The 70,616-nt window shown below is 44.0% G+C and overlaps 3 protein-coding genes across 13 annotated transcripts in view; all 3 read right to left on the bottom strand.

The window, feature by feature from the left end:
* Positions 1-35,343: 35,343 nt before the first annotated feature.
* On the bottom strand, positions 35,344-38,797 carry LOC133718440 (probable AMP deaminase). Of its 3 annotated transcripts, XR_009850290.1 has the most exons (10): positions 38,578-38,797; positions 37,869-37,962; positions 37,735-37,778; positions 37,203-37,332; positions 36,911-37,104; positions 36,745-36,819; positions 36,435-36,522; positions 36,243-36,304; positions 35,775-35,888; positions 35,344-35,646 (listed from the first exon to the last, which is right to left on the bottom strand). XR_009850290.1 is itself a non-coding variant. In XM_062145275.1 (9 exons), the coding sequence occupies exons 5-9, from the start codon at positions 36,963-36,965 to the stop codon at positions 35,533-35,535; spliced, it is 420 nt and encodes a 139-aa protein (XP_062001259.1). In that variant the 5' UTR covers positions 36,966-37,104; positions 37,203-37,332; positions 37,735-37,778; positions 37,869-37,962; positions 38,578-38,797; the 3' UTR covers positions 35,344-35,532. The 3 variants fall into 3 exon arrangements, 2 of the variants coding, with proteins under 2 accessions (XP_062001259.1, XP_062001260.1); XM_062145275.1 differs by lacking the exon at positions 36,435-36,522; XM_062145276.1 differs by lacking the exon at positions 36,435-36,522 and having other exon boundaries at positions 37,869-37,959.
* A 12,437-nt stretch (positions 38,798-51,234) lies between these two features.
* Positions 51,235-55,917, bottom strand: LOC133717878 (probable AMP deaminase). 5 transcript variants are annotated; one of them, XR_009849999.1, is made up of 11 exons: positions 54,783-55,917; positions 54,555-54,701; positions 53,846-53,939; positions 53,712-53,755; positions 53,180-53,309; positions 52,888-53,081; positions 52,722-52,796; positions 52,412-52,499; positions 52,220-52,281; positions 51,752-51,865; positions 51,237-51,623 (listed from the first exon to the last, which is right to left on the bottom strand). XR_009849999.1 is itself a non-coding variant. In XM_062144625.1 (10 exons), the coding sequence occupies exons 6-10, from the start codon at positions 52,940-52,942 to the stop codon at positions 51,510-51,512; spliced, it is 420 nt and encodes a 139-aa protein (XP_062000609.1). In that variant the 5' UTR covers positions 52,943-53,081; positions 53,180-53,309; positions 53,712-53,755; positions 53,846-53,939; positions 54,555-54,701; positions 54,783-55,917; the 3' UTR covers positions 51,235-51,509. The 5 variants fall into 5 exon arrangements, 4 of the variants coding, with proteins under 4 accessions (XP_062000609.1, XP_062000612.1, XP_062000610.1 ...); XM_062144625.1 differs by lacking the exon at positions 52,412-52,499 and having other exon boundaries at positions 51,235-51,623; XM_062144628.1 differs by lacking the exon at positions 52,412-52,499 and having other exon boundaries at positions 51,235-51,623; positions 53,846-53,936.
* Positions 55,918-67,209: 11,292 nt separating this feature from the next.
* The window catches only part of LOC133717881 (probable AMP deaminase), a 4,683-nt gene continuing 1,276 nt past the window's right edge, over positions 67,210-70,616 (bottom strand). For 3 of the 5 annotated variants that reach the window (XM_062144630.1, XM_062144631.1, XM_062144632.1), the window contains exons 2-10: positions 70,530-70,616; positions 69,821-69,914; positions 69,687-69,730; positions 69,155-69,284; positions 68,863-69,056; positions 68,697-68,771; positions 68,195-68,256; positions 67,727-67,840; positions 67,210-67,598 (exon numbers count right to left, since the gene is read on the bottom strand). The exon at positions 70,530-70,616 is cut by the window's right edge. In XM_062144630.1, the coding sequence (XP_062000614.1) occupies positions 67,485-67,598; positions 67,727-67,840; positions 68,195-68,256; positions 68,697-68,771; positions 68,863-68,917 (420 nt within the window). In that variant the 5' untranslated portion in view covers positions 68,918-69,056; positions 69,155-69,284; positions 69,687-69,730; positions 69,821-69,914; positions 70,530-70,616 and the 3' untranslated portion in view covers positions 67,210-67,484. Of the gene's footprint in view, positions 67,599-67,726; positions 67,841-68,194; positions 68,257-68,386; positions 68,475-68,696; positions 68,772-68,862; positions 69,057-69,154; positions 69,285-69,686; positions 69,731-69,820; positions 69,915-70,529 lie in introns of all 5 variants that reach the window. The other 2 variants (XR_009850001.1, XM_062144633.1) reach the window with 2 other exon arrangements.

The following is a 70,616-nucleotide window of genomic DNA, read 5'->3' as shown; positions in this document are numbered from 1 at the left end:
GAAACCATTCGTTATCGATCAGGCAGATGAAATCACTGAGAAAGCCGCATTCACCTGGCGGACTAACATGAGTGTTCGATGTAGAAGTCAGACCGGAGAGGAGAGAAGTCGACTGATGGGCTTTGGTGGCGGCGATAGTCAAGCGAGTCTGGGTCCCACACCTCGCGATCGTTTGCCAGATGATGCTATGGCCTATTATGCGCTTCCCATCCGCCGTCCCATAGCGGCTCTTCGGCAGGTGCCTGGTGATTTTAGCAGTTGGGGACCAAGGAGGAAAGTGGGCTTCTGGCCTACCGTCGCTCCCGAGGAAAAGGTTTGGTATCAGGAGGTCCGAGCGAGAGATTTGGCCCGATGGGATGCGGTGGGTATCACCCAAACCATCGATCTATGCTTCTGTCTTCCCCATAATACTAGCCCTGCACCGCTAGCCGCCGCTCTTTGCTTCTGGAACACCTCCAGCAATACATTCGACTTCCAGTTTGGGCAGATGAGCATAACTCTGCTGGATGTTCTTACCATCACGGGGTTGCCCATTGACTTTGACCCCTATGTGCATGGTCAGTTTGATGGCATTCAATTTTCTTTGAGAATGGATATGGCTGGTCGAGGGCATCACAGCAGATCCTACCCATTCTGGCGCGACTATTACTGTACCCAGCGTGACCATACAGGAGGTATCGCATTCCTGGAATTCTGGCTTTGCAAATTTATCTTTTGCACTTCTTCCAACAAACCTACTGGGCCCTGGAATTCTCTGGCCACTGCTCTCTACAATGGTATTTGCGTTGGCCTTGGGCAACCTGTATTAGGTGCGTTATATCGCTCCCTTTATAGAGCCGTAATGCGCCCCTTCGATACCGAAATTAGTGGTCCCTTCTGGATCCTTGCCTTTTGGCTGCAGATTTATTTCCCTCTCTTCCGTCGCGGTGATATTCCAAAGGAACCTCCAGTTGATTCCCTTTTGGGGAACTGGCTTTGCCGCAACGTAAGGTATCGAGCTCCTCCCTACTCCGAGTGTTTTATTTACTTGTACTTGCTGGGAGAGATGCCGGACCCAAAAATAGTCCTTTCTAGGAGTTTCCCTCCTCCCCTTAACGATGGCTTTCTGCCCAGTGGACGGGATCATAGCGAAAGAGCCCTCCTGGCCTTTCGTCGCGCCATCTCCTGCTTGGATATTCGTCTTGCCACCGACCGCGTAAGTTATGAGCTCTATGCCCCTAACCACTTCGCTCGCCAATTTGGGTTGGCCCAGTTGGTACCCTGGCCTCTGGTTGATTCTGCCAATTACTACACCTCTTGGCGGAGATTAGCCCCACCTGGGTCTGTCCCTTTTCAGAGTCAGTTTACTTTGATAGTGATTCCCCCTTGGGTCAGAGCGCTGTACCCCCTCAACGATGTCGACGAAGATTATGCTGATTGGTGGAAAGAAGTGTCCGTGAACTGTTGGGACCTGCCACATGACGAACTCTTCGTCCTGATCTTTCGTGGCATGAGTATTCCTGGTCCGGAGGACCGCAAGATTCTTGAGCGCTTCTCCAACCCTGCAGCACAACCCCCGCGACCTATTCTACCTTCTCGCTCATCGCGTCCAGGGATACAAATCCACGAGCCTAGGGCAACAGTAAGTTTTTGTCTTTCTTCACCATTCCTTTTCCTTGTGTTGATTTTCCCGCTCTTATTCCTGAGTGTGTTTTGCAGCAAACTACCCAGAGCAGGATAGCCTCTGTTCAGGCCGGGAAACGAAAGGCAATAGCAGAGGAGACTTCTGAGGGAGAGTCTTTGCATGATGAAGATCCCGCTGAGGTAATTTAGTTAAGAATGATCCCAAACTTGTATATTTGGTGCTTCCCCCCTTTTTGAGTTATGACTCTTTTCTCGTACAGGCCACTGCTGTCTTTGCTTGCAAACGCGATCGAGCTCAATTTGTCGAAGAGAGTTTTGAAGATGACGAACCTCTGGGAATGCGATTGGTAAACTCCGACCCCGTCTTATCCTATTTAAATTTTAGAATCTGGGCAGGATCTTCACTATGTATCTTTTGACAGGTCCGTCAAAGGACCACTAATCCCTCTCGCCTAAGCGAGGCTGGACCCTCAGCCACTGCAGAAGAACCAACTCTCTCGCTAGTTCAAGCATCAACTAACCCCGTGGCGCCTCTTCCGTCTCCCACATCTACAGAGCATCTGCAAGGTCCTACCATTCTAATAACGATCTCCGATGACGACTCCTCGGAGGATGAAAGCGTGGAAAGCCACTCTGAGACTTCTGCCGCTTATGAGGAAATGATGACGACAGAGATTCTCGCGGCACTAGAGGTTCAAGAGGTGAATGAGGCGGGGCCTCTTCCTCTTGGTGACCACGTACCAGATATTGACCCGACAGCTCGAGAGGTAAGCCACTGTTTGGCCAATACTTTCCATTTCCCTTTAGATCCAACCCCGCTCTCTGACATTTCTGAACCTGACCAGGATTCTGTTTGTACCGAGGAGGTGGCTGCAAACGCTGCTGGTCTTATCGGCGGGACAGTCGCCCCAGAGATGGAAAATGATACTGACGGTGGTGGTGCCCCCCAAGTCTCGCGAACAAATGAGACAACCGTCGAAGCTGAGGGCTCTGTGCTTGAATCTGCTCCACTTGCCCATGGTGAGCCGCGAGTTGAGTTTCCAGATTCTCCCGCGGCTGAAGGGATAGACCAACCTATTGAAGATGAAGAAACTGAGGAAGCTGTCCACCCTTTTGCATTGGTGGTTCGTGATCCTGTGGCGCCTCTGCTGCCTCCTCCTCCTCCCACCAGATTCGAGAGACTGATTAGGGTGTTGGAGATAACTCCTCCTTCTGCTGTGGATGAGGCTAAGATGGTGCTTCACGAACATCTGGGTCCTCAGGTATTGGAGACAGACATCCTCCCGCGAGTCTTGGAAGCCCTAAGGTATCTTTGCCAGGAGAAGGCATTGACCCTACAGCAATTTAGTGCCATTGACGATCTGCTGAATGAACTTGATGAGGCCCGCCAACGTCAACCGGCCGCGAACGCCCAGGCTCACGACACTCGAGAGGCTTTGAATAGCCTCTCTCGAGAAATGGACATCTCTCGCGGTATTTTAAATGAGCGAACCATCCGCCTGCGGGAATTACAAATCCAAAGGTCCGACTTCAAACTTCGGATCGAGGACCTCCATACCGGTTTAGCCTTTGTTGAAAACGCGATTGCTACAGAAGAAGCCCAACTCGATGAACCTCTGGCTGCTTCTGAAGAAATGGGCCGCAACCTGACCCATCTCAGAGAACGGGCCACTCAGGCCAAAGCAAGTGCTATTGCGGCGAAACTCCGCGTGGAGGAACTTTGCTTGAAATTGAGCTTTGCGGGCCAATCTCTGTAGGCCCCCTCGAAAACCGTTCGGTCCCCTCACATGCTGTTAATCCCTTCTTTTCCGAGATTTAAGGCATTAATCACTCGTTGAAAAACAACGGTCGTGAGGAGGTAATCTCGTGAAAAGAACAGTTACCTCCTCGAAAACCGTTCGGTTTCCCCACATGCTATTAATCCTCTAATAATAGCTAACTCCTCAAAAACCGCTCCTCACATGCTGCTTAGTCCCTTTTTTCCGAGATTTGGAATTACTAAGCTCGATTTACTGACATCGGTTTTGAAATTGAGCTTCATCCAAGGGTGGGGATTTGCCTGAAGTCCCTATAAATAGTTGTATTTCAGGAAGGGAATACTCACAACAACTTTTCTGAAATATTCGAGAAATGGCCTTTCAATCCTTGCTTCTTTTTCTCCTTCTTCACAAATCTTCCCCTCATGAAATGACCTTTAGCCTCTAAATTTTAGGCTTTATGGCGTAATCTTAAGCCTGAGTTAGGCCTCATGGCGTAATCTTAGGCAACCCCTTGTTTCGTCCTTTCTGGAGTCTGTAACAACAATGCCAGGCTTCAGATTGGTTTAGAAACGCGAGGGGGCTCTGAGTGTGGGATCCACGATCATGCGAGATCATCTTTGTCATAATCCTACACACGGAGCGAAACGGAGAAAGGGAGGACGGCCACTCTGAGGTTCGTCTTTCCTCCTCTGTTTCCTTCCTTCTGGACCCGGCCCGTGTTGTGCCCTCCAGATGGAAGGGGCTTTGGTTCTCACCTCCTTCTCCCTCTTTCTCTTCTTGATAGAATCTTGGAGGGATGAGAAGGGCTGGACTCTTTAAAGGAATGGGTTCAAGCCACAGAATGGTTGTTCCTATACTTCACGTCCAACTAATGGTGGTTACCAAGGCTAGAGGGGGTGCAGAGACTCAAGCTGATATTCGGTTCCTTCACTCTCTGCCCCTCCAGGAGATAATGGCGCGGCTCAACCCGGCGTTGGATTCCATAGCTGCTTCCAATTGAGGGGGCTTGGAGGCTCCATTTTCTTTCACTGGAGTCTCCCCTTCTCATGGATAATGGTGTTGGCCAAGCCTATGTTGTATTCCTTTGACGCTTCCATGTAAAGGGGCGCGGCTCAACCCGACGTTGGATTCCATAGCTGCTTCCACTTGAGAAAAGATTCAGAAGATAATCCGAAGATTCCTGTTTTGTATTCTAGCCACTTTTGGCTTTGTAATGAATGTACTGCTTTTGGCCGCAAAGCCACTTTATGAATACAATAATATTTTCTTATCCTGATATCCAAATATTCGTGAGAAGCCAATAATTGTGTCTCGCAAGGCCCCAAATATAGGCCCCTATAGTTGTATATTGAAAATAATATGAACTTTTTTAAAATATGCTCCGCGTCAAAAAAGAGACTCGCGGTGAGGATTTTGAGAAAATATGTATCTTTTGGATCCACTTGCTGGCTCCCAACTCAAAATTCTTAGCGCCAATAATTCCTTCTTTTCCGAGATTTAAGGCACTAATCACTCGTTGAAAAACAACAGTCGTGAAAAATAATCTCGTGAAAAGAACAGTTACCTCCTCGAAAACCGTTCGGTTTCCCCACATGCTATTAATCCTTTAATAATAGCTAACTCCTCAAAAACCGCTCCTCCCATGCTGCTAGTCCCTTTTTTCCCGAGATTTGGAATCACTAATCTCGATTTACTGACATCGATTTGACTCCTCTTTGACCGTCCATCCAAGGGTGGATATTTGCATGCCTATATCTTCCTCCACATTATAAACCCAAATTTTCAATCCCGAAATCATTTCATCAACTCGAATATTTCTAACAGCAATCTTTCTTAATTACTCATCATCATCACTCTTCAATTCTTGCATTCTCTCAACCCATCACTAATGGAACCACAAACCCAGCAACCAACCGAGGATGGAGGAAGCAACAAAGCAGCCGGGAGTAGTGCTAACATGCTGCGGGGGCGGAACAGGTGGAATCCCACTACAGATCAGATAAGAATCCTCAAGGAGCTTTTCTACAATAAGGGAGTTAGGTCCCCAACTATAGAGCAGATTCAGAGGATCTGTCTCCAGCTGAAATGGTACGGCAAGATCGAGTTGAAGAACGTCTATTTTTGGTTCGTGAACCAAAGGGCTCGGGAGAAGCGGAAGAAGAGGTCCACTTCGGATGTTCATGTGCCCATGCAAAGATCAGGGCTTGTTGGTGATGACAATGTTGCCAATTCATCTGCACCTGCTTCTGCTTCTTCTGCTGGTGTGATGATTGCTGTTAACGGGCAGATGGGGAACTATGGTGGTTATGGATCCTTGAACATGGAGAAGAGTGCTAGGGATTGTTCAATCTTAGTTGGAGGGGGAACTAGTTCTACTTTCTTTGACATGAATGTAGAACAAACTTTCATGGAACAAAGAGGAGAAGATCACCAGGAGATTGAAACCCTTTCACTGTTTCTCGTGCATGGTGAGGACATCTTTGGCAACATGAAGACTACTTCCGATGGAGGTGGCGGTCACGGTGGTGGCTCTCACACTTCCCTTGAGCTCAGCCTTTCCTGCGAGGGCAAAGCTGGAAAAAGTTTCCGGAGCCGCTGACTCGGCTTAGTATTGTAAAAATTTTCTGGAGCCGCTGACTCGGCTTAGTATAGTGTAGTGTTGCCCCCCTAGTGTTGCTAGGCGTAGCGAAGAAATGATTATGGGATTCAAAAACAAGCCTTCATGAATGGGCTTTGCGAGTGTAGGAACACTAGAATTGTCCCCCATGTCTTATGCGAAGAAACTGTCTACGACTCCTCCGTAATTTTTTGGATCACACTAATTATATATATATATATATATATATATTTTTTTTTTTTTTATTTTTTTTTTTTATTTTTTTTAAAAAAAATAATAATAATAAGTAGCTGAATTCAATAAGACAGTGTGAATCAAGGTTTAGACATGCGGCCCAAGTATAGTCGCCTAGACACAAATTTTCTTTCAAATCATTTGGGCAACCTTACTGAAATGGCCAGGTGGGGGAGGGCGAACAAGAGAGGCAGAATCCATTTTGGCATGAGCTACTCCCTCTTAGTGGTTTAGGCCCATTTGCACGCACTTCTGGATTCAAGAAACCTGTCATGAACGTTGTCCCCTTTCTAGACACCATTTCACATAGGCTATACTTACTAAGATGAGAAAGGTCATAAGTGTGAAGACAGTTCAACAAGTGTTAATAAAAGCCGCCCTTAACCTTAAGGGACCTGAACTAGGCACCAATAAGGAGTTTAGGCCAATATTAACAAAAGAGACTTCACCTATTCCGTTATGATTCACAACCCCTTACCAACCTCAACTTCTTAATAGTGGTGTGTTTCCACCATTTGCCGCCTCTACAAGATCACGGGGGAGGCCATCTATGCTTCACTCCAAGCTCCGATGTATCAAAATTTGTAGGGTAAAAATCCCTCCTGTGAGAGCTTGTAGGAAAAGAACAAAGATACTTAGCGTTGAAGAATTTGGAGGAATTTGGCTCGTGAGAGGGGTAATCTTGCCCCCCAAGTATCCTTGTTGGTTGGCGAAGCATGATCTTCAATTGCAATTTTGGAGATAAGGATGTCCCAAGATCAGCTTTGTCGCCAACTACCATGTCATAGGACATGATGTTTTCAGAATAAGCCACAGATTGGCCATTATATTTAACCACTTGTTGGTAAAAATTCTCATGATCAAGAGCCTCAAAGAACTTGTACTCCTGCATATGATTCTTGGAACCAATAATCAAATTGTAATTATCATCATATTCATCATAGATTGGCTCCATGTTGAGATCATACTTAGAGTCACCAAAGAGTGGTGAATTGATCTCTTCTTCAAAAATAGGCATATCAAGTATTTGTTTGCCTCTGTCCACTTTCCAGGCATCATATTGAGACGCCTCTATGGGCTGTGTAGTATCATAAACAAATTCTTTTTGCAAGAAATTTGGAGCTTGATAATTGTAAACAAGAGTTAACTTGTACTGGTGATACTCAAACTTGCAGTCGCGAAGTAAAAATTGGCCACTAGAATAATTATTCTGGCCATTCTTGCAAGGTGGGTTGCAGATGTATCCTCCATGTATATCAAAGCCACTGCTTGGCCTTGAAACACTGATGAAGAAATTCAAGTTGAATTGATGAATAAAGCCACAGATTGGCTTCTCTAGACCAAAACTTAATTGATAATTAAGTTGGCCATGATTGTGGCCACCTTCATCATGACGTCCAGTAGCATGGCCAAGGCAAAATTGATGATTGTAAGGTGGGCCATGCCTTGATTGATAATTAAGTGGATCATGCTCTTGACCCTTTGCATGGCCATGACGTCCAGTAGCAAGATCATAATTAGATTGATTATGCACCTGCTTTTGGTTATCAAGGGGGTGAACCTGGGCAATATCTTGCCCCCCATGTATCTGATCAGTAGCCACGTATATGGCTGGGTCAGTGGAGAAATCAGGTATTTGTTCAGAGACAATTTTATTGTCAGAAGAACAATTTTGTTGACCATCTTCTCCATGCACAGCCTCTATGTAAGGCTGTGATTCAACAGAAAAGCATTTAGGTTTATCGCCACCTGTAAGCAATTCAACCTCAGAAACCACCTCTTCGCGAGCAGATTCTTGACTTTTCAATTCTCCTTGCTGTGAACCGACTTGGGTAGCCAAGATGGAACCCTCCTTGCGCAAGGTTGTGAACTCAGATGTTATGTTTGCGGCAGGTTGGGCAGTCTGTTTGTCTCTGCTCGAGAAAAGCTTTTGTGACTGCTCTTTAGCTTTCTGAGCATTCTGATTCATTCGCTGCTCCAACTCGCGAATTCGTTGTTCCCTTTTTGCGATCGAAGCTGCCAGATGCTTCCCATAATTTTCACTATGCACTGTAAGGATGCGAAGCCTCTCGTCCAGGCCAGCATCTGGTGGAATGATGAGTGGTTCGAACTCGTCATCAATGAACTCGTCATCAATGTCAATATTGCCAGTGGTGGCAACATTGGCCATCTTGTCACTTTAGGAATTTCTTTTGGTAAAGATTTTCCCCTGGCATCCCAATGATGGCGAATACAAAAAGACTCTAGTGTGGTCCCACTGGGCGTGCCAAAATGTTTGTTTTGAAGCCCGGTGGTTGAATGTGCTTCAAGAGAAAAACTTCTGATGTTGTCCCACTGGGCGTGCCAAAATGTTTGGCTCCAATTTTGCTGCAGCTGGTCAACAGTCTCTTTTCTGCGCGGGCGTGCCAGCACCGTTTGGGTGCGGTCGTCGGGGGTGTCCCTTGACCTGACTTCTATCAAGCGATTGTAGACGAGGAGAGCACAAACCTCGTCGCGGGATTCTTTATGCCTCGTGGCGAGGACTTTTGTTGAGCTTCTTGAAAATCACAATCGATACTCGATGTTGTAGATCGAGCAGAGCGAGAACCACTGGGAAGTAGAGAGAACTTGCTAAAGCGTGACTTTAGCTTGGCTGGGTTGCTAGGGCGTTACCCTTGCTTGGCTGGTTCTGTAACCGTTGTGGTCGCGGCACTACCGTCGGCTCCCGAGGAGACTAGGACCGAAGCACGTTGACAGAGGGTTTGGTGGCACTGAAAGTCGGCTTCTGAGAAGACTAGGACTAGGAGTGTGATCACCTATAAGAGAAAGAGAAGGAAAGGAGTTGCTCTTAGAGAGGTTTGCTCTAGAGAGAACTTAGATCATCTTAGAGATGTTTTGATGTATGAATGAGTCCATTGTTCTATGTTGTAGCCTCTATTTATAGGCTACCAAGCAACACTATTTGGCATTTAAACAAATCATAATGGAGCACTTATGAGTTTATGGAGCACTTATGAGTTTATGGAATTGTTAGGTTCAAGCACTTAAACACTAATGGAATGTTAGGTTTAAGTCATTTTCTGCTCCCTTATCCCTCAATTTTTATCTCCACTAAGAACTCAGATTCAACCTTCGATTTCTTCATATGAAATGATCCACCATGAATGTAGATTATTGTGGTAAAATTTCAGAATTTATTTCCATGTGGTTGGGCCAGAAATGCTGCTGGACCTCTTACAGGTCCAGTTTCCAAGTTTTGCTTCTGCAGAAAATTGGACTGTTTGTTTGAAGGTTTTCCACTCCGAACGAGCTTTGGCACTCTTCATAAGAAATGATCAATGGGATGTCTAGAATTAATCTGGAAAGTTTCAACTCATTTGGAGTTCGGATGGTTAGTCCGTCATCCCTCATTTCTTGTCTAGCTCGCTTTCTCCTAGCCGAAGTAGGAAAATGTGCTAAAGTTGATTTTTCATTTCCATGTTTGGTAGGCCTTATTTAGCCTCTTAATAATATATTTTTGAACTTATCGAAAATATATATGTGAGCCACTGATATTGGCTCAATTTCTCCAAGACACGCTTTGTCAAACCAAAATGCTCATTTTGGGTCCAAACATTGCCCCCCAGACCTCGAAGTCAAAGGTCTTCGTCTTGACTGAAGAGGTCTTGAATCAGCACTGCTCTTATAATGTTGTTGCTCCAAAAGCCACTTTTATTGGCTTGACTGATTCCATATAGGCCTCTAAATAGGTCATAAGGCTTGAATGCCACAATCTGGATTGCCTTTGTCATGAACTGACGCTTCCTTTGCCAACTTTATTGCCCCCCATGGATCTGGCGAAACTTGGGCAGGTTGTAGGAGATCAGAACTTTAGCGTGCCCCCCATGCGAAGGAGACTGCTTTTGATCGCGAATGAGTATCCTTCTCTTCCTTGGTGGTAGCTTCGCCATGTGTATAACAACATGTATCTGCCTTGTTTGCGGGCTCTCTGTTGATTTTCTCAAATGTAGGTGTTGAAGCCGCTTTCCTGGCTAGATCAAGGCCTATAGTACTTGGCGAAATAAGATGCAAAATAGCAAACTATTTGCTGTCATTTAATCCTTCGCGAGTCTTATGTCGAAGAAAATGATTAGATCATGGCTATCGACATCATGACGTGTGACCAGGTGAAACCACCGTATCTGCTACAACTTTAGTATCTACTTCCCGCATCGGTTTTAATCATGTTTTATTTAAAAACTTCAGGCCACTATGTTGGCCCTGCGGTGGTAGGAAAAGGTGGAATATCTTCACTGTCGCCTTTAGATGCGATTCTCAAGATGGAATAATGATTCATTAATTATTAACTAGGGCCACTCACTGGCCCAGCTAATAAATTAATCTCCAGAAAGATCTGAGTTATAAATCAAAGTGTAATGGAGAAGTATCTCCGCTGTCGCCTTAGATGCGATTCTCAAAATGGAATAATGACTCATTAATTATCAACTAGGGCCACTCACTGGCCCAGCTAATAAATTAATCTCCAGTAATATCTGAGCTATAAATCAAGGTGTAATGGAGAAGTGTTCCTCACAACCCAGAAATGGCATCCAAGAAACCATTCGTTATCGATCAGGCAGATGAAATCACTGAGAAAGCCGCATTCACCTGGCGGACTAACATGAGTGTTCGATGTAGAAGTCAGACCGGAGAGGAGAGAAGTCGACTGATGGGCTTTGGTGGCGGCGATAGTCAAGCGAGTCTGGGTCCCACACCTCGCGATCGTTTGCCAGATGATGCTATGGCCTATTATGCGCTTCCCATCCGCCGTCCCATAGCGGCTCTTCGGCAGGTGCCTGGTGATTTTAGCAGTTGGGGACCAAGGAGGAAAGTGGGCTTCTGGCCTACCGTCGCTCCCGAGGAAAAGGTTTGGTATCAGGAGGTCCGAGCGAGAGATTTGGCCCGATGGGATGCGGTGGGTATCACCCAAACCATCGATCTATGCTTCTGTCTTCCCCATAATACTAGCCCTGCACCGCTAGCCGCCGCTCTTTGCTTCTGGAACACCTCCAGCAATACATTCGACTTCCAGTTTGGGCAGATGAGCATAACTCTGCTGGATGTTCTTACCATCACGGGGTTGCCCATTGACTTTGACCCCTATGTGCATGGTCAGTTTGATGGCATTCAATTTTCTTTGAGAATGGATATGGCTGGTCGAGGGCATCACAGCAGATCCTACCCATTCTGGCGCGACTATTACTGTACCCAGCGTGACCATACAGGAGGTATCGCATTCCTGGAATTCTGGCTTTGCAAATTTATCTTTTGCACTTCTTCCAACAAACCTACTGGGCCCTGGAATTCTCTGGCCACTGCTCTCTACAATGGTATTTGCGTTGGCCTTGGGCAACCTGTATTAGGTGCGTTATATCGCTCCCTTTATAGAGCCGTAATGCGCCCCTTCGATACCGAAATTAGTGGTCCCTTCTGGATCCTTGCCTTTTGGCTGCAGATTTATTTCCCTCTCTTCCGTCGCGGTGATATTCCAAAGGAACCTCCAGTTGATTCCCTTTTGGGGAACTGGCTTTGCCGCAACGTAAGGTATCGAGCTCCTCCCTACTCCGAGTGTTTTATTTACTTGTACTTGCTGGGAGAGATGCCGGACCCAAAAATAGTCCTTTCTAGGAGTTTCCCTCCTCCCCTTAACGATGGCTTTCTGCCCAGTGGACGGGATCATAGCGAAAGAGCCCTCCTGGCCTTTCGTCGCGCCATCTCCTGCTTGGATATTCGTCTTGCCACCGACCGCGTAAGTTATGAGCTCTATGCCCCTAACCACTTCGCTCGCCAATTTGGGTTGGCCCAGTTGGTACCCTGGCCTCTGGTTGATTCTGCCAATTACTACACCTCTTGGCGGAGATTAGCCCCACCTGGGTCTGTCCCTTTTCAGAGTCAGTTTACTTTGATAGTGATTCCCCCTTGGGTCAGAGCGCTGTACCCCCTCAACGATGTCGACGAAGATTATGCTGATTGGTGGAAAGAAGTGTCCGTGAACTGTTGGGACCTGCCACATGACGAACTCTTCGTCCTGATCTTTCGTGGCATGAGTATTCCTGGTCCGGAGGACCGCAAGATTCTTGAGCGCTTCTCCAACCCTGCAGCACAACCCCCGCGACCTATTCTACCTTCTCGCTCATCGCGTCCAGGGATACAAATCCACGAGCCTAGGGCAACAGTAAGTTTTTGTCTTTCTTCACCATTCCTTTTCCTTGTGTTGATTTTCCCGCTCTTATTCCTGAGTGTGTTTTGCAGCAAACTACCCAGAGCAGGATAGCCTCTGTTCAGGCCGGGAAACGAAAGGCAATAGCAGAGGAGACTTCTGAGGGAGAGTCTTTGCATGATGAAGATCCCGCTGAGGTAATTTAGTTAAGAATGATCCCAAACTTGTATATTTGGTGCTTCCCCCCTTTTTGAGTTATGACTCTTTTCTCGTACAGGCCACTGCTGTCTTTGCTTGCAAACGCGATCGAGCTCAATTTGTCGAAGAGAGTTTTGAAGATGACGAACCTCTGGGAATGCGATTGGTAAACTCCGACCCCGTCTTATCCTATTTAAATTTTAGAATCTGGGCAGGATCTTCACTATGTATCTTTTGACAGGTCCGTCAAAGGACCACTAATCCCTCTCGCCTAAGCGAGGCTGGACCCTCAGCCACTGCAGAAGAACCAACTCTCTCGCTAGTTCAAGCATCAACTAACCCCGTGGCGCCTCTTCCGTCTCCCACATCTACAGAGCATCTGCAAGGTCCTACCATTCTAATAACGATCTCCGATGACGACTCCTCGGAGGATGAAAGCGTGGAAAGCCACTCTGAGACTTCTGCCGCTTATGAGGAAATGATGACGACAGAGATTCTCGCGGCACTAGAGGTTCAAGAGGTGAATGAGGCGGGGCCTCTTCCTCTTGGTGACCACGTACCAGATATTGACCCGACAGCTCGAGAGGTAAGCCACTGTTTGGCCAATACTTTCCATTTCCCTTTAGATCCAACCCCGCTCTCTGACATTTCTGAACCTGACCAGGATTCTGTTTGTACCGAGGAGGTGGCTGCAAACGCTGCTGGTCTTATCGGCGGGACAGTCGCCCCAGAGATGGAAAATGATACTGACGGTGGTGGTGCCCCCCAAGTCTCGCGAACAAATGAGACAACCGTCGAAGCTGAGGGCTCTGTGCTTGAATCTGCTCCACTTGCCCATGGTGAGCCGCGAGTTGAGTTTCCAGATTCTCCCGCGGCTGAAGGGATAGACCAACCTATTGAAGATGAAGAAACTGAGGAAGCTGTCCACCCTTTTGCATTGGTGGTTCGTGATCCTGTGGCGCCTCTGCTGCCTCCTCCTCCTCCCACCAGATTCGAGAGACTGATTAGGGTGTTGGAGATAACTCCTCCTTCTGCTGTGGATGAGGCTAAGATGGTGCTTCACGAACATCTGGGTCCTCAGGTATTGGAGACAGACATCCTCCCGCGAGTCTTGGAAGCCCTAAGGTATCTTTGCCAGGAGAAGGCATTGACCCTACAGCAATTTAGTGCCATTGACGATCTGCTGAATGAACTTGATGAGGCCCGCCAACGTCAACCGGCCGCGAACGCCCAGGCTCACGACACTCGAGAGGCTTTGAATAGCCTCTCTCGAGAAATGGACATCTCTCGCGGTATTTTAAATGAGCGAACCATCCGCCTGCGGGAATTACAAATCCAAAGGTCCGACTTCAAACTTCGGATCGAGGACCTCCATACCGGTTTAGCCTTTGTTGAAAACGCGATTGCTACAGAAGAAGCCCAACTCGATGAACCTCTGGCTGCTTCTGAAGAAATGGGCCGCAACCTGACCCATCTCAGAGAACGGGCCACTCAGGCCAAAGCAAGTGCTATTGCGGCGAAACTCCGCGTGGAGGAACTTTGCTTGAAATTGAGCTTTGCGGGCCAATCTCTGTAGGCCCCCTCGAAAACCGTTCGGTCCCCTCACATGCTGTTAATCCCTTCTTTTCCGAGATTTAAGGCATTAATCACTCGTTGAAAAACAACGGTCGTGAGGAGGTAATCTCGTGAAAAGAACAGTTACCTCCTCGAAAACCGTTCGGTTTCCCCACATGCTATTAATCCTCTAATAATAGCTAACTCCTCAAAAACCGCTCCTCACATGCTGCTTAGTCCCTTTTTTCCGAGATTTGGAATTACTAAGCTCGATTTACTGACATCGGTTTTGAAATTGAGCTTCATCCAAGGGTGGGGATTTGCCTGAAGTCCCTATAAATAGTTGTATTTCAGGAAGGGAATACTCACAACAACTTTTCTGAAATATTCGAGAAATGGCCTTTCAATCCTTGCTTCTTTTTCTCCTTCTTCACAAATCTTCCCCTCATGAAATGACCTTTAGCCTCTAAATTTTAGGCTTTATGGCGTAATCTTAAGCCTGAGTTAGGCCTCATGGCGTAATCTTAGGCAACCCCTTGTTTCGTCCTTTCTGGAGTCTGTAACAACAATGCCAGGCTTCAGATTGGTTTAGAAACGCGAGGGGGCTCTGAGTGTGGGATCCACGATCATGCGAGATCATCTTTGTCATAATCCTACACACGGAGCGAAACGGAGAAAGGGAGGACGGCCACTCTGAGGTTCGTCTTTCCTCCTCTGTTTCCTTCCTTCTGGACCCGGCCCGTGTTGTGCCCTCCAGATGGAAGGGGCTTTGGTTCTCACCTCCTTCTCCCTCTTTCTCTTCTTGATAGAATCTTGGAGGGATGAGAAGGGCTGGACTCTTTAAAGGAATGGGTTCAAGCCACAGAATGGTTGTTCCTATACTTCACGTCCAACTAATGGTGGTTACCAAGGCTAGAGGGGGTGCAGAGACTCAAGCTGATATTCGGTTCCTTCACTCTCTGCCCCTCCAGGAGATAATGGCGCGGCTCAACCCGGCGTTGGATTCCATAGCTGCTTCCAATTGAGGGGGCTTGGAGGCTCCATTTTCTTTCACTGGAGTCTCCCCTTCTCATGGATAATGGTGTTGGCCAAGCCTATGTTGTATTCCTTTGACGCTTCCATGTAAAGGGGCGCGGCTCAACCCGACGTTGGATTCCATAGCTGCTTCCACTTGAGAAAAGATTCAGAAGATAATCCGAAGATTCCTGTTTTGTATTCTAGCCACTTTTGGCTTTGTAATGAATGTACTGCTTTTGGCCGCAAAGCCACTTTATGAATACAATAATATTTTCTTATCCTGATATCCAAATATTCGTGAGAAGCCAATAATTGTGTCTCGCAAGGCCCCAAATATAGGCCCCTATAGTTGTATATTGAAAATAATATGAACTTTTTTAAAATATGCTCCGCGTCAAAAAAGAGACTCGCGGTGAGGATTTTGAGAAAATATGTATCTTTTGGATCCACTTGCTGGCTCCCAACTCAAAATTCTTAGCGCCAATAATTCCTTCTTTTCCGAGATTTAAGGCACTAATCACTCGTTGAAAAACAACAGTCGTGAAAAATAATCTCGTGAAAAGAACAGTTACCTCCTCGAAAACCGTTCGGTTTCCCCACATGCTATTAATCCTTTAATAATAGCTAACTCCTCAAAAACCGCTCCTCCCATGCTGCTAGTCCCTTTTTTCCCGAGATTTGGAATCACTAATCTCGATTTACTGACATCGATTTGACTCCTCTTTGACCGTCCATCCAAGGGTGGATATTTGCATGCCTATATCTTCCTCCACATTATAAACCCAAATTTTCAATCCCGAAATCATTTCATCAACTCGAATATTTCTAACAGCAATCTTTCTTAATTACTCATCATCATCACTCTTCAATTCTTGCATTCTCTCAACCCATCACTAATGGAACCACAAACCCAGCAACCAACCGAGGATGGAGGAAGCAACAAAGCAGCCGGGAGTAGTGCTAACATGCTGCGGGGGCGGAACAGGTGGAATCCCACTACAGATCAGATAAGAATCCTCAAGGAGCTTTTCTACAATAAGGGAGTTAGGTCCCCAACTATAGAGCAGATTCAGAGGATCTGTCTCCAGCTGAAATGGTACGGCAAGATCGAGTTCAAGAACGTCTATTTTTGGTTCGTGAACCAAAGGGCTCGGGAGAAGCGGAAGAAGAGGTCCACTTCGGATGTTCATGTGCCCATGCAAAGATCAGGGCTTGTTGGTGATGACAATGTTGCCAATTCATCTGCACCTGCTTCTGCTTCTTCTGCTGGTGTGATGATTGCTGTTAACGGGCAGATGGGGAACTATGGTGGTTATGGATCCTTGAACATGGAGAAGAGTGCTAGGGATTGTTCAATCTTAGTTGGAGGGGGAACTAGTTCTACTTTCTTTGACATGAATGTAGAACAAACTTTCATGGAACAAAGAGGAGAAGATCACCAGGAGATTGAAACCCTTTCACTGTTTCTCGTGCATGGTGAGGACATCTTTGGCAACATGAAGACTACTTCCGATGGAGGTGGCGGTCACGGTGGTGGCTCTCACACTTCCCTTGAGCTCAGCCTTTCCTGCGAGGGCAAAGCTGGAAAAAGTTTCCGGAGCCGCTGACTCGGCTTAGTATTGTAAAAATTTTCTGGAGCCGCTGACTCGGCTTAGTATAGTGTAGTGTTGCCCCCCTAGTGTTGCTAGGCGTAGCGAAGAAATGATTATGGGATTCAAAAACAAGCCTTCATGAATGGGCTTTGCGAGTGTAGGAACACTAGAATTGTCCCCCATGTCTTATGCGAAGAAACTGTCTACGACTCCTCCGTAATTTTTTGGATCACACTAATTATATATATATATATATATATATATTTTTTTTTTTTTTTTTATTTTTTTTTTTTTTTAAAAAAAAAATAATAATAATAAGTAGCTGAATTCAATAAGACAGTGTGAATCAAGGTTTAGACATGCGGCCCAAGTATAGTCGCCTAGACACAAATTTTCTTTCAAATCATTTGGGCAACCTTACTGAAATGGCCAGGTGGGGGAGGGCGAACAAGAGAGGCAGAATCCATTTTGGCATGAGCTACTCCCTCTTAGTGGTTTAGGCCCATTTGCACGCACTTCTGGATTCAAGAAACCTGTCATGAACGTTGTCCCCTTTCTAGACACCATTTCACATAGGCTATACTTACTAAGATGAGAAAGGTCATAAGTGTGAAGACAGTTCAACAAGTGTTAATAAAAGCCGCCCTTAACCTTAAGGGACCTGAACTAGGCACCAATAAGGAGTTTAGGCCAATATTAACAAAAGAGACTTCACCTATTCCGTTATGATTCACAACCCCTTACCAACCTCAACTTCTTAATAGTGGTGTGTTTCCACCATTTGCCGCCTCTACAAGATCACGGGGGAGGCCATCTATGCTTCACTCCAAGCTCCGATGTATCAAAATTTGTAGGGTAAAAATCCCTCCTGTGAGAGCTTGTAGGAAAAGAACAAAGATACTTAGCGTTGAAGAATTTGGAGGAATTTGGCTCGTGAGAGGGGTAATCTTGCCCCCCAAGTATCCTTGTTGGTTGGCGAAGCATGATCTTCAATTGCAATTTTGGAGATAAGGATGTCCCAAGATCAGCTTTGTCGCCAACTACCATGTCATAGGACATGATGTTTTCAGAATAAGCCACAGATTGGCCATTATATTTAACCACTTGTTGGTAAAAATTCTCATGATCAAGAGCCTCAAAGAACTTGTACTCCTGCATATGATTCTTGGAACCAATAATCAAATTGTAATTATCATCATATTCATCATAGATTGGCTCCATGTTGAGATCATACTTAGAGTCACCAAAGAGTGGTGAATTGATCTCTTCTTCAAAAATAGGCATATCAAGTATTTGTTTGCCTCTGTCCACTTTCCAGGCATCATATTGAGACGCCTCTATGGGCTGTGTAGTATCATAAACAAATTCTTTTTGCAAGAAATTTGGAGCTTGATAATTGTAAACAAGAGTTAACTTGTACTGGTGATACTCAAACTTGCAGTCGCGAAGTAAAAATTGGCCACTAGAATAATTATTCTGGCCATTCTTGCAAGGTGGGTTGCAGATGTATCCTCCATGTATATCAAAGCCACTGCTTGGCCTTGAAACACTGATGAAGAAATTCAAGTTGAATTGATGAATAAAGCCACAGATTGGCTTCTCTAGACCAAAACTTAATTGATAATTAAGTTGGCCATGATTGTGGCCACCTTCATCATGACGTCCAGTAGCATGGCCAAGGCAAAATTGATGATTGTAAGGTGGGCCATGCCTTGATTGATAATTAAGTGGATCATGCTCTTGACCCTTTGCATGGCCATGACGTCCAGTAGCAAGATCATAATTAGATTGATTATGCACCTGCTTTTGGTTATCAAGGGGGTGAACCTGGGCAATATCTTGCCCCCCATGTATCTGATCAGTAGCCACGTATATGGCTGGGTCAGTGGAGAAATCAGGTATTTGTTCAGAGACAATTTTATTGTCAGAAGAACAATTTTGTTGACCATCTTCTCCATGCACAGCCTCTATGTAAGGCTGTGATTCAACAGAAAAGCATTTAGGTTTATCGCCACCTGTAAGCAATTCAACCTCAGAAACCACCTCTTCGCGAGCAGATTCTTGACTTTTCAATTCTCCTTGCTGTGAACCGACTTGGGTAGCCAAGATGGAACCCTCCTTGCGCAAGGTTGTGAACTCAGATGTTATGTTTGCGGCAGGTTGGGCAGTCTGTTTGTCTCTGCTCGAGAAAAGCTTTTGTGACTGCTCTTTAGCTTTCTGAGCATTCTGATTCATTCGCTGCTCCAACTCGCGAATTCGTTGTTCCCTTTTTGCGATCGAAGCTGCCAGATGCTTCCCATAATTTTCACTATGCACTGTAAGGATGCGAAGCCTCTCGTCCAGGCCAGCATCTGGTGGAATGATGAGTGGTTCGAACTCGTCATCAATGAACTCGTCATCAATGTCAATATTGCCAGTGGTGGCAACATTGGCCATCTTGTCACTTTAGGAATTTCTTTTGGTAAAGATTTTCCCCTGGCATCCCAATGATGGCGAATACAAAAAGACTCTAGTGTGGTCCCACTGGGCGTGCCAAAATGTTTGTTTTGAAGCCCGGTGGTTGAATGTGCTTCAAGAGAAAAACTTCTGATGTTGTCCCACTGGGCGTGCCAAAATGTTTGGCTCCAATTTTGCTGCAGCTGGTCAACAGTCTCTTTTCTGCGCGGGCGTGCCAGCACCGTTTGGGTGCGGTCGTCGGGGGTGTCCCTTGACCTGACTTCTATCAAGCGATTGTAGACGAGGAGAGCACAAACCTCGTCGCGGGATTCTTTATGCCTCGTGGCGAGGACTTTTGTTGAGCTTCTTGAAAATCACAATCGATACTCGATGTTGTAGATCGAGCAGAGCGAGAACCACTGGGAAGTAGAGAGAACTTGCTAAAGCGTGACTTTAGCTTGGCTGGGTTGCTAGGGCGTTACCCTTGCTTGGCTGGTTCTGTAACCGTTGTGGTCGCGGCACTACCGTCGGCTCCCGAGGAGACTAGGACCGAAGCACGTTGACAGAGGGTTTGGTGGCACTGAAAGTCGGCTTCTGAGAAGACTAGGACTAGGAGTGTGATCACCTATAAGAGAAAGAGAAGGAAAGGAGTTGCTCTTAGAGAGGTTTGCTCTAGAGAGAACTTAGATCATCTTAGAGATGTTTTGATGTATGAATGAGTCCATTGTTCTATGTTGTAGCCTCTATTTATAGGCTACCAAGCAACACTATTTGGCATTTAAACAAATCATAATGGAGCACTTATGAGTTTATGGAGCACTTATGAGTTTATGGAATTGTTAGGTTCAAGCACTTAAACACTAATGGAATGTTAGGTTTAAGTCATTTTCTGCTCCCTTATCCCTCAATTTTTATCTCCACTAAGAACTCAGATTCAACCTTCGATTTCTTCATATGAAATGATCCACCATGAATGTAGATTATTGTGGTAAAATTTCAGAATTTATTTCCATGTGGTTGGGCCAGAAATGCTGCTGGACCTCTTACAGGTCCAGTTTCCAAGTTTTGCTTCTGCAGAAAATTGGACTGTTTGTTTGAAGGTTTTCCACTCCGAACGAGCTTTGGCACTCTTCATAAGAAATGATCAATGGGATGTCTAGAATTAATCTGGAAAGTTTCAACTCATTTGGAGTTCGGATGGTTAGTCCGTCATCCCTCATTTCTTGTCTAGCTCGCTTTCTCCTAGCCGAAGTAGGAAAATGTGCTAAAGTTGATTTTTCATTTCCATGTTTGGTAGGCCTTATTTAGCCTCTTAATAATATATTTTTGAACTTATCGAAAATATATATGTGAGCCACTGATATTGGCTCAATTTCTCCAAGACACGCTTTGTCAAACCAAAATGCTCATTTTGGGTCCAAACATTGCCCCCCAGACCTCGAAGTCAAAGGTCTTCGTCTTGACTGAAGAGGTCTTGAATCAGCACTGCTCTTATAATGTTGTTGCTCCAAAAGCCACTTTTATTGGCTTGACTGATTCCATATAGGCCTCTAAATAGGTCATAAGGCTTGAATGCCACAATCTGGATTGCCTTTGTCATGAACTGACGCTTCCTTTGCCAACTTTATTGCCCCCCATGGATCTGGCGAAACTTGGGCAGGTTGTAGGAGATCAGAACTTTAGCGTGCCCCCCATGCGAAGGAGACTGCTTTTGATCGCGAATGAGTATCCTTCTCTTCCTTGGTGGTAGCTTCGCCATGTGTATAACAACATGTATCTGCCTTGTTTGCGGGCTCTCTGTTGATTTTCTCAAATGTAGGTGTTGAAGCCGCTTTCCTGGCTAGATCAAGGCCTATAGTACTTGGCGAAATAAGATGCAAAATAGCAAACTATTTGCTGTCATTTAATCCTTCGCGAGTCTTATGTCGAAGAAAATGATTAGATCATGGCTATCGACATCATGACGTGTGACCAGGTGAAACCACCGTATCTGCTACAACTTTAGTATCTACTTCCCGCATCGGTTTTAATCATGTTTTATTTAAAAACTTCAGGCCACTATGTTGGCCCTGCGGTGGTAGGAAAAGGTGGAATATCTTCACTATCGCCTTTAGATGCGATTCTCAAGATGGAATAATGATTCATTAATTATTAACTAGGGCCACTCACTGGCCCAGCTAATAAATTAATCTCCAGAAAGATCTGAGCTATAAATCAAAGTGTAATGGAGAAGTATCTCCGCTGTCGCCTTAGATGCGATTCTCAAAATGGAATAATGACTCATTAATTATCAACTAGGGCCACTCACTGGCCCAGCTAATAAATTAATCTCCAGTAATATCTGAGCTATAAATCAAGGTGTAATGGAGAAGTGTTCCTCACAACCCAGAAATGGCATCCAAGAAACCATTCGTTATCGATCAGGCAGATGAAATCACTGAGAAAGCCGCATTCACCTGGCGGACTAACATGAGTGTTCGATGTAGAAGTCAGACCGGAGAGGAGAGAAGTCGACTGATGGGCTTTGGTGGCGGCGATAGTCAAGCGAGTCTGGGTCCCACACCTCGCGATCGTTTGCCAGATGATGCTATGGCCTATTATGCGCTTCCCATCCGCCGTCCCATAGCGGCTCTTCGGCAGGTGCCTGGTGATTTTAGCAGTTGGGGACCAAGGAGGAAAGTGGGCTTCTGGCCTACCGTCGCTCCCGAGGAAAAGGTTTGGTATCAGGAGGTCCGAGCGAGAGATTTGGCCCGATGGGATGCGGTGGGTATCACCCAAACCATCGATCTATGCTTCTGTCTTCCCCATAATACTAGCCCTGCACCGCTAGCCGCCGCTCTTTGCTTCTGGAACACCTCCAGCAATACATTCGACTTCCAGTTTGGGCAGATGAGCATAACTCTGCTGGATGTTCTTACCATCACGGGGTTGCCCATTGACTTTGACCCCTATGTGCATGGTCAGTTTGATGGCATTCAATTTTCTTTGAGAATGGATATGGCTGGTCGAGGGCATCACAGCAGATCCTACCCATTCTGGCGCGACTATTACTGTACCCAGCGTGACCATACAGGAGGTATCGCATTCCTGGAATTCTGGCTTTGCAAATTTATCTTTTGCACTTCTTCCAACAAACCTACTGGGCCCTGGAATTCTCTGGCCACTGCTCTCTACAATGGTATTTGCGTTGGCCTTGGGCAACCTGTATTAGGTGCGTTATATCGCTCCCTTTATAGAGCCGTAATGCGCCCCTTCGATACCGAAATTAGTGGTCCCTTCTGGATCCTTGCCTTTTGGCTGCAGATTTATTTCCCTCTCTTCCGTCGCGGTGATATTCCAAAGGAACCTCCAGTTGATTCCCTTTTGGGGAACTGGCTTTGCCGCAACGTAAGGTATCGAGCTCCTCCCTACTCCGAGTGTTTTATTTACTTGTACTTGCTGGGAGAGATGCCGGACCCAAAAATAGTCCTTTCTAGGAGTTTCCCTCCTCCCCTTAACGATGGCTTTCTGCCCAGTGGACGGGATCATAGCGAAAGAGCCCTCCTGGCCTTTCGTCGCGCCATCTCCTGCTTGGATATTCGTCTTGCCACCGACCGCGTAAGTTATGAGCTCTATGCCCCTAACCACTTCGCTCGCCAATTTGGGTTGGCCCAGTTGGTACCCTGGCCTCTGGTTGATTCTGCCAATTACTACACCTCTTGGCGGAGATTAGCCCCACCTGGGTCTGTCCCTTTTCAGAGTCAGTTTACTTTGATAGTGATTCCCCCTTGGGTCAGAGCGCTGTACCCCCTCAACGATGTCGACGAAGATTATGCTGATTGGTGGAAAGAAGTGTCCGTGAACTGTTGGGACCTGCCACATGACGAACTCTTCGTCCTGATCTTTCGTGGCATGAGTATTCCTGGTCCGGAGGACCGCAAGATTCTTGAGCGCTTCTCCAACCCTGCAGCACAACCCCCGCGACCTATTCTACCTTCTCGCTCATCGCGTCCAGGGATACAAATCCACGAGCCTAGGGCAACAGTAAGTTTTTGTCTTTCTTCACCATTCCTTTTCCTTGTGTTGATTTTCCCGCTCTTATTCCTGAGTGTGTTTTGCAGCAAACTACCCAGAGCAGGATAGCCTCTGTTCAGGCCGGGAAACGAAAGGCAATAGCAGAGGAGACTTCTGAGGGAGAGTCTTTGCATGATGAAGATCCCGCTGAGGTAATTTAGTTAAGAATGATCCCAAACTTGTATATTTGGTGCTTCCCCCCTTTTTGAGTTATGACTCTTTTCTCGTACAGGCCACTGCTGTCTTTGCTTGCAAACGCGATCGAGCTCAATTTGTCGAAGAGAGTTTTGAAGATGACGAACCTCTGGGAATGCGATTGGTAAACTCCGACCCCGTCTTATCCTATTTAAATTTTAGAATCTGGGCAGGATCTTCACTATGTATCTTTTGACAGGTCCGTCAAAGGACCACTAATCCCTCTCGCCTAAGCGAGGCTGGACCCTCAGCCACTGCAGAAGAACCAACTCTCTCGCTAGTTCAAGCATCAACTAACCCCGTGGCGCCTCTTCCGTCTCCCACATCTACAGAGCATCTGCAAGGTCCTACCATTCTAATAACGATCTCCGATGACGACTCCTCGGAGGATGAAAGCGTGGAAAGCCACTCTGAGACTTCTGCCGCTTATGAGGAAATGATGACGACAGAGATTCTCGCGGCACTAGAGGTTCAAGAGGTGAATGAGGCGGGGCCTCTTCCTCTTGGTGACCACGTACCAGATATTGACCCGACAGCTCGAGAGGTAAGCCACTGTTTGGCCAATACTTTCCATTTCCCTTTAGATCCAACCCCGCTCTCTGACATTTCTGAACCTGACCAGGATTCTGTTTGTACCGAGGAGGTGGCTGCAAACGCTGCTGGTCTTATCGGCGGGACAGTCGCCCCAGAGATGGAAAATGATACTGACGGTGGTGGTGCCCCCCAAGTCTCGCGAACAAATGAGACAACCGTCGAAGCTGAGGGCTCTGTGCTTGAATCTGCTCCACTTGCCCATGGTGAGCCGCGAGTTGAGTTTCCAGATTCTCCCGCGGCTGAAGGGATAGACCAACCTATTGAAGATGAAGAAACTGAGGAAGCTGTCCACCCTTTTGCATTGGTGGTTCGTGATCCTGTGGCGCCTCTGCTGCCTCCTCCTCCTCCCACCAGATTCGAGAGACTGATTAGGGTGTTGGAGATAACTCCTCCTTCTGCTGTGGATGAGGCTAAGATGGTGCTTCACGAACATCTGGGTCCTCAGGTATTGGAGACAGACATCCTCCCGCGAGTCTTGGAAGCCCTAAGGTATCTTTGCCAGGAGAAGGCATTGACCCTACAGCAATTTAGTGCCATTGACGATCTGCTGAATGAACTTGATGAGGCCCGCCAACGTCAACCGGCCGCGAACGCCCAGGCTCACGACACTCGAGAGGCTTTGAATAGCCTCTCTCGAGAAATGGACATCTCTCGCGGTATTTTAAATGAGCGAACCATCCGCCTGCGGGAATTACAAATCCAAAGGTCCGACTTCAAACTTCGGATCGAGGACCTCCATACCGGTTTAGCCTTTGTTGAAAACGCGATTGCTACAGAAGAAGCCCAACTCGATGAACCTCTGGCTGCTTCTGAAGAAATGGGCCGCAACCTGACCCATCTCAGAGAACGGGCCACTCAGGCCAAAGCAAGTGCTATTGCGGCGAAACTCCGCGTGGAGGAACTTTGCTTGAAATTGAGCTTTGCGGGCCAATCTCTGTAGGCCCCCTCGAAAACCGTTCGGTCCCCTCACATGCTGTTAATCCCTTCTTTTCCGAGATTTAAGGCATTAATCACTCGTTGAAAAACAACGGTCGTGAGGAGGTAATCTCGTGAAAAGAACAGTTACCTCCTCGAAAACCGTTCGGTTTCCCCACATGCTATTAATCCTCTAATAATAGCTAACTCCTCAAAAACCGCTCCTCACATGCTGCTTAGTCCCTTTTTTCCGAGATTTGGAATTACTAAGCTCGATTTACTGACATCGGTTTTGAAATTGAGCTTCATCCAAGGGTGGGGATTTGCCTGAAGTCCCTATAAATAGTTGTATTTCAGGAAGGGAATACTCACAACAACTTTTCTGAAATATTCGAGAAATGGCCTTTCAATCCTTGCTTCTTTTTCTCCTTCTTCACAAATCTTCCCCTCATGAAATGACCTTTAGCCTCTAAATTTTAGGCTTTATGGCGTAATCTTAAGCCTGAGTTAGGCCTCATGGCGTAATCTTAGGCAACCCCTTGTTTCGTCCTTTCTGGAGTCTGTAACAACAATGCCAGGCTTCAGATTGGTTTAGAAACGCGAGGGGGCTCTGAGTGTGGGATCCACGATCATGCGAGATCATCTTTGTCATAATCCTACACACGGAGCGAAACGGAGAAAGGGAGGACGGCCACTCTGAGGTTCGTCTTTCCTCCTCTGTTTCCTTCCTTCTGGACCCGGCCCGTGTTGTGCCCTCCAGATGGAAGGGGCTTTGGTTCTCACCTCCTTCTCCCTCTTTCTCTTCTTGATAGAATCTTGGAGGGATGAGAAGGGCTGGACTCTTTAAAGGAATGGGTTCAAGCCACAGAATGGTTGTTCCTATACTTCACGTCCAACTAATGGTGGTTACCAAGGCTAGAGGGGGTGCAGAGACTCAAGCTGATATTCGGTTCCTTCACTCTCTGCCCCTCCAGGAGATAATGGCGCGGCTCAACCCGGCGTTGGATTCCATAGCTGCTTCCAATTGAGGGGGCTTGGAGGCTCCATTTTCTTTCACTGGAGTCTCCCCTTCTCATGGATAATGGTGTTGGCCAAGCCTATGTTGTATTCCTTTGACGCTTCCATGTAAAGGGGCGCGGCTCAACCCGACGTTGGATTCCATAGCTGCTTCCACTTGAGAAAAGATTCAGAAGATAATCCGAAGATTCCTGTTTTGTATTCTAGCCACTTTTGGCTTTGTAATGAATGTACTGCTTTTGGCCGCAAAGCCACTTTATGAATACAATAATATTTTCTTATCCTGATATCCAAATATTCGTGAGAAGCCAATAATTGTGTCTCGCAAGGCCCCAAATATAGGCCCCTATAGTTGTATATTGAAAATAATATGAACTTTTTTAAAATATGCTCCGCGTCAAAAAAGAGACTCGCGGTGAGGATTTTGAGAAAATATGTATCTTTTGGATCCACTTGCTGGCTCCCAACTCAAAATTCTTAGCGCCAATAATTCCTTCTTTTCCGAGATTTAAGGCACTAATCACTCGTTGAAAAACAACAGTCGTGAAAAATAATCTCGTGAAAAGAACAGTTACCTCCTCGAAAACCGTTCGGTTTCCCCACATGCTATTAATCCTTTAATAATAGCTAACTCCTCAAAAACCGCTCCTCCCATGCTGCTAGTCCCTTTTTTCCCGAGATTTGGAATCACTAATCTCGATTTACTGACATCGATTTGACTCCTCTTTGACCGTCCATCCAAGGGTGGATATTTGCATGCCTATATCTTCCTCCACATTATAAACCCAAATTTTCAATCCCGAAATCATTTCATCAACTCGAATATTTCTAACAGCAATCTTTCTTAATTACTCATCATCATCACTCTTCAATTCTTGCATTCTCTCAACCCATCACTAATGGAACCACAAACCCAGCAACCAACCGAGGATGGAGGAAGCAACAAAGCAGCCGGGAGTAGTGCTAACATGCTGCGGGGGCGGAACAGGTGGAATCCCACTACAGATCAGATAAGAATCCTCAAGGAGCTTTTCTACAATAAGGGAGTTAGGTCCCCAACTATAGAGCAGATTCAGAGGATCTGTCTCCAGCTGAAATGGTACGGCAAGATCGAGTTCAAGAACGTCTATTTTTGGTTCGTGAACCAAAGGGCTCGGGAGAAGCGGAAGAAGAGGTCCACTTCGGATGTTCATGTGCCCATGCAAAGATCAGGGCTTGTTGGTGATGACAATGTTGCCAATTCATCTGCACCTGCTTCTGCTTCTTCTGCTGGTGTGATGATTGCTGTTAACGGGCAGATGGGGAACTATGGTGGTTATGGATCCTTGAACATGGAGAAGAGTGCTAGGGATTGTTCAATCTTAGTTGGAGGGGGAACTAGTTCTACTTTCTTTGACATGAATGTAGAACAAACTTTCATGGAACAAAGAGGAGAAGATCACCAGGAGATTGAAACCCTTTCACTGTTTCTCGTGCATGGTGAGGACATCTTTGGCAACATGAAGACTACTTCCGATGGAGGTGGCGGTCACGGTGGTGGCTCTCACACTTCCCTTGAGCTCAGCCTTTCCTGCGAGGGCAAAGCTGGAAAAAGTTTCCGGAGCCGCTGACTCGGCTTAGTATTGTAAAAATTTTCTGGAGCCGCTGACTCGGCTTAGTATAGTGTAGTGTTGCCCCCCTAGTGTTGCTAGGCGTAGCGAAGAAATGATTATGGGATTCAAAAACAAGCCTTCATGAATGGGCTTTGCGAGTGTAGGAACACTAGAATTGTCCCCCATGTCTTATGCGAAGAAACTGTCTACGACTCCTCCGTAATTTTTTGGATCACACTAATTATATATATATATATATATATATATTTTTTTTTTTTTTTATTTTATTATTTTTTTTTTTAAAAAAAAAAATAATAATAATAAGTAGCTGAATTCAATAAGACAGTGTGAATCAAGGTTTAGACATGCGGCCCAAGTATAGTCGCCTAGACACAAATTTTCTTTCAAATCATTTGGGCAACCTTACTGAAATGGCCAGGTGGGGGAGGGCGAACAAGAGAGGCAGAATCCATTTTGGCATGAGCTACTCCCTCTTAGTGGTTTAGGCCCATTTGCACGCACTTCTGGATTCAAGAAACCTGTCATGAACGTTGTCCCCTTTCTAGACACCATTTCACATAGGCTATACTTACTAAGATGAGAAAGGTCATAAGTGTGAAGACAGTTCAACAAGTGTTAATAAAAGCCGCCCTTAACCTTAAGGGACCTGAACTAGGCACCAATAAGGAGTTTAGGCCAATATTAACAAAAGAGACTTCACCTATTCCGTTATGATTCACAACCCCTTACCAACCTCAACTTCTTAATAGTGGTGTGTTTCCACCATTTGCCGCCTCTACAAGATCACGGGGGAGGCCATCTATGCTTCACTCCAAGCTCCGATGTATCAAAATTTGTAGGGTAAAAATCCCTCCTGTGAGAGCTTGTAGGAAAAGAACAAAGATACTTAGCGTTGAAGAATTTGGAGGAATTTGGCTCGTGAGAGGGGTAATCTTGCCCCCCAAGTATCCTTGTTGGTTGGCGAAGCATGATCTTCAATTGCAATTTTGGAGATAAGGATGTCCCAAGATCAGCTTTGTCGCCAACTACCATGTCATAGGACATGATGTTTTCAGAATAAGCCACAGATTGGCCATTATATTTAACCACTTGTTGGTAAAAATTCTCATGATCAAGAGCCTCAAAGAACTTGTACTCCTGCATATGATTCTTGGAACCAATAATCAAATTGTAATTATCATCATATTCATCATAGATTGGCTCCATGTTGAGATCATACTTAGAGTCACCAAAGAGTGGTGAATTGATCTCTTCTTCAAAAATAGGCATATCAAGTATTTGTTTGCCTCTGTCCACTTTCCAGGCATCATATTGAGACGCCTCTATGGGCTGTGTAGTATCATAAACAAATTCTTTTTGCAAGAAATTTGGAGCTTGATAATTGTAAACAAGAGTTAACTTGTACTGGTGATACTCAAACTTGCAGTCGCGAAGTAAAAATTGGCCACTAGAATAATTATTCTGGCCATTCTTGCAAGGTGGGTTGCAGATGTATCCTCCATGTATATCAAAGCCACTGCTTGGCCTTGAAACACTGATGAAGAAATTCAAGTTGAATTGATGAATAAAGCCACAGATTGGCTTCTCTAGACCAAAACTTAATTGATAATTAAGTTGGCCATGATTGTGGCCACCTTCATCATGACGTCCAGTAGCATGGCCAAGGCAAAATTGATGATTGTAAGGTGGGCCATGCCTTGATTGATAATTAAGTGGATCATGCTCTTGACCCTTTGCATGGCCATGACGTCCAGTAGCAAGATCATAATTAGATTGATTATGCACCTGCTTTTGGTTATCAAGGGGGTGAACCTGGGCAATATCTTGCCCCCCATGTATCTGATCAGTAGCCACGTATATGGCTGGGTCAGTGGAGAAATCAGGTATTTGTTCAGAGACAATTTTATTGTCAGAAGAACAATTTTGTTGACCATCTTCTCCATGCACAGCCTCTATGTAAGGCTGTGATTCAACAGAAAAGCATTTAGGTTTATCGCCACCTGTAAGCAATTCAACCTCAGAAACCACCTCTTCGCGAGCAGATTCTTGACTTTTCAATTCTCCTTGCTGTGAACCGACTTGGGTAGCCAAGATGGAACCCTCCTTGCGCAAGGTTGTGAACTCAGATGTTATGTTTGCGGCAGGTTGGGCAGTCTGTTTGTCTCTGCTCGAGAAAAGCTTTTGTGACTGCTCTTTAGCTTTCTGAGCATTCTGATTCATTCGCTGCTCCAACTCGCGAATTCGTTGTTCCCTTTTTGCGATCGAAGCTGCCAGATGCTTCCCATAATTTTCACTATGCACTGTAAGGATGCGAAGCCTCTCGTCCAGGCCAGCATCTGGTGGAATGATGAGTGGTTCGAACTCGTCATCAATGAACTCGTCATCAATGTCAATATTGCCAGTGGTGGCAACATTGGCCATCTTGTCACTTTAGGAATTTCTTTTGGTAAAGATTTTCCCCTGGCATCCCAATGATGGCGAATACAAAAAGACTCTAGTGTGGTCCCACTGGGCGTGCCAAAATGTTTGTTTTGAAGCCCGGTGGTTGAATGTGCTTCAAGAGAAAAACTTCTGATGTTGTCCCACTGGGCGTGCCAAAATGTTTGGCTCCAATTTTGCTGCAGCTGGTCAACAGTCTCTTTTCTGCGCGGGCGTGCCAGCACCGTTTGGGTGCGGTCGTCGGGGGTGTCCCTTGACCTGACTTCTATCAAGCGATTGTAGACGAGGAGAGCACAAACCTCGTCGCGGGATTCTTTATGCCTCGTGGCGAGGACTTTTGTTGAGCTTCTTGAAAATCACAATCGATACTCGATGTTGTAGATCGAGCAGAGCGAGAACCACTGGGAAGTAGAGAGAACTTGCTAAAGCGTGACTTTAGCTTGGCTGGGTTGCTAGGGCGTTACCCTTGCTTGGCTGGTTCTGTAACCGTTGTGGTCGCGGCACTACCGTCGGCTCCCGAGGAGACTAGGACCGAAGCACGTTGACAGAGGGTTTGGTGGCACTGAAAGTCGGCTTCTGAGAAGACTAGGACTAGGAGTGTGATCACCTATAAGAGAAAGAGAAGGAAAGGAGTTGCTCTTAGAGAGGTTTGCTCTAGAGAGAACTTAGATCATCTTAGAGATGTTTTGATGTATGAATGAGTCCATTGTTCTATGTTGTAGCCTCTATTTATAGGCTACCAAGCAACACTATTTGGCATTTAAACAAATCATAATGGAGCACTTATGAGTTTATGGAGCACTTATGAGTTTATGGAATTGTTAGGTTCAAGCACTTAAACACTAATGGAATGTTAGGTTTAAGTCATTTTCTGCTCCCTTATCCCTCAATTTTTATCTCCACTAAGAACTCAGATTCAACCTTCGATTTCTTCATATGAAATGATCCACCATGAATGTAGATTATTGTGGTAAAATTTCAGAATTTATTTCCATGTGGTTGGGCCAGAAATGCTGCTGGACCTCTTACAGGTCCAGTTTCCAAGTTTTGCTTCTGCAGAAAATTGGACTGTTTGTTTGAAGGTTTTCCACTCCGAACGAGCTTTGGCACTCTTCATAAGAAATGATCAATGGGATGTCTAGAATTAATCTGGAAAGTTTCAACTCATTTGGAGTTCGGATGGTTAGTCCGTCATCCCTCATTTCTTGTCTAGCTCGCTTTCTCCTAGCCGAAGTAGGAAAATGTGCTAAAGTTGATTTTTCATTTCCATGTTTGGTAGGCCTTATTTAGCCTCTTAATAATATATTTTTGAACTTATCGAAAATATATATGTGAGCCACTGATATTGGCTCAATTTCTCCAAGACACGCTTTGTCAAACCAAAATGCTCATTTTGGGTCCAAACATTGCCCCCCAGACCTCGAAGTCAAAGGTCTTCGTCTTGACTGAAGAGGTCTTGAATCAGCACTGCTCTTATAATGTTGTTGCTCCAAAAGCCACTTTTATTGGCTTGACTGATTCCATATAGGCCTCTAAATAGGTCATAAGGCTTGAATGCCACAATCTGGATTGCCTTTGTCATGAACTGACGCTTCCTTTGCCAACTTTATTGCCCCCCATGGATCTGGCGAAACTTGGGCAGGTTGTAGGAGATCAGAACTTTAGCGTGCCCCCCATGCGAAGGAGACTGCTTTTGATCGCGAATGAGTATCCTTCTCTTCCTTGGTGGTAGCTCGCCATGTGTATAACAACATGTATCTGCCTTGTTTGCGGGCTCTCTGTTGATTTTCTCAAATGTAGGTGTTGAAGCCGCTTTCCTGGCTAGATCAAGGCCTATAGTACTTGGCGAAATAAGATGCAAAATAGCAAACTATTTGCTGTCATTTAATCCTTCGCGAGTCTTATGTCGAAGAAAATGATTAGATCATGGCTATCGACATCATGACGTGTGACCAGGTGAAACCACCGTATCTGCTACAACTTTAGTATCTACTTCCCGCATCGGTTTTAATCATGTTTTATTTAAAAACTTCAGGCCACTATGTTGGCCCTGCGGTGGTAGGAAAAGGTGGAATATCTTCACTGTCGCCTTTAGATGCGATTCTCAAGATGGAATAATGATTCATTAATTATTAACTAGGGCCACTCACTGGCCCAGCTAATAAATTAATCTCCAGAAAGATCTGAGCTATAAATCAAAGTGTAATGGAGAAGTATCTCCGCTGTCGCCTTAGATGCGATTCTCAAAATGGAATAATGACTCATTAATTATCAACTAGGGCCACTCACTGGCCCAGCTAATAAATTAATCTCCAGTAATATCTGAGCTATAAATCAAGGTGTAATGGAGAAGTGTTCCTCACAACCCAGAAATGGCATCCAAGAAACCATTCGTTATCGATCAGGCAGATGAAATCACTGAGAAAGCCGCATTCACCTGGCGGACTAACATGAGTGTTCGATGTAGAAGTCAGACCGGAGAGGAGAGAAGTCGACTGATGGGCTTTGGTGGCGGCGATAGTCAAGCGAGTCTGGGTCCCACACCTCGCGATCGTTTGCCAGATGATGCTATGGCCTATTATGCGCTTCCCATCTGCCGTCCCATAGCGGCTCTTCGGCAGGTGCCTGGTGATTTTAGCAGTTGGGGACCAAGGAGGAAAGTGGGCTTCTGGCCTACCGTCGCTCCCGAGGAAAAGGTTTGGTATCAGGTGGTCCGAGCGAGAGATTTGGCCCGATGGGATGTGGTGGGTATCACCCAAACCATCGATCTATGCTTCTGTCTTCCCCATAATACTAGCCCTGCACCGCTAGCCGCCGCTCTTTGCTTCTGGAACACCTCCAGCAATACATTCGACTTCCAGTTTGGGCAGATGAGCATAACTCTGCTGGATGTTCTTACCATCACGGGGTTGCCCATTGACTTTGACCCCTATGTGCATGGTCAGTTTGATGGCATTCAATTTTCTTTGAGAATGGATATGGCTGGTCGAGGGCATCACAGCAGATCCTACCCATTCTGGCGCGACTATTACTGTACCCAGCGTGACCATACAGGAGGTATCGCATTCCTGGAATTCTGGCTTTGCAAATTTATCTTTTGCACTTCTTCCAACAAACCTACTGGGCCCTGGAATTCTCTGGCCACTGCTCTCTACAATGGTATTTGCGTTGGCCTTGGGCAACCTGTATTAGGTGCGTTATATCGCTCCCTTTATAGAGCCGTAATGCGCCCCTTCGATACCGAAATTAGTGGTCCCTTCTGGATCCTTGCCTTTTGGCTGCAGATTTATTTCCCTCTCTTCCGTCGCGGTGATATTCCAAAGGAACCTCCAGTTGATTCCCTTTTGGGGAACTGGCTTTGCCGCAACGTAAGGTATCGAGCTCCTCCCTACTCCGAGTGTTTTATTTACTTGTACTTGCTGGGAGAGATGCCGGACCCAAAAATAGTCCTTTCTAGGAGTTTCCCTCCTCCCCTTAACGATGGCTTTCTGCCCAGTGGACGGGATCATAGCGAAAGAGCCCTCCTGGCCTTTCGTCGCGCCATCTCCTGCTTGGATATTCGTCTTGCCACCGACCGCGTAAGTTATGAGCTCTATGCCCCTAACCACTTCGCTCGCCAATTTGGGTTGGCCCAGTTGGTACCCTGGCCTCTGGTTGATTCTGCCAATTACTACACCTCTTGGCGGAGATTAGCCCCACCTGGGTCTGTCCCTTTTCAGAGTCAGTTTACTTTGATAGTGATTCCCCCTTGGGTCAGAGCGCTGTACCCCCTCAACGATGTCGACGAAGATTATGCTGATTGGTGGAAAGAAGTGTCCGTGAACTGTTGGGACCTGCCACATGACGAACTCTTCGTCCTGATCTTTCGTGGCATGAGTATTCCTGGTCCGGAGGACCGCAAGATTCTTGAGCGCTTCTCCAACCCTGCAGCACAACCCCCGCGACCTATTCTACCTTCTCGCTCATCGCGTCCAGGGATACAAATCCACGAGCCTAGGGCAACAGTAAGTTTTTGTCTTTCTTCACCATTCCTTTTCCTTGTGTTGATTTTCCCGCTCTTATTCCTGAGTGTGTTTTGCAGCAAACTACCCAGAGCAGGATAGCCTCTGTTCAGGCCGGGAAACGAAAGGCAATAGCAGAGGAGACTTCTGAGGGAGAGTCTTTGCATGATGAAGATCCCGCTGAGGTAATTTAGTTAAGAATGATCCCAAACTTGTATATTTGGTGCTTCCCCCCTTTTTGAGTTATGACTCTTTTCTCGTACAGGCCACTGCTGTCTTTGCTTGCAAACGCGATCGAGCTCAATTTGTCGAAGAGAGTTTTGAAGATGACGAACCTCTGGGAATGCGATTGGTAAACTCCGACCCCGTCTTATCCTATTTAAATTTTAGAATCTGGGCAGGATCTTCACTATGTATCTTTTGACAGGTCCGTCAAAGGACCACTAATCCCTCTCGCCTAAGCGAGGCTGGACCCTCAGCCACTGCAGAAGAACCAACTCTCTCGCCAGTTCAAGCATCAACTAACCCCGTGGCGCCTCTTCCGTCTCCCACATCTACAGAGCATCTGCAAGGTCCTACCATTCTAATAACGATCTCCGATGACGACTCCTCGGAGGATGAAAGTGTGGAAAGCCACTCTGAGACTTCTGCCGCTTATGAGGAAATGATGACGACAGAGATTCTCGCGGCACTAGAGGTTCAAGAGGTGAATGAGGCGGGGCCTCTTCCTCTTGGTGACCACGTACCAGATATCACTACAAAAAAAAATTCATTTGGCCACGGCTTTGTGCCGTCGCGGAAAGTATTTTTGCCGTCGCAAAAGACCAATGGCGACGGCTAGGCGACGGCAATTACGCCGTTGTCGTTGGTGGCGTCGCCATTGCTCATGGCTACGGCAAAATGCCGTCGCAACCGTATTTAGCGACGGCAACGAGCGTAGCAATGATTTGGTCGCTTATTTGGCGACGGCATGTAGCGACTGAAAACGCCGTCGCAAGTAACCTATTTGCTTGCAATAAACTAATTTTTTTTTTTAATGAAATTTTCCCTCCACCCCAAGTGAAATTAATTGCGACGGCGTCATTGCCGTCGCCACCTCAAATATTGTCCATATGAAGCTTTAGCGACAACCAATTGACCACCCAATTTTTTCTGCCATTTTACACACAATCAAAAGATATAGTAAAACAATATAAAGCACCAAAATAATCCTTTCATTCATAGCTATCTCACAACTGATAAGTGCCAAGTTATATTGCATTACCAAGTACAAATTGAAATTAACCAAACAAACCAGAGTCTTTCATAATTATACGAATCTACTAAGAATCTACCATACTAGATAACTGAAACTCTGGAAGAAACATTCCCAAACTTAATATTGTTCAAAAGCAGACTTGACCACAATACTATTTATCATTAACTAGAGGGCTTGGTGAGTACTGGAGCGTGCTCAATTTCTTGATCACTAGTTGAATCTGGATGAACTCCTTCTCCTATGGACTCCCTTCTAATTTCATGGCCACTGGATGCATCTTGAACCTATCACATAATGATACAGTATGTACAATATATCCCATTTCCTGGTATATATTGTACAGCCGTGGCAGCTGAAAGAAGACAAAAATTGCATAATAAGAATTCAAGTTTTTACAGAATCCTAAACCCTAAATCTAACATTGTTACTAGAACCCCCAAATTCATATGACCTATTTCTGAAAGGTAATCTTGCATTTACCTGTATCAACCATACAACATTCTCACTGTACAATTCATTGTTCACTATCCAACTAGCCATTTGGTCCCACTCACTTTGCTTCTTGCCATATTTTGATATTCTGTGCTCAGCCATCTGCAGTATAAAAACAGAGCATCAGGCAAGGAGCCAATCTGGACATGCAGAGAAATAAGAAAGACAAACAAACAAGAAGGAATGGAGAGGGAGTGGTCATTTGTTCCATATCAATGAACATTCAGAGAGGCAAGGAAGGATCATTCAGAAACCTAAACTTGATCCAGATATCTAAATTATTATAAACACTAGTATTTACATCCAACAGATTGGGAAATTAAAGTATGTATGAATTAATTAATAGTTGGAGCGTTAATCCACACTAGCAGTCTATCATTCTTCATAATTGATGATTAAAAAAAAGGGAAATAAAACCACTAAAACCTATACAAAAGTAGCAGAGCATGAAAGCACCTGATATTTACTGGCAGAAAGATCAGAAAACACTTGCTTTGTCAGCTCAGCAAGGAAACGGCCTATTCAACAAAAGATAATCATGAAAATTAATGCCTCTAAGACTTGACAGAAATAACATCTCAAAAGCCATGGCTTGAGAATCCAATACTTAACTATGAAAAGAGCAAGTAAGCCAATAAACAATTATACCTTGGATAAGATTATCCTGCTTAAGGAAAATCTCCCTGAGCCTTTTTTGAAAACAGAAAGCATAGGCAGTAAAAACTGTGCCCAGAAGCTAAAGCAAAAAGCAATTGCAAAAATGCAACATAGTTACTTGAATGAACATAGTTATATAATGCATTTTGTAGAAAAACAGCACACAGTGAATGGAAGTCAAAGAGAAAGTCAATTAAATCCATCAAGCAATAAAGAGAAAAACATTGACCGACTTCACCATTGAAAAGAAAAACACCAAAAGTTAGTCGGAGGAAATAGGAAAAGAGAAATGAGATTATACCTATCCCATGTTGCCGATGATAGTCAAACATCAAGGTCTCAGCAACACGCTTGCCCTCACATTTGTTTTTATTGTCTGTTGGAAATCATAAGTGCAAATGTTAGATGTCTGGAGATTTACCATAAACTTCAGATAGTTTTATGTTGGAGGTAAAGAAAGAACTTACATGATTGCACAGGAAAAAGAGAAAAAGGAAAGTAACAATGACATGTTTTCATCATGGAGCTAAGAAACTTGTCTATCTGATCTCAAAGGACTGTCAAAGCATGTAAAACAGAATGAGGCTGAGATCTCGACAGTTGAAGATAGTACTATTGCTGAAAACAATGATGTGACGGATTGAATCGGCGCTTTCCTCGCCTGGATATTTTATCATAGTGTGATAAATATGGTAAAACTGAAGCATTCCAAGAATCCGAGTATAAACCACACAGAATGATATGGCATAATGCCCTTACCATGTTCCTGAATAGCTTTGGCAACCATTTGACAGTAGCTTCAAAGTAGTTTGCCCCCATTATTGGAAAATCCCATGCTGACAAAATGGCCAAAAACTTTGGTATTGGAAGGTCCCGGAGATGAGCTCCCCTGGAGGAGGAAAAAAGAAAGGAGTTGCATGTTCAGAATCTAGCTAATATATACTATATCTTTGTCTAAATATCATGTGTGCTTTTGAATGTATACTTCTCTGCATATTTATCTTGCAAATTTGCAAGCCATAAAAAAAAATCTTGCAAATTTGCAAGTTCATCAAAGCCATAAGAATTAAAAGGGCATGGGAAACCAAATTAGTCAATACAGCAAGAAGGCACGGTAGAAGTAAAGAAGAAAAAGGGTGGTAATATGAATTGCAGGAAATGGAGGCAAAGCGATATTCTGCGCAATACAGTCAGTTCTAAACAATATAAGGATATTCTGATAGAAAAATGATACATGTGGCTGAAATTAATAGTTAATTATATAAAAGGATAGTAAATTGGCATTACATACCAAAACAGGAAACTTGACAATGATAGCTCCAGCAATACATAGTTCTTCAAATGACATTGTGGGCATAAAAACTTACCAATGTTAGAAAGAAACGTGACATAAACCCAACCTGAAAAGAAAGAGGAAGTTCTTACCAAATGTGGAGGTGTCAAAACTCAAAGTGCAAACAATAAGAGCTTGCTGACAACAGTGAACAGTAGCTTCCCAATCTTGGCTTTCACACTTCTTCTAGACAACAAAACAAAAATGAACATTGCTTTGATCATCAGTTGATGCCAGAAACAAAGAGAAAGGTCTTGTAAATTTAGCAGCTAATAAAAAGCTAAAAAGACAGTAGTATGTTTGATGAGAATAAGGTCATTATTTATACTCAGGATTAAATATCCTAAAACAAATCAGTTGAAAGGAAACACTGACAATTACTTAGTTTAGTTTGATTGGGTTGTAAAGAAGAACAACATTCTGATTTGTAGGTATTTAGAATGAAGGTTGGCCAACTTAATGATTTATTAATCAATTTAGCCAGTCCATTAAGACAAAGAGCACAGACAGATTCAATCATGTTCAATCCAGATTGTGGCTGTTTAGTAAAATGGAAGAACAGTGTACAAAAGGATAGAAAAATCACACACCTGGTTGAAATGAAAATTTAATTTGAATTCAAAATTTATCATTGAACACATGAAAATGTTTGAGGCGATAGTAAATTGGCATAAAGCTGATGAAATGAAAAATCTCAAAGTGTTCTATGCTTTCACATTACATCTAGTGGTTTGTGTTCTATGGTGGAGTAATGATATGAATAATAAATCAGCAGAATTGTATCAAGTATAAGAGGCTGACCTTTGAGTGCAAAGTTTAGATCGTTCTTCTTTGGCTCATAAACGTTAAACAATGTCCCTTGGTTTGTCAGTATTTATCCAAATTGAGTCCATTTTGTTTGCTTGGAACTGCACAGGGATGGTCAGAGTTGAAATGCCTGCAAATATTCTGTAGTTTATTGAAATACCACAACAATTGACTTTGTCCCCAAACATTGTATACTTTTCAAATTAAATAAATGTTCCCAACTTGCTTCTCTGAGCTTTTTAACCTCTGTAAGCATCCAGCAATTTCTGCAAATTCAACTATATCAGAGATTCACTGTAACAGAACGTCCCTTCAGGCATGAATGAAATTCTATTCAACCCAAAACCCTTCAACTATGAATGAAATTATATTCAATACCTCAAAGCCAATGCTCCTTTTGGCTACTGACGCTATCCATGTGTAGCCATTGCAATTCTTTTTTGTAGTGAACAATCAAGCAAAAACCATACCCTCATTTTCAATTTCCACAATCGACGATCAAACAAACCAAACCCAAAACCCAATTTCACCAAAAAACAAAACAATGGAAAACCCACAAATCTAAAACCCCCAATATCCATCGAAAGACCACAACTTTAAACAAAACCCATAATAATCGAGACCATATTCACATCCAAATACAACCAGACCTGAGAATTAAGGGAGACAATTACCGGACCCAAAAGAAAAACCTAAATCTCTTAAGCGGAACTACAAAGGGAGCTCACAACTCTTTCGATCTTCAAAATAGACTAAAACCCTAACGTATCCTATCAGAATTTGATATTAGATTCGGTGAAAGTTTACATAATATGAAAACCCAATCTAATTAACAGATTTTCAAAGGAACTCTTGACATACAGATGTACATAGTACTGACCTTTTCCTTTTGTTTCTCACCCAGAGGAAGGATCTTGAGAGGAACGATTGGTTTGTAGATAGCTTGGTAAACTTGACAGGACCGAAATCGCAGCAATTAGTCGGCGGTTACATTCTGCTACGAATTTGGCAGATCTAGAGAGGAAATCTGAAAGTAATCATCAGTGTCGGATCGAGATGGAGTCATGGGGTCAAAGAAGAAAGAGAGCAGCGCAGAGAAAGAAAAGAAGTTTTCTTTTAATCAAAGAGATAGAATCGTTCAGATAACCACCCTAAAGCGACGGCAAGTGTTTTGCAGTAGCAAACTGTTAAAAACTTGCGACGGCTAATGCTTGCCGAAGTAAATTCATAGTGGTTGGCGACCACTAGGGGCGACGGCAGTTAATACGGTCGCAAAATCTCTATACAATTGCGACGGTCAAGTTTTGCCGTCGCAAAAGAGTAGGCTTTAGCGACGGCAATTGCACGCCGACGCAAATTGGTGAAGCTAATTGAATTCTTTTTTGTAGTGTATTGACCCGACAGCTCGAGAGGTAAGCCACTGTTTGGCCAATACTTTCCATTTCCCTTTAGATCCAACCCCGCTCTCTGACATTTCTGAACCTGACCAGGATTCTGTTTGTACCGAGGAGGTGGCTGCAAACGCTGCTGGTCTTATCGGCGGGACAGTCGCCCCAGAGATGGAAAATGATACTGACGGTGGTGGTGCCCCCCAAGTCTCGCGAACAAATGAGACAACCGTTGAAGCTGAGGGCTCTGTGCTTGAATCTGCTCCACTTGCCCATGGTGAGCCGCGAGTTGAGTTTCCAGATTCTCCCGCGGCTGAAGGGATAGACCAACCTATTGAAGATGAAGAAACTGAGGAAGCTGTCCACCCTTTTGCATTGGTGGTTCGTGATCCTGTGGCGCCTCTGCTGCCTCCTCCTCCTCCCACCAGATTCGAGAGACTGATTAGGGTGTTGGAGATAACTCCTCCTTCTGCTGTGGATGAGGCTAAGATGGTGCTTCACGAACATCTGGGTCCTCAGGTATTGGAGACAGACATCCTCCCGCGAGTCTTGGAAGCCCTAAGGTATCTTTGCCAGGAGAAGGCATTGACCCTACAGCAATTTAGTGCCATTGACGATCTGCTGAATGAACTTGATGAGGCCCGCCAACGTCAACCGGCCGCGAACGCCCAGGCTCACGACACTCGAGAGGCTTTGAATAGCCTCTCTCGAGAAATGGACATCTCTCGCGGTATTTTAAATGAGCGAACCATCCGCCTGCGGGAATTACAAATCCAAAGGTCCGACTTCAAACTTCGGATCGAGGACCTCCATACCGGTTTAGCCTTTGTTGAAAACGCGATTGCTACAGAAGAAGCCCAACTCGATGAACCTCTGGCTGCTTCTGAAGAAATGGGCCGCAACCTGACCCATCTCAGAGAACGGGCCACTCAGGCCGGCGAAACTCCGCGTGGAGGAACTTTGCTTGAAATTGAGCTTTGCGGGCCAATCTCTGTAGGCCCCCTCGAAAACCGTTCGGTCCCCTCACATGCTGTTAATCCCTTCTTTTCCGAGATTTAAGGCATTAATCACTCGTTGAAAAACAACGGTCGTGAGGAGGTAATCTCGTGAAAAGAACAGTTACCTCCTCGAAAACCGTTCGGTTTCCCCACATGCTATTAATCCTCTAATAATAGCTAACTCCTCAAAAACCGCTCCTCACATGCTGCTTAGTCCCTTTTTTCCGAGATTTGGAATTACTAAGCTCGATTTACTGACATCGGTTTTGAAATTGAGCTTCATCCAAGGGTGGGGATTTGCCTGAAGTCCCTATAAATAGTTGTATTTCAGGAAGGGAATACTCACAACAACTTTTCTGAAATATTCGAGAAATGGCCTTTCAATCCTTGCTTCTTTTTCTCCTTCTTCACAAATCTTCCCCTCATGAAATGACCTTTAGCCTCTAAATTTTAGGCTTTATGGCGTAATCTTAAGCCTGAGTTAGGCCTCATGGCGTAATCTTAGGCAACCCCTTGTTTCGTCCTTTCTGGAGTCTGTAACAACAATGCCAGGCTTCAGATTGGTTTAGAAACGCGAGGGGGCTCTGAGTGTGGGATCCACGATCATGCGAGATCATCTTTGTCATAATCCTACACACGGAGCGAAACGGAGAAAGGGAGGACGGCCACTCTGAGGTTCGTCTTTCCTCCTCTGTTTCCTTCCTTCTGGACCCGGCCCGTGTTGTGCCCTCCAGATGGAAGGGGCTTTGGTTCTCACCTCCTTCTCCCTCTTTCTCTTCTTGATAGAATCTTGGAGGGATGAGAAGGGCTGGACTCTTTAAAGGAATGGGTTCAAGCCACAGAATGGTTGTTCCTATACTTCACGTCCAACTAATGGTGGTTACCAAGGCTAGAGGGGGTGCAGAGACTCAAGCTGATATTCGGTTCCTTCACTCTCTGCCCCTCCAGGAGATAATGGCGCGGCTCAACCCGGCGTTGGATTCCATAGCTGCTTCCAATTGAGGGGGCTTGGAGGCTCCATTTTCTTTCACTGGAGTCTCCCCTTCTCATGGATAATGGTGTTGGCCAAGCCTATGTTGTATTCCTTTGACGCTTCCATGTAAAGGGGCGCGGCTCAACCCGACGTTGGATTCCATAGCTGCTTCCACTTGAGAAAAGATTCAGAAGATAATCCGAAGATTCCTGTTTTGTATTCTAGCCACTTTTGGCTTTGTAATGAATGTACTGCTTTTGGCCGCAAAGCCACTTTATGAATACAATAATATTTTCTTATCCTGATATCCAAATATTCGTGAGAAGCCAATAATTGTGTCTCGCAAGGCCCCAAATATAGGCCCCTATAGTTGTATATTGAAAATAATATGAACTTTTTTAAAATATGCTCCGCGTCAAAAAAGAGACTCGCGGTGAGGATTTTGAGAAAATATGTATCTTTTGGATCCACTTGCTGGCTCCCAACTCAAAATTCTTAGCGCCAATAATTCCTTCTTTTCCGAGATTTAAGGCACTAATCACTCGTTGAAAAACAACAGTCGTGAAAAATAATCTCGTGAAAAGAACAGTTACCTCCTCGAAAACCGTTCGGTTTCCCCACATGCTATTAATCCTTTAATAATAGCTAACTCCTCAAAAACCGCTCCTCCCATGCTGCTAGTCCCTTTTTTCCCGAGATTTGGAATCACTAATCTCGATTTACTGACATCGATTTGACTCCTCTTTGACCGTCCATCCAAGGGTGGATATTTGCATGCCTATATCTTCCTCCACATTATAAACCCAAATTTTCAATCCCGAAATCATTTCATCAACTCGAATATTTCTAACAGCAATCTTTCTTAATTACTCATCATCATCACTCTTCAATTCTTGCATTCTCTCAACCCATCACTAATGGAACCACAAACCCAGCAACCAACCGAGGATGGAGGAAGCAACAAAGCAGCCGGGAGTAGTGCTAACATGCTGCGGGGGCGGAACAGGTGGAATCCCACTACAGATCAGATAAGAATCCTCAAGGAGCTTTTCTACAATAAGGGAGTTAGGTCCCCAACTATAGAGCAGATTCAGAGGATCTGTCTCCAGCTGAAATGGTACGGCAAGATCGAGTTCAAGAACGTCTATTTTTGGTTCGTGAACCAAAGGGCTCGGGAGAAGCGGAAGAAGAGGTCCACTTCGGATGTTCATGTGCCCATGCAAAGATCAGGGCTTGTTGGTGATGACAATGTTGCCAATTCATCTGCACCTGCTTCTGCTTCTTCTGCTGGTGTGATGATTGCTGTTAACGGGCAGATGGGGAACTATGGTGGTTATGGATCCTTGAACATGGAGAAGAGTGCTAGGGATTGTTCAATCTTAGTTGGAGGGGGAACTAGTTCTACTTTCTTTGACATGAATGTAGAACAAACTTTCATGGAACAAAGAGGAGAAGATCACCAGGAGATTGAAACCCTTTCACTGTTTCTCGTGCATGGTGAGGACATCTTTGGCAACATGAAGACTACTTCCGATGGAGGTGGCGGTCACGGTGGTGGCTCTCACACTTCCCTTGAGCTCAGCCTTTCCTGCGAGGGCAAAGCTGGAAAAAGTTTCCGGAGCCGCTGACTCGGCTTAGTATTGTAAAAATTTTCTGGAGCCGCTGACTCGGCTTAGTATAGTGTAGTGTTGCCCCCCTAGTGTTGCTAGGCGTAGCGAAGAAATGATTATGGGATTCAAAAACAAGCCTTCATGAATGGGCTTTGCGAGTGTAGGAACACTAGAATTGTCCCCCATGTCTTATGCGAAGAAACTGTCTACGACTCCTCCGTAATTTTTTGGATCACACTAATTATATATATATATATATATATATATTTTTTTTTTTTTTTATTTTATTATTTTTTTTTTTAAAAAAAAAAATAATAATAATAAGTAGCTGAATTCAATAAGACAGTGTGAATCAAGGTTTAGACATGCGGCCCAAGTATAGTCGCCTAGACACAAATTTTCTTTCAAATCATTTGGGCAACCTTACTGAAATGGCCAGGTGGGGGAGGGCGAACAAGAGAGGCAGAATCCATTTTGGCATGAGCTACTCCCTCTTAGTGGTTTAGGCCCATTTGCACGCACTTCTGGATTCAAGAAACCTGTCATGAACGTTGTCCCCTTTCTAGACACCATTTCACATAGGCTATACTTACTAAGATGAGAAAGGTCATAAGTGTGAAGACAGTTCAACAAGTGTTAATAAAAGCCGCCCTTAACCTTAAGGGACCTGAACTAGGCACCAATAAGGAGTTTAGGCCAATATTAACAAAAGAGACTTCACCTATTCCGTTATGATTCACAACCCCTTACCAACCTCAACTTCTTAATAGTGGTGTGTTTCCACCATTTGCCGCCTCTACAAGATCACGGGGGAGGCCATCTATGCTTCACTCCAAGCTCCGATGTATCAAAATTTGTAGGGTAAAAATCCCTCCTGTGAGAGCTTGTAGGAAAAAAACAAAGATACTTAGCGTTGAAGAATTTGGAGGAATTTGGCTCGTGAGAGGGGTAATCTTGCCCCCCAAGTATCCTTGTTGGTTGGCGAAGCATGATCTTCAATTGCAATTTTGGAGATAAGGATGTCCCAAGATCAGCTTTGTCGCCAACTACCATGTCATAGGACATGATGTTTTCAGAATAAGCCACAGATTGGCCATTATATTTAACCACTTGTTGGTAAAAATTCTCATGATCAAGAGCCTCAAAGAACTTGTACTCCTGCATATGATTCTTGGAACCAATAATCAAATTGTAATTATCATCATATTCATCATAGATTGGCTCCATGTTGAGATCATACTTAGAGTCACCAAAGAGTGGTGAATTGATCTCTTCTTCAAAAATAGGCATATCAAGTATTTGTTTGCCTCTGTCCACTTTCCAGGCATCATATTGAGACGCCTCTATGGGCTGTGTAGTATCATAAACAAATTCTTTTTGCAAGAAATTTGGAGCTTGATAATTGTAAACAAGAGTTAACTTGTACTGGTGATACTCAAACTTGCAGTCGCGAAGTAAAAATTGGCCACTAGAATAATTATTCTGGCCATTCTTGCAAGGTGGGTTGCAGATGTATCCTCCATGTATATCAAAGCCACTGCTTGGCCTTGAAACACTGATGAAGAAATTCAAGTTGAATTGATGAATAAAGCCACAGATTGGCTTCTCTAGACCAAAACTTAATTGATAATTAAGTTGGCCATGATTGTGGCCACCTTCATCATGACGTCCAGTAGCATGGCCAAGGCAAAATTGATGATTGTAAGGTGGGCCATGCCTTGATTGATAATTAAGTGGATCATGCTCTTGACCCTTTGCATGGCCATGACGTCCAGTAGCAAGATCATAATTAGATTGATTATGCACCTGCTTTTGGTTATCAAGGGGGTGAACCTGGGCAATATCTTGCCCCCCATGTATCTGATCAGTAGCCACGTATATGGCTGGGTCAGTGGAGAAATCAGGTATTTGTTCAGAGACAATTTTATTGTCAGAAGAACAATTTTGTTGACCATCTTCTCCATGCACAGCCTCTATGTAAGGCTGTGATTCAACAGAAAAGCATTTAGGTTTATCGCCACCTGTAAGCAATTCAACCTCAGAAACCACCTCTTCGCGAGCAGATTCTTGACTTTTCAATTCTCCTTGCTGTGAACCGACTTGGGTAGCCAAGATGGAACCCTCCTTGCGCAAGGTTGTGAACTCAGATGTTATGTTTGCGGCAGGTTGGGCAGTCTGTTTGTCTCTGCTCGAGAAAAGCTTTTGTGACTGCTCTTTAGCTTTCTGAGCATTCTGATTCATTCGCTGCTCCAACTCGCGAATTCGTTGTTCCCTTTTTGCGATCGAAGCTGCCAGATGCTTCCCATAATTTTCACTATGCACTGTAAGGATGCGAAGCCTCTCGTCCAGGCCAGCATCTGGTGGAATGATGAGTGGTTCGAACTCGTCATCAATGAACTCGTCATCAATGTCAATATTGCCAGTGGTGGCAACATTGGCCATCTTGTCACTTTAGGAATTTCTTTTGGTAAAGATTTTCCCCTGGCATCCCAATGATGGCGAATACAAAAAGACTCTAGTGTGGTCCCACTGGGCGTGCCAAAATGTTTGTTTTGAAGCCCGGTGGTTGAATGTGCTTCAAGAGAAAAACTTCTGATGTTGTCCCACTGGGCGTGCCAAAATGTTTGGCTCCAATTTTGCTGCAGCTGGTCAACAGTCTCTTTTCTGCGCGGGCGTGCCAGCACCGTTTGGGTGCGGTCGTCGGGGGTGTCCCTTGACCTGACTTCTATCAAGCGATTGTAGACGAGGAGAGCACAAACCTCGTCGCGGGATTCTTTATGCCTCGTGGCGAGGACTTTTGTTGAGCTTCTTGAAAATCACAATCGATACTCGATGTTGTAGATCGAGCAGAGCGAGAACCACTGGGAAGTAGAGAGAACTTGCTAAAGCGTGACTTTAGCTTGGCTGGGTTGCTAGGGCGTTACCCTTGCTTGGCTGGTTCTGTAACCGTTGTGGTCGCGGCACTACCGTCGGCTCCCGAGGAGACTAGGACCGAAGCACGTTGACAGAGGGTTTGGTGGCACTGAAAGTCGGCTTCTGAGAAGACTAGGACTAGGAGTGTGATCACCTATAAGAGAAAGAGAAGGAAAGGAGTTGCTCTTAGAGAGGTTTGCTCTAGAGAGAACTTAGATCATCTTAGAGATGTTTTGATGTATGAATGAGTCCATTGTTCTATGTTGTAGCCTCTATTTATAGGCTACCAAGCAACACTATTTGGCATTTAAACAAATCATAATGGAGCACTTATGAGTTTATGGAGCACTTATGAGTTTATGGAATTGTTAGGTTCAAGCACTTAAACACTAATGGAATGTTAGGTTTAAGTCATTTTCTGCTCCCTTATCCCTCAATTTTTATCTCCACTAAGAACTCAGATTCAACCTTCGATTTCTTCATATGAAATGATCCACCATGAATGTAGATTATTGTGGTAAAATTTCAGAATTTATTTCCATGTGGTTGGGCCAGAAATGCTGCTGGACCTCTTACAGGTCCAGTTTCCAAGTTTTGCTTCTGCAGAAAATTGGACTGTTTGTTTGAAGGTTTTCCACTCCGAACGAGCTTTGGCACTCTTCATAAGAAATGATCAATGGGATGTCTAGAATTAATCTGGAAAGTTTCAACTCATTTGGAGTTCGGATGGTTAGTCCGTCATCCCTCATTTCTTGTCTAGCTCGCTTTCTCCTAGCCGAAGTAGGAAAATGTGCTAAAGTTGATTTTTCATTTCCATGTTTGGTAGGCCTTATTTAGCCTCTTAATAATATATTTTTGAACTTATCGAAAATATATATGTGAGCCACTGATATTGGCTCAATTTCTCCAAGACACGCTTTGTCAAACCAAAATGCTCATTTTGGGTCCAAACATTGCCCCCCAGACCTCGAAGTCAAAGGTCTTCGTCTTGACTGAAGAGGTCTTGAATCAGCACTGCTCTTATAATGTTGTTGCTCCAAAAGCCACTTTTATTGGCTTGACTGATTCCATATAGGCCTCTAAATAGGTCATAAGGCTTGAATGCCACAATCTGGATTGCCTTTGTCATGAACTGACGCTTCCTTTGCCAACTTTATTGCCCCCCATGGATCTGGCGAAACTTGGGCAGGTTGTAGGAGATCAGAACTTTAGCGTGCCCCCCATGCGAAGGAGACTGCTTTTGATCGCGAATGAGTATCCTTCTCTTCCTTGGTGGTAGCTCGCCATGTGTATAACAACATGTATCTGCCTTGTTTGCGGGCTCTCTGTTGATTTTCTCAAATGTAGGTGTTGAAGCCGCTTTCCTGGCTAGATCAAGGCCTATAGTACTTGGCGAAATAAGATGCAAAATAGCAAACTATTTGCTGTCATTTAATCCTTCGCGAGTCTTATGTCGAAGAAAATGATTAGATCATGGCTATCGACATCATGACGTGTGACCAGGTGAAACCACCGTATCTGCTACAACTTTAGTATCTACTTCCCGCATCGGTTTTAATCATGTTTTATTTAAAAACTTCAGGCCACTATGTTGGCCCTGCGGTGGTAGGAAAAGGTGGAATATCTTCACTGTCGCCTTTAGATGCGATTCTCAAGATGGAATAATGATTCATTAATTATTAACTAGGGCCACTCACTGGCCCAGCTAATAAATTAATCTCCAGAAAGATCTGAGCTATAAATCAAAGTGTAATGGAGAAGTATCTCCGCTGTCGCCTTAGATGCGATTCTCAAAATGGAATAATGACTCATTAATTATCAACTAGGGCCACTCACTGGCCCAGCTAATAAATTAATCTCCAGTAATATCTGAGCTATAAATCAAGGTGTAATGGAGAAGTGTTCCTCACAACCCAGAAATGGCATCCAAGAAACCATTCGTTATCGATCAGGCAGATGAAATCACTGAGAAAGCCGCATTCACCTGGCGGACTAACATGAGTGTTCGATGTAGAAGTCAGACCGGAGAGGAGAGAAGTCGACTGATGGGCTTTGGTGGCGGCGATAGTCAAGCGAGTCTGGGTCCCACACCTCGCGATCGTTTGCCAGATGATGCTATGGCCTATTATGCGCTTCCCATCCGCCGTCCCATAGCGGCTCTTCGGCAGGTGCCTGGTGATTTTAGCAGTTGGGGACCAAGGAGGAAAGTGGGCTTCTGGCCTACCGTCGCTCCCGAGGAAAAGGTTTGGTATCAGGAGGTCCGAGCGAGAGATTTGGCCCGATGGGATGCGGTGGGTATCACCCAAACCATCGATCTATGCTTCTGTCTTCCCCATAATACTAGCCCTGCACCGCTAGCCGCCGCTCTTTGCTTCTGGAACACCTCCAGCAATACATTCGACTTCCAGTTTGGGCAGATGAGCATAACTCTGCTGGATGTTCTTACCATCACGGGGTTGCCCATTGACTTTGACCCCTATGTGCATGGTCAGTTTGATGGCATTCAATTTTCTTTGAGAATGGATATGGCTGGTCGAGGGCATCACAGCAGATCCTACCCATTCTGGCGCGACTATTACTGTACCCAGCGTGACCATACAGGAGGTATCGCATTCCTGGAATTCTGGCTTTGCAAATTTATCTTTTGCACTTCTTCCAACAAACCTACTGGGCCCTGGAATTCTCTGGCCACTGCTCTCTACAATGGTATTTGCGTTGGCCTTGGGCAACCTGTATTAGGTGCGTTATATCGCTCCCTTTATAGAGCCGTAATGCGCCCCTTCGATACCGAAATTAGTGGTCCCTTCTGGATCCTTGCCTTTTGGCTGCAGATTTATTTCCCTCTCTTCCGTCGCGGTGATATTCCAAAGGAACCTCCAGTTGATTCCCTTTTGGGGAACTGGCTTTGCCGCAACGTAAGGTATCGAGCTCCTCCCTACTCCGAGTGTTTTATTTACTTGTACTTGCTGGGAGAGATGCCGGACCCAAAAATAGTCCTTTCTAGGAGTTTCCCTCCTCCCCTTAACGATGGCTTTCTGCCCAGTGGACGGGATCATAGCGAAAGAGCCCTCCTGGCCTTTCGTCGCGCCATCTCCTGCTTGGATATTCGTCTTGCCACCGACCGCGTAAGTTATGAGCTCTATGCCCCTAACCACTTCGCTCGCCAATTTGGGTTGGCCCAGTTGGTACCCTGGCCTCTGGTTGATTCTGCCAATTACTACACCTCTTGGCGGAGATTAGCCCCACCTGGGTCTGTCCCTTTTCAGAGTCAGTTTACTTTGATAGTGATTCCCCCTTGGGTCAGAGCGCTGTACCCCCTCAACGATGTCGACGAAGATTATGCTGATTGGTGGAAAGAAGTGTCCGTGAACTGTTGGGACCTGCCACATGACGAACTCTTCGTCCTGATCTTTCGTGGCATGAGTATTCCTGGTCCGGAGGACCGCAAGATTCTTGAGCGCTTCTCCAACCCTGCAGCACAACCCCCGCGACCTATTCTACCTTCTCGCTCATCGCGTCCAGGGATACAAATCCACGAGCCTAGGGCAACAGTAAGTTTTTGTCTTTCTTCACCATTCCTTTTCCTTGTGTTGATTTTCCCGCTCTTATTCCTGAGTGTGTTTTGCAGCAAACTACCCAGAGCAGGATAGCCTCTGTTCAGGCCGGGAAACGAAAGGCAATAGCAGAGGAGACTTCTGAGGGAGAGTCTTTGCATGATGAAGATCCCGCTGAGGTAATTTAGTTAAGAATGATCCCAAACTTGTATATTTGGTGCTTCCCCCCTTTTTGAGTTATGACTCTTTTCTCGTACAGGCCACTGCTGTCTTTGCTTGCAAACGCGATCGAGCTCAATTTGTCGAAGAGAGTTTTGAAGATGACGAACCTCTGGGAATGCGATTGGTAAACTCCGACCCCGTCTTATCCTATTTAAATTTTAGAATCTGGGCAGGATCTTCACTATGTATCTTTTGACAGGTCCGTCAAAGGACCACTAATCCCTCTCGCCTAAGCGAGGCTGGACCCTCAGCCACTGCAGAAGAACCAACTCTCTCGCTAGTTCAAGCATCAACTAACCCCGTGGCGCCTCTTCCGTCTCCCACATCTACAGAGCATCTGCAAGGTCCTACCATTCTAATAACGATCTCCGATGACGACTCCTCGGAGGATGAAAGCGTGGAAAGCCACTCTGAGACTTCTGCCGCTTATGAGGAAATGATGACGACAGAGATTCTCGCGGCACTAGAGGTTCAAGAGGTGAATGAGGCGGGGCCTCTTCCTCTTGGTGACCACGTACCAGATATCACTACAAAAAAAAATTCATTTGGCCACGGCTTTGTGCCATCGCGGAAAGTATGTTTGCCGTCGCAAAAGACCAATGGCGACGGCTAGGCGACGGCAATTACGCCGTTGTCGTTGGTGGCGTCGCCATTGCTCATGGCTACGGCAAAATGCCGTCGCAACCGTATTTAGCGACGGCAACGAGCGTAGCAATGATTTGGTCGCTTATTTGGCGACGGCATGTAGCGACTGAAAACGCCGTCGCAAGTAACCTATTTGCTTGCAATAAACTAATTTTTTTTTTTAATGAAATTTTCCCTCCACCCCAAGTGAAATTAATTGCGACGGCGTCATTGCCGTCGCCACCTCAAATATTGTCCATATGAAGCTTTAGCGACAACCAATTGACCACCCAATTTTTTCTGCCATTTTACACACAATCAAAAGATATAGTAAAACAATATAAAGCACCAAAATAATCCTTTCATTCATAGCTATCTCACAACTGATAAGTGCCAAGTTATATTTCATTACCAAGTACAAATTGAAATTAACCAAACAAACCAGAGTCTTTCATAATTATACGAATCTACTAAGAATCTACCATACTAGATAACTGAAACTCTGGAAGAAACATTCCCAAACTTAATATTGTTCAAAAGCAGACTTGACCACAATACTATTTATCATTAACTAGAGGGCTTGGTGAGTACTGGAGCGTGCTCAATTTCTTGATCACTAGTTGAATCTGGATGAACTCCTTCTCCTATGGACTCCCTTCTAATTTCATGGCCACTGGATGCATCTTGAACCTATCACATAATGATACAGTATGTACAATATATCCCATTTCCTGGTATATATTGTACAGCCGTGGCAGCTGAAAGAAGACAAAAATTGCATAATAAGAATTCAAGTTTTTACAGAATCCTAAACCCTAAATCTAACATTGTTACTAGAACCCCCAAATTCATATGACCTATTTCTGAAAGGTAATCTTGCATTTACCTGTATCAACCATACAACATTCTCACTGTACAATTCATTGTTCACTATCCAACTAGCCATTTGGTCCCACTCACTTTGCTTCTTGCCATATTTTGATATTCTGTGCTCAGCCATCTGCAGTATAAAAACAGAGCATCAGGCAAGGAGCCAATCTGGACATGCAGAGAAATAAGAAAGACAAACAAACAAGAAGGAATGGAGAGGGAGTGGTCATTTGTTCCATATCAATGAACATTCAGAGAGGCAAGGAAGGATCATTCAGAAACCTAAACTTGATCCAGATATCTAAATTATTATAAACACTAGTATTTACATCCAACAGATTGGGAAATTAAAGTATGTATGAATTAATTAATAGTTGGAGCGTTAATCCACACTAGCAGTCTATCATTCTTCATAATTGATGATTAAAAAAAAGGGAAATAAAACCACTAAAACCTATACAAAAGTAGCAGAGCATGAAAGCACCTGATATTTACTGGCAGAAAGATCAGAAAACACTTGCTTTGTCAGCTCAGCAAGGAAACGGCCTATTCAACAAAAGATAATCATGAAAATTAATGCCTCTAAGACTTGACAGAAATAACATCTCAAAAGCCATGGCTTGAGAATCCAATACTTAACTATGAAAAGAGCAAGTAAGCCAATAAACAATTATACCTTGGATAAGATTATCCTGCTTAAGGAAAATCTCCCTGAGCCTTTTTTGAAAACAGAAAGCATAGGCAGTAAAAACTGTGCCCAGAAGCTAAAGCAAAAAGCAATTGCAAAAATGCAACATAGTTACTTGAATGAACATAGTTATATAATGCATTTTGTAGAAAAACAGCACACAGTGAATGGAAGTCAAAGAGAAAGTCAATTAAATCCATCAAGCAATAAAGAGAAAAACATTGACCGACTTCACCATTGAAAAGAAAAACACCAAAAGTTAGTCGGAGGAAATAGGAAAAGAGAAATGAGATTATACCTATCCCATGTTGCCGATGATAGTCAAACATCAAGGTCTCAGCAACACGCTTGCCCTCACATTTGTTTTTATTGTCTGTTGGAAATCATAAGTGCAAATGTTAGATGTCTGGAGATTTACCATAAACTTCAGATAGTTTTATGTTGGAGGTAAAGAAAGAACTTACATGATTGCACAGGAAAAAGAGAAAAAGGAAAGTAACAATGACATGTTTTCATCATGGAGCTAAGAAACTTGTCTATCTGATCTCAAAGGACTGTCAAAGCATGTAAAACAGAATGAGGCTGAGATCTCGACAGTTGAAGATAGTACTATTGCTGAAAACAATGATGTGACGGATTGAATCGGCGCTTTCCTCGCCTGGATATTTTATCATAGTGTGATAAATATGGTAAAACTGAAGCATTCCAAGAATCCGAGTATAAACCACACAGAATGATATGGCATAATGCCCTTACCATGTTCCTGAATAGCTTTGGCAACCATTTGACAGTAGCTTCAAAGTAGTTTGCCCCCATTATTGGAAAATCCCATGCTGACAAAATGGCCAAAAACTTTGGTATTGGAAGGTCCCGGAGATGAGCTCCCCTGGAGGAGGAAAAAAGAAAGGAGTTGCATGTTCAGAATCTAGCTAATATATACTATATCTTTGTCTAAATATCATGTGTGCTTTTGAATGTATACTTCTCTGCATATTTATCTTGCAAATTTGCAAGCCATAAAAAAAAATCTTGCAAATTTGCAAGTTCATCAAAGCCATAAGAATTAAAAGGGCATGGGAAACCAAATTAGTCAATACAGCAAGAAGGCACGGTAGAAGTAAAGAAGAAAAAGGGTGGTAATATGAATTGCAGGAAATGGAGGCAAAGCGATATTCTGCGCAATACAGTCAGTTCTAAACAATATAAGGATATTCTGATAGAAAAATGATACATGTGGCTGAAATTAATAGTTAATTATATAAAAGGATAGTAAATTGGCATTACATACCAAAACAGGAAACTTGACAATGATAGCTCCAGCAATACATAGTTCTTCAAATGACATTGTGGGCATAAAAACTTGCCAATGTTAGAAAGAAACGTGACATAAACCCAACCTGAAAAGAAAGAGGAAGTTCTTACCAAATGTGGAGGTGTCAAAACTCAAAGTGCAAACAATAAGAGCTTGCTGACAACAGTGAACAGTAGCTTCCCAATCTTGGCTTTCACACTTCTTCTAGACAACAAAACAAAAATGAACATTGCTTTGATCATCAGTTGATGCCAGAAACAAAGAGAAAGGTCTTGTAAATTTAGCAGCTAATAAAAAGCTAAAAAGACAGTAGTATGTTTGATGAGAATAAGGTCATTATTTATACTCAGGATTAAATATCCTAAAACAAATCAGTTGAAAGGAAACACTGACAATTACTTAGTTTAGTTTGATTGGGTTGTAAAGAAGAACAACATTCTGATTTGTAGGTATTTAGAATGAAGGTTGGCCAACTTAATGATTTATTAATCAATTTAGCCAGTCCATTAAGACAAAGAGCACAGACAGATTCAATCATGTTCAATCCAGATTGTGGCTGTTTAGTAAAATGGAAGAACAGTGTACAAAAGGATAGAAAAATCACACACCTGGTTGAAATGAAAATTTAATTTGAATTCAAAATTTATCATTGAACACATGAAAATGTTTGAGGCGATAGTAAATTGGCATAAAGCTGATGAAATGAAAAATCTCAAAGTGTTCTATGCTTTCACATTACATCTAGTGGTTTGTGTTCTATGGTGGAGTAATGATATGAATAATAAATCAGCAGAATTGTATCAAGTATAAGAGGCTGACCTTTGAGTGCAAAGTTTAGATCGTTCTTCTTTGGCTCATAAACGTTAAACAATGTCCCTTGGTTTGTCAGTATTTATCCAAATTGAGTCCATTTTGTTTGCTTGGAACTGCACAGGGATGGTCAGAGTTGAAATGCCTGCAAATATTCTGTAGTTTATTGAAATACCACAACAATTGACTTTGTCCCCAAACATTGTATACTTTTCAAATTAAATAAATGTTCCCAACCTGCTTCTCTGAGCTTTTTAACCTCTGTAAGCATCCAGCAATTTCTGCAAATTCAACTATATCAGAGATTCACTGTAACAGAACGTCCCTTCAGGCATGAATGAAATTCTATTCAACCCAAAACCCTTCAACTATGAATGAAATTATATTCAATACCTCAAAGCCAATGCTCCTTTTGGCTACTGACGCTATCCATGTGTAGCCATTGCAATTCTTTTTTGTAGTGAACAATCAAGCAAAAACCATACCCTCATTTTCAATTTCCACAATCGACGATCAAACAAACCAAACCCAAAACCCAATTTCACCAAAAAACAAAACAATGGAAAACCCACAAATCTAAAACCCCCAATATCCATCGAAAGACCACAACTTTAAACAAAACCCATAATAATCGAGACCATATTCACATCCAAATACAACCAGACCTGAGAATTAAGGGAGACAATTACCGGACCCAAAAGAAAAACCTAAATCTCTTAAGCGGAACTACAAAGGGAGCTCACAACTCTTTCGATCTTCAAAATAGACTAAAACCCTAACGTATCCTATCAGAATTTGATATTAGATTCGGTGAAAGTTTACATAATATGAAAACCCAATCTAATTAACAGATTTTCAAAGGAACTCTTGACATACAGATGTACATAGTACTGACCTTTTCCTTTTGTTTCTCACCCAGAGGAAGGATCTTGAGAGGAACGATTGGTTTGTAGATAGCTTGGTAAACTTGACAGGACCGAAATCGCAGCAATTAGTCGGCGGTTACATTCTGCTACGAATTTGGCAGATCTAGAGAGGAAATCTGAAAGTAATCATCAGTGTCGGATCGAGATGGAGTCATGGGGTCAAAGAAGAAAGAGAGCAGCGCAGAGAAAGAAAAGAAGTTTTCTTTTAATCAAAGAGATAGAATCGTTCAGATAACCACCCTAAAGCGACGGCAAGTGTTTTGCAGTAGCAAACTGTTAAAAACTTGCGACGGCTAATGCTTGCCGAAGTAAATTCATAGTGGTTGGCGACCACTAGGGGCGACGGCAGTTAATACGGTCGCAAAATCTCTATACAATTGCGACGGTCAAGTTTTGCCGTCGCAAAAGAGTAGGCTTTAGCGACGGCAATTGCACGCCGACGCAAATTGGTGAAGCTAATTGAATTCTTTTTTGTAGTGTATTGACCCGACAGCTCGAGAGGTAAGCCACTGTTTGGCCAATACTTTCCATTTCCCTTTAGATCCAACCCCGCTCTCTGACATTTCTGAACCTGACCAGGATTCTGTTTGTACCGAGGAGGTGGCTGCAAACGCTGCTGGTCTTATCGGCGGGACAGTCGCCCCAGAGATGGAAAATGATACTGACGGTGGTGGTGCCCCCCAAGTCTCGCGAACAAATGAGACAACCGTTGAAGCTGAGGGCTCTGTGCTTGAATCTGCTCCACTTGCCCATGGTGAGCCGCGAGTTGAGTTTCCAGATTCTCCCGCGGCTGAAGGGATAGACCAACCTATTGAAGATGAAGAAACTGAGGAAGCTGTCCACCCTTTTGCATTGGTGGTTCGTGATCCTGTGGCGCCTCTGCTGCCTCCTCCTCCTCCCACCAGATTCGAGAGACTGATTAGGGTGTTGGAGATAACTCCTCCTTCTGCTGTGGATGAGGCTAAGATGGTGCTTCACGAACATCTGGGTCCTCAGGTATTGGAGACAGACATCCTCCCGCGAGTCTTGGAAGCCCTAAGGTATCTTTGCCAGGAGAAGGCATTGACCCTACAGCAATTTAGTGCCATTGACGATCTGCTGAATGAACTTGATGAGGCCCGCCAACGTCAACCGGCCGCGAACGCCCAGGCTCACGACACTCGAGAGGCTTTGAATAGCCTCTCTCGAGAAATGGACATCTCTCGCGGTATTTTAAATGAGCGAACCATCCGCCTGCGGGAATTACAAATCCAAAGGTCCGACTTCAAACTTCGGATCGAGGACCTCCATACCGGTTTAGCCTTTGTTGAAAACGCGATTGCTACAGAAGAAGCCCAACTCGATGAACCTCTGGCTGCTTCTGAAGAAATGGGCCGCAACCTGACCCATCTCAGAGAACGGGCCACTCAGGCCGGCGAAACTCCGCGTGGAGGAACTTTGCTTGAAATTGAGCTTTGCGGGCCAATCTCTGTAGGCCCCCTCGAAAACCGTTCGGTCCCCTCACATGCTGTTAATCCCTTCTTTTCCGAGATTTAAGGCATTAATCACTCGTTGAAAAACAACGGTCGTGAGGAGGTAATCTCGTGAAAAGAACAGTTACCTCCTCGAAAACCGTTCGGTTTCCCCACATGCTATTAATCCTCTAATAATAGCTAACTCCTCAAAAACCGCTCCTCACATGCTGCTTAGTCCCTTTTTTCCGAGATTTGGAATTACTAAGCTCGATTTACTGACATCGGTTTTGAAATTGAGCTTCATCCAAGGGTGGGGATTTGCCTGAAGTCCCTATAAATAGTTGTATTTCAGGAAGGGAATACTCACAACAACTTTTCTGAAATATTCGAGAAATGGCCTTTCAATCCTTGCTTCTTTTTCTCCTTCTTCACAAATCTTCCCCTCATGAAATGACCTTTAGCCTCTAAATTTTAGGCTTTATGGCGTAATCTTAAGCCTGAGTTAGGCCTCATGGCGTAATCTTAGGCAACCCCTTGTTTCGTCCTTTCTGGAGTCTGTAACAACAATGCCAGGCTTCAGATTGGTTTAGAAACGCGAGGGGGCTCTGAGTGTGGGATCCACGATCATGCGAGATCATCTTTGTCATAATCCTACACACGGAGCGAAACGGAGAAAGGGAGGACGGCCACTCTGAGGTTCGTCTTTCCTCCTCTGTTTCCTTCCTTCTGGACCCGGCCCGTGTTGTGCCCTCCAGATGGAAGGGGCTTTGGTTCTCACCTCCTTCTCCCTCTTTCTCTTCTTGATAGAATCTTGGAGGGATGAGAAGGGCTGGACTCTTTAAAGGAATGGGTTCAAGCCACAGAATGGTTGTTCCTATACTTCACGTCCAACTAATGGTGGTTACCAAGGCTAGAGGGGGTGCAGAGACTCAAGCTGATATTCGGTTCCTTCACTCTCTGCCCCTCCAGGAGATAATGGCGCGGCTCAACCCGGCGTTGGATTCCATAGCTGCTTCCAATTGAGGGGGCTTGGAGGCTCCATTTTCTTTCACTGGAGTCTCCCCTTCTCATGGATAATGGTGTTGGCCAAGCCTATGTTGTATTCCTTTGACGCTTCCATGTAAAGGGGCGCGGCTCAACCCGACGTTGGATTCCATAGCTGCTTCCACTTGAGAAAAGATTCAGAAGATAATCCGAAGATTCCTGTTTTGTATTCTAGCCACTTTTGGCTTTGTAATGAATGTACTGCTTTTGGCCGCAAAGCCACTTTATGAATACAATAATATTTTCTTATCCTGATATCCAAATATTCGTGAGAAGCCAATAATTGTGTCTCGCAAGGCCCCAAATATAGGCCCCTATAGTTGTATATTGAAAATAATATGAACTTTTTTAAAATATGCTCCGCGTCAAAAAAGAGACTCGCGGTGAGGATTTTGAGAAAATATGTATCTTTTGGATCCACTTGCTGGCTCCCAACTCAAAATTCTTAACGCCAATAATTCCTTCTTTTCCGAGATTTAAGGCACTAATCACTCGTTGAAAAACAACAGTCGTGAAAAATAATCTCGTGAAAAGAACAGTTACCTCCTCGAAAACCGTTCGGTTTCCCCACATGCTATTAATCCTTTAATAATAGCTAACTCCTCAAAAACCGCTCCTCCCATGCTGCTAGTCCCTTTTTTCCCGAGATTTGGAATCACTAATCTCGATTTACTGACATCGATTTGACTCCTCTTTGACCGTCCATCCAAGGGTGGATATTTGCATGCCTATATCTTCCTCCACATTATAAACCCAAATTTTCAATCCCGAAATCATTTCATCAACTCGAATATTTCTAACAGCAATCTTTCTTAATTACTCATCATCATCACTCTTCAATTCTTGCATTCTCTCAACCCATCACTAATGGAACCACAAACCCAGCAACCAACCGAGGATGGAGGAAGCAACAAAGCAGCCGGGAGTAGTGCTAACATGCTGCGGGGGCGGAACAGGTGGAATCCCACTACAGATCAGATAAGAATCCTCAAGGAGCTTTTCTACAATAAGGGAGTTAGGTCCCCAACTATAGAGCAGATTCAGAGGATCTGTCTCCAGCTGAAATGGTACGGCAAGATCGAGTTCAAGAACGTCTATTTTTGGTTCGTGAACCAAAGGGCTCGGGAGAAGCGGAAGAAGAGGTCCACTTCGGATGTTCATGTGCCCATGCAAAGATCAGGGCTTGTTGGTGATGACAATGTTGCCAATTCATCTGCACCTGCTTCTGCTTCTTCTGCTGGTGTGATGATTGCTGTTAACGGGCAGATGGGGAACTATGGTGGTTATGGATCCTTGAACATGGAGAAGAGTGCTAGGGATTGTTCAATCTTAGTTGGAGGGGGAACTAGTTCTACTTTCTTTGACATGAATGTAGAACAAACTTTCATGGAACAAAGAGGAGAAGATCACCAGGAGATTGAAACCCTTTCACTGTTTCTCGTGCATGGTGAGGACATCTTTGGCAACATGAAGACTACTTCCGATGGAGGTGGCGGTCACGGTGGTGGCTCTCACACTTCCCTTGAGCTCAGCCTTTCCTGCGAGGGCAAAGCTGGAAAAAGTTTCCGGAGCCGCTGACTCGGCTTAGTATTGTAAAAATTTTCTGGAGCCGCTGACTCGGCTTAGTATAGTGTAGTGTTGCCCCCCTAGTGTTGCTAGGCGTAGCGAAGAAATGATTATGGGATTCAAAAACAAGCCTTCATGAATGGGCTTTGCGAGTGTAGGAACACTAGAATTGTCCCCCATGTCTTATGCGAAGAAACTGTCTACGACTCCTCCGTAATTTTTTGGATCACACTAATTATATATATATATATATATATATATTTTTTTTTTTTTATTTTATTATTTTTTTTTTTAAAAAAAAAAATAATAATAATAAGTAGCTGAATTCAATAAGACAGTGTGAATCAAGGTTTAGACATGCGGCCCAAGTATAGTCGCCTAGACACAAATTTTCTTTCAAATCATTTGGGCAACCTTACTGAAATGGCCAGGTGGGGGAGGGCGAACAAGAGAGGCAGAATCCATTTTGGCATGAGCTACTCCCTCTTAGTGGTTTAGGCCCATTTGCACGCACTTCTGGATTCAAGAAACCTGTCATGAACGTTGTCCCCTTTCTAGACACCATTTCACATAGGCTATACTTACTAAGATGAGAAAGGTCATAAGTGTGAAGACAGTTCAACAAGTGTTAATAAAAGCCGCCCTTAACCTTAAGGGACCTGAACTAGGCACCAATAAGGAGTTTAGGCCAATATTAACAAAAGAGACTTCACCTATTCCGTTATGATTCACAACCCCTTACCAACCTCAACTTCTTAATAGTGGTGTGTTTCCACCATTTGCCGCCTCTACAAGATCACGGGGGAGGCCATCTATGCTTCACTCCAAGCTCCGATGTATCAAAATTTGTAGGGTAAAAATCCCTCCTGTGAGAGCTTGTAGGAAAAAAACAAAGATACTTAGCGTTGAAGAATTTGGAGGAATTTGGCTCGTGAGAGGGGTAATCTTGCCCCCCAAGTATCCTTGTTGGTTGGCGAAGCATGATCTTCAATTGCAATTTTGGAGATAAGGATGTCCCAAGATCAGCTTTGTCGCCAACTACCATGTCATAGGACATGATGTTTTCAGAATAAGCCACAGATTGGCCATTATATTTAACCACTTGTTGGTAAAAATTCTCATGATCAAGAGCCTCAAAGAACTTGTACTCCTGCATATGATTCTTGGAACCAATAATCAAATTGTAATTATCATCATATTCATCATAGATTGGCTCCATGTTGAGATCATACTTAGAGTCACCAAAGAGTGGTGAATTGATCTCTTCTTCAAAAATAGGCATATCAAGTATTTGTTTGCCTCTGTCCACTTTCCAGGCATCATATTGAGACGCCTCTATGGGCTGTGTAGTATCATAAACAAATTCTTTTTGCAAGAAATTTGGAGCTTGATAATTGTAAACAAGAGTTAACTTGTACTGGTGATACTCAAACTTGCAGTCGCGAAGTAAAAATTGGCCACTAGAATAATTATTCTGGCCATTCTTGCAAGGTGGGTTGCAGATGTATCCTCCATGTATATCAAAGCCACTGCTTGGCCTTGAAACACTGATGAAGAAATTCAAGTTGAATTGATGAATAAAGCCACAGATTGGCTTCTCTAGACCAAAACTTAATTGATAATTAAGTTGGCCATGATTGTGGCCACCTTCATCATGACGTCCAGTAGCATGGCCAAGGCAAAATTGATGATTGTAAGGTGGGCCATGCCTTGATTGATAATTAAGTGGATCATGCTCTTGACCCTTTGCATGGCCATGACGTCCAGTAGCAAGATCATAATTAGATTGATTATGCACCTGCTTTTGGTTATCAAGGGGGTGAACCTGGGCAATATCTTGCCCCCCATGTATCTGATCAGTAGCCACGTATATGGCTGGGTCAGTGGAGAAATCAGGTATTTGTTCAGAGACAATTTTATTGTCAGAAGAACAATTTTGTTGACCATCTTCTCCATGCACAGCCTCTATGTAAGGCTGTGATTCAACAGAAAAGCATTTAGGTTTATCGCCACCTGTAAGCAATTCAACCTCAGAAACCACCTCTTCGCGAGCAGATTCTTGACTTTTCAATTCTCCTTGCTGTGAACCGACTTGGGTAGCCAAGATGGAACCCTCCTTGCGCAAGGTTGTGAACTCAGATGTTATGTTTGCGGCAGGTTGGGCAGTCTGTTTGTCTCTGCTCGAGAAAAGCTTTTGTGACTGCTCTTTAGCTTTCTGAGCATTCTGATTCATTCGCTGCTCCAACTCGCGAATTCGTTGTTCCCTTTTTGCGATCGAAGCTGCCAGATGCTTCCCATAATTTTCACTATGCACTGTAAGGATGCGAAGCCTCTCGTCCAGGCCAGCATCTGGTGGAATGATGAGTGGTTCGAACTCGTCATCAATGAACTCGTCATCAATGTCAATATTGCCAGTGGTGGCAACATTGGCCATCTTGTCACTTTAGGAATTTCTTTTGGTAAAGATTTTCCCCTGGCATCCCAATGATGGCGAATACAAAAAGACTCTAGTGTGGTCCCACTGGGCGTGCCAAAATGTTTGTTTTGAAGCCCGGTGGTTGAATGTGCTTCAAGAGAAAAACTTCTGATGTTGTCCCACTGGGCGTGCCAAAATGTTTGGCTCCAATTTTGCTGCAGCTGGTCAACAGTCTCTTTTCTGCGCGGGCGTGCCAGCACCGTTTGGGTGCGGTCGTCGGGGGTGTCCCTTGACCTGACTTCTATCAAGCGATTGTAGACGAGGAGAGCACAAACCTCGTCGCGGGATTCTTTATGCCTCGTGGCGAGGACTTTTGTTGAGCTTCTTGAAAATCACAATCGATACTCGATGTTGTAGATCGAGCAGAGCGAGAACCACTGGGAAGTAGAGAGAACTTGCTAAAGCGTGACTTTAGCTTGGCTGGGTTGCTAGGGCGTTACCCTTGCTTGGCTGGTTCTGTAACCGTTGTGGTCGCGGCACTACCGTCGGCTCCCGAGGAGACTAGGACCGAAGCACGTTGACAGAGGGTTTGGTGGCACTGAAAGTCGGCTTCTGAGAAGACTAGGACTAGGAGTGTGATCACCTATAAGAGAAAGAGAAGGAAAGGAGTTGCTCTTAGAGAGGTTTGCTCTAGAGAGAACTTAGATCATCTTAGAGATGTTTTGATGTATGAATGAGTCCATTGTTCTATGTTGTAGCCTCTATTTATAGGCTACCAAGCAACACTATTTGGCATTTAAACAAATCATAATGGAGCACTTATGAGTTTATGGAGCACTTATGAGTTTATGGAATTGTTAGGTTCAAGCACTTAAACACTAATGGAATGTTAGGTTTAAGTCATTTTCTGCTCCCTTATCCCTCAATTTTTATCTCCACTAAGAACTCAGATTCAACCTTCGATTTCTTCATATGAAATGATCCACCATGAATGTAGATTATTGTGGTAAAATTTCAGAATTTATTTCCATGTGGTTGGGCCAGAAATGCTGCTGGACCTCTTACAGGTCCAGTTTCCAAGTTTTGCTTCTGCAGAAAATTGGACTGTTTGTTTGAAGGTTTTCCACTCCGAACGAGCTTTGGCACTCTTCATAAGAAATGATCAATGGGATGTCTAGAATTAATCTGGAAAGTTTCAACTCATTTGGAGTTCGGATGGTTAGTCCGTCATCCCTCATTTCTTGTCTAGCTCGCTTTCTCCTAGCCGAAGTAGGAAAATGTGCTAAAGTTGATTTTTCATTTCCATGTTTGGTAGGCCTTATTTAGCCTCTTAATAATATATTTTTGAACTTATCGAAAATATATATGTGAGCCACTGATATTGGCTCAATTTCTCCAAGACACGCTTTGTCAAACCAAAATGCTCATTTTGGGTCCAAACATTGCCCCCCAGACCTCGAAGTCAAAGGTCTTCGTCTTGACTGAAGAGGTCTTGAATCAGCACTGCTCTTATAATGTTGTTGCTCCAAAAGCCACTTTTATTGGCTTGACTGATTCCATATAGGCCTCTAAATAGGTCATAAGGCTTGAATGCCACAATCTGGATTGCCTTTGTCATGAACTGACGCTTCCTTTGCCAACTTTATTGCCCCCCATGGATCTGGCGAAACTTGGGCAGGTTGTAGGAGATCAGAACTTTAGCGTGCCCCCCATGCGAAGGAGACTGCTTTTGATCGCGAATGAGTATCCTTCTCTTCCTTGGTGGTAGCTCGCCATGTGTATAACAACATGTATCTGCCTTGTTTGCGGGCTCTCTGTTGATTTTCTCAAATGTAGGTGTTGAAGCCGCTTTCCTGGCTAGATCAAGGCCTATAGTACTTGGCGAAATAAGATGCAAAATAGCAAACTATTTGCTGTCATTTAATCCTTCGCGAGTCTTATGTCGAAGAAAATGATTAGATCATGGCTATCGACATCATGACGTGTGACCAGGTGAAACCACCGTATCTGCTACAACTTTAGTATCTACTTCCCGCATCGGTTTTAATCATGTTTTATTTAAAAACTTCAGGCCACTATGTTGGCCCTGCGGTGGTAGGAAAAGGTGGAATATCTTCACTGTCGCCTTTAGATGCGATTCTCAAGATGGAATAATGATTCATTAATTATTAACTAGGGCCACTCACTGGCCCAGCTAATAAATTAATCTCCAGAAAGATCTGAGCTATAAATCAAAGTGTAATGGAGAAGTATCTCCGCTGTCGCCTTAGATGCGATTCTCAAAATGGAATAATGACTCATTAATTATCAACTAGGGCCACTCACTGGCCCAGCTAATAAATTAATCTCCAGTAATATCTGAGCTATAAATCAAGGTGTAATGGAGAAGTGTTCCTCACAACCCAGAAATGGCATCCAAGAAACCATTCGTTATCGATCAGGCAGATGAAATCACTGAGAAAGCCGCATTCACCTGGCGGACTAACATGAGTGTTCGATGTAGAAGTCAGACCGGAGAGGAGAGAAGTCGACTGATGGGCTTTGGTGGCGGCGATAGTCAAGCGAGTCTGGGTCCCACACCTCGCGATCGTTTGCCAGATGATGCTATGGCCTATTATGCGCTTCCCATCCGCCGTCCCATAGCGGCTCTTCGGCAGGTGCCTGGTGATTTTAGCAGTTGGGGACCAAGGAGGAAAGTGGGCTTCTGGCCTACCGTCGCTCCCGAGGAAAAGGTTTGGTATCAGGAGGTCCGAGCGAGAGATTTGGCCCGATGGGATGCGGTGGGTATCACCCAAACCATCGATCTATGCTTCTGTCTTCCCCATAATACTAGCCCTGCACCGCTAGCCGCCGCTCTTTGCTTCTGGAACACCTCCAGCAATACATTCGACTTCCAGTTTGGGCAGATGAGCATAACTCTGCTGGATGTTCTTACCATCACGGGGTTGCCCATTGACTTTGACCCCTATGTGCATGGTCAGTTTGATGGCATTCAATTTTCTTTGAGAATGGATATGGCTGGTCGAGGGCATCACAGCAGATCCTACCCATTCTGGCGCGACTATTACTGTACCCAGCGTGACCATACAGGAGGTATCGCATTCCTGGAATTCTGGCTTTGCAAATTTATCTTTTGCACTTCTTCCAACAAACCTACTGGGCCCTGGAATTCTCTGGCCACTGCTCTCTACAATGGTATTTGCGTTGGCCTTGGGCAACCTGTATTAGGTGCGTTATATCGCTCCCTTTATAGAGCCGTAATGCGCCCCTTCGATACCGAAATTAGTGGTCCCTTCTGGATCCTTGCCTTTTGGCTGCAGATTTATTTCCCTCTCTTCCGTCGCGGTGATATTCCAAAGGAACCTCCAGTTGATTCCCTTTTGGGGAACTGGCTTTGCCGCAACGTAAGGTATCGAGCTCCTCCCTACTCCGAGTGTTTTATTTACTTGTACTTGCTGGGAGAGATGCCGGACCCAAAAATAGTCCTTTCTAGGAGTTTCCCTCCTCCCCTTAACGATGGCTTTCTGCCCAGTGGACGGGATCATAGCGAAAGAGCCCTCCTGGCCTTTCGTCGCGCCATCTCCTGCTTGGATATTCGTCTTGCCACCGACCGCGTAAGTTATGAGCTCTATGCCCCTAACCACTTCGCTCGCCAATTTGGGTTGGCCCAGTTGGTACCCTGGCCTCTGGTTGATTCTGCCAATTACTACACCTCTTGGCGGAGATTAGCCCCACCTGGGTCTGTCCCTTTTCAGAGTCAGTTTACTTTGATAGTGATTCCCCCTTGGGTCAGAGCGCTGTACCCCCTCAACGATGTCGACGAAGATTATGCTGATTGGTGGAAAGAAGTGTCCGTGAACTGTTGGGACCTGCCACATGACGAACTCTTCGTCCTGATCTTTCGTGGCATGAGTATTCCTGGTCCGGAGGACCGCAAGATTCTTGAGCGCTTCTCCAACCCTGCAGCACAACCCCCGCGACCTATTCTACCTTCTCGCTCATCGCGTCCAGGGATACAAATCCACGAGCCTAGGGCAACAGTAAGTTTTTGTCTTTCTTCACCATTCCTTTTCCTTGTGTTGATTTTCCCGCTCTTATTCCTGAGTGTGTTTTGCAGCAAACTACCCAGAGCAGGATAGCCTCTGTTCAGGCCGGGAAACGAAAGGCAATAGCAGAGGAGACTTCTGAGGGAGAGTCTTTGCATGATGAAGATCCCGCTGAGGTAATTTAGTTAAGAATGATCCCAAACTTGTATATTTGGTGCTTCCCCCCTTTTTGAGTTATGACTCTTTTCTCGTACAGGCCACTGCTGTCTTTGCTTGCAAACGCGATCGAGCTCAATTTGTCGAAGAGAGTTTTGAAGATGACGAACCTCTGGGAATGCGATTGGTAAACTCCGACCCCGTCTTATCCTATTTAAATTTTAGAATCTGGGCAGGATCTTCACTATGTATCTTTTGACAGGTCCGTCAAAGGACCACTAATCCCTCTCGCCTAAGCGAGGCTGGACCCTCAGCCACTGCAGAAGAACCAACTCTCTCGCTAGTTCAAGCATCAACTAACCCCGTGGCGCCTCTTCCGTCTCCCACATCTACAGAGCATCTGCAAGGTCCTACCATTCTAATAACGATCTCCGATGACGACTCCTCGGAGGATGAAAGCGTGGAAAGCCACTCTGAGACTTCTGCCGCTTATGAGGAAATGATGACGACAGAGATTCTCGCGGCACTAGAGGTTCAAGAGGTGAATGAGGCGGGGCCTCTTCCTCTTGGTGACCACGTACCAGATATCACTACAAAAAAAAATTCATTTGGCCACGGCTTTGTGCCATCGCGGAAAGTATGTTTGCCGTCGCAAAAGACCAATGGCGACGGCTAGGCGACGGCAATTACGCCGTTGTCGTTGGTGGCGTCGCCATTGCTCATGGCTACGGCAAAATGCCGTCGCAACCGTATTTAGCGACGGCAACGAGCGTAGCAATGATTTGGTCGCTTATTTGGCGACGGCATGTAGCGACTGAAAACGCCGTCGCAAGTAACCTATTTGCTTGCAATAAACTAATTTTTTTTTTTAATGAAATTTTCCCTCCACCCCAAGTGAAATTAATTGCGACGGCGTCATTGCCGTCGCCACCTCAAATATTGTCCATATGAAGCTTTAGCGACAACCAATTGACCACCCAATTTTTTCTGCCATTTTACACACAATCAAAAGATATAGTAAAACAATATAAAGCACCAAAATAATCCTTTCATTCATAGCTATCTCACAACTGATAAGTGCCAAGTTATATTTCATTACCAAGTACAAATTGAAATTAACCAAACAAACCAGAGTCTTTCATAATTATACGAATCTACTAAGAATCTACCATACTAGATAACTGAAACTCTGGAAGAAACATTCCCAAACTTAATATTGTTCAAAAGCAGACTTGACCACAATACTATTTATCATTAACTAGAGGGCTTGGTGAGTACTGGAGCGTGCTCAATTTCTTGATCACTAGTTGAATCTGGATGAACTCCTTCTCCTATGGACTCCCTTCTAATTTCATGGCCACTGGATGCATCTTGAACCTATCACATAATGATACAGTATGTACAATATATCCCATTTCCTGGTATATATTGTACAGCCGTGGCAGCTGAAAGAAGACAAAAATTGCATAATAAGAATTCAAGTTTTTACAGAATCCTAAACCCTAAATCTAACATTGTTACTAGAACCCCCAAATTCATATGACCTATTTCTGAAAGGTAATCTTGCATTTACCTGTATCAACCATACAACATTCTCACTGTACAATTCATTGTTCACTATCCAACTAGCCATTTGGTCCCACTCACTTTGCTTCTTGCCATATTTTGATATTCTGTGCTCAGCCATCTGCAGTATAAAAACAGAGCATCAGGCAAGGAGCCAATCTGGACATGCAGAGAAATAAGAAAGACAAACAAACAAGAAGGAATGGAGAGGGAGTGGTCATTTGTTCCATATCAATGAACATTCAGAGAGGCAAGGAAGGATCATTCAGAAACCTAAACTTGATCCAGATATCTAAATTATTATAAACACTAGTATTTACATCCAACAGATTGGGAAATTAAAGTATGTATGAATTAATTAATAGTTGGAGCGTTAATCCACACTAGCAGTCTATCATTCTTCATAATTGATGATTAAAAAAAAGGGAAATAAAACCACTAAAACCTATACAAAAGTAGCAGAGCATGAAAGCACCTGATATTTACTGGCAGAAAGATCAGAAAACACTTGCTTTGTCAGCTCAGCAAGGAAACGGCCTATTCAACAAAAGATAATCATGAAAATTAATGCCTCTAAGACTTGACAGAAATAACATCTCAAAAGCCATGGCTTGAGAATCCAATACTTAACTATGAAAAGAGCAAGTAAGCCAATAAACAATTATACCTTGGATAAGATTATCCTGCTTAAGGAAAATCTCCCTGAGCCTTTTTTGAAAACAGAAAGCATAGGCAGTAAAAACTGTGCCCAGAAGCTAAAGCAAAAAGCAATTGCAAAAATGCAACATAGTTACTTGAATGAACATAGTTATATAATGCATTTTGTAGAAAAACAGCACACAGTGAATGGAAGTCAAAGAGAAAGTCAATTAAATCCATCAAGCAATAAAGAGAAAAACATTGACCGACTTCACCATTGAAAAGAAAAACACCAAAAGTTAGTCGGAGGAAATAGGAAAAGAGAAATGAGATTATACCTATCCCATGTTGCCGATGATAGTCAAACATCAAGGTCTCAGCAACACGCTTGCCCTCACATTTGTTTTTATTGTCTGTTGGAAATCATAAGTGCAAATGTTAGATGTCTGGAGATTTACCATAAACTTCAGATAGTTTTATGTTGGAGGTAAAGAAAGAACTTACATGATTGCACAGGAAAAAGAGAAAAAGGAAAGTAACAATGACATGTTTTCATCATGGAGCTAAGAAACTTGTCTATCTGATCTCAAAGGACTGTCAAAGCATGTAAAACAGAATGAGGCTGAGATCTCGACAGTTGAAGATAGTACTATTGCTGAAAACAATGATGTGACGGATTGAATCGGCGCTTTCCTCGCCTGGATATTTTATCATAGTGTGATAAATATGGTAAAACTGAAGCATTCCAAGAATCCGAGTATAAACCACACAGAATGATATGGCATAATGCCCTTACCATGTTCCTGAATAGCTTTGGCAACCATTTGACAGTAGCTTCAAAGTAGTTTGCCCCCATTATTGGAAAATCCCATGCTGACAAAATGGCCAAAAACTTTGGTATTGGAAGGTCCCGGAGATGAGCTCCCCTGGAGGAGGAAAAAAGAAAGGAGTTGCATGTTCAGAATCTAGCTAATATATACTATATCTTTGTCTAAATATCATGTGTGCTTTTGAATGTATACTTCTCTGCATATTTATCTTGCAAATTTGCAAGCCATAAAAAAAAATCTTGCAAATTTGCAAGTTCATCAAAGCCATAAGAATTAAAAGGGCATGGGAAACCAAATTAGTCAATACAGCAAGAAGGCACGGTAGAAGTAAAGAAGAAAAAGGGTGGTAATATGAATTGCAGGAAATGGAGGCAAAGCGATATTCTGCGCAATACAGTCAGTTCTAAACAATATAAGGATATTCTGATAGAAAAATGATACATGTGGCTGAAATTAATAGTTAATTATATAAAAGGATAGTAAATTGGCATTACATACCAAAACAGGAAACTTGACAATGATAGCTCCAGCAATACATAGTTCTTCAAATGACATTGTGGGCATAAAAACTTGCCAATGTTAGAAAGAAACGTGACATAAACCCAACCTGAAAAGAAAGAGGAAGTTCTTACCAAATGTGGAGGTGTCAAAACTCAAAGTGCAAACAATAAGAGCTTGCTGACAACAGTGAACAGTAGCTTCCCAATCTTGGCTTTCACACTTCTTCTAGACAACAAAACAAAAATGAACATTGCTTTGATCATCAGTTGATGCCAGAAACAAAGAGAAAGGTCTTGTAAATTTAGCAGCTAATAAAAAGCTAAAAAGACAGTAGTATGTTTGATGAGAATAAGGTCATTATTTATACTCAGGATTAAATATCCTAAAACAAATCAGTTGAAAGGAAACACTGACAATTACTTAGTTTAGTTTGATTGGGTTGTAAAGAAGAACAACATTCTGATTTGTAGGTATTTAGAATGAAGGTTGGCCAACTTAATGATTTATTAATCAATTTAGCCAGTCCATTAAGACAAAGAGCACAGACAGATTCAATCATGTTCAATCCAGATTGTGGCTGTTTAGTAAAATGGAAGAACAGTGTACAAAAGGATAGAAAAATCACACACCTGGTTGAAATGAAAATTTAATTTGAATTCAAAATTTATCATTGAACACATGAAAATGTTTGAGGCGATAGTAAATTGGCATAAAGCTGATGAAATGAAAAATCTCAAAGTGTTCTATGCTTTCACATTACATCTAGTGGTTTGTGTTCTATGGTGGAGTAATGATATGAATAATAAATCAGCAGAATTGTATCAAGTATAAGAGGCTGACCTTTGAGTGCAAAGTTTAGATCGTTCTTCTTTGGCTCATAAACGTTAAACAATGTCCCTTGGTTTGTCAGTATTTATCCAAATTGAG

The sequence above is a fragment of the Rosa rugosa genome, chromosome 6, assembly GCF_958449725.1.
Source record: "Rosa rugosa chromosome 6, drRosRugo1.1, whole genome shotgun sequence".
NCBI classification, from domain to species: domain Eukaryota; kingdom Viridiplantae; phylum Streptophyta; class Magnoliopsida; order Rosales; family Rosaceae; genus Rosa; species Rosa rugosa.
This window is presented reverse-complemented; position numbering and strand designations above follow the sequence as displayed.

Coding starts and splice junctions, on each gene's coding strand:
- LOC133718440 (XM_062145275.1), bottom strand. CDS start 36,965: ATGATGAAAACATGTCATTGTTACTTTCCTTTTTCTCTTTTTCCTGTG. Junction 36,305..36,744: donor TCATCGGCAACATGGGATAG/GTATAATCTCAT, acceptor TTTGTTGAATAG/GCCGTTTCCTTGCTGAGCTG. Junction 35,647..35,774: donor ATGTTGTATGGTTGATACAG/GTAAATGCAAGA, acceptor GTCTTCTTTCAG/CTGCCACGGCTGTACAATAT.
- LOC133717878 (XM_062144625.1), bottom strand. CDS start 52,942: ATGATGAAAACATGTCATTGTTACTTTCCTTTTTCTCTTTTTCCTGTG. Junction 52,282..52,721: donor TCATCGGCAACATGGGATAG/GTATAATCTCAT, acceptor TTTGTTGAATAG/GCCGTTTCCTTGCTGAGCTG. Junction 51,866..52,219: donor TTTCTGCCAGTAAATATCAG/GTGCTTTCATGC, acceptor TTTATACTGCAG/ATGGCTGAGCACAGAATATC.